Below are 72,089 nucleotides of genomic sequence, written 5' to 3'. Positions count from 1 at the left end.
AAATCAAACGACTCAAATTTCCATAATTAATAAACGAGTCGAAACAGACGAAGGGAGGGTATAAAATACGAGAAATCACAGGGTTTCTCACGGGAATTGAAGAATACAAGGAAAGCATTAGGAACTTGCCTGAAATCGGCTGATTCCTGTCTCTTTCAAGCTCCCGATGCAAATTAAATCATTTTCTAGCAAATAACACAATCGGGACCCAAATTAATTAATTTTAATCGCGTAAAATTTATAATTTAAACACATAATGCTTCTACTAATTTTTACCCACGTACCTGATCACTTCCCTTGTCGAAAAATCCCAAAATCCCTTTATTTCCCCCTTATTTTCTTCTTTTCTTCTCATTTTCTTTCTTCTTCTTCTTCTTCTTCTTCTTCCCCCTGCTCCTGTGCGTCCTGCTCTTCCTCTTCTCTTTTCTTCTTTCCTCTTTTCCTTCTTTCTTCTTCTTTTCTTCTCTTCTTCTTCTCTTCTTCCTTTCTTCCTCTCCCCTGTTCTTCTCCCAGCGGCCGCTGCCCCTGCTGCTGCTGCCGCGTTGCTCATGGCAGCGGCTTCTTCAAGCCGCTGCTGCTTCTTGTCGCTACCATGGCCGAGCAAAGCTCGGCCAGCCTCCCATGGCCGCCACCTCCTTCTCTCTCCCTCGTTCGATCTTTCTTTCTCACCCTCTGCTCACTCTCTGCTTCATTTTGACAGAAAAGGCTACTGTGCAAGGCGTAGCCTCCAAGCATACGCCCACAGCCACATGTTTTAAAAAAATTAATTTAGTTTAATTAATTTAATTTCGTTTATTATTATTATGGTTATATTATTATTCCTATTATTTTTTTTGGGGATATTACATATACTTAGGAATTTAGACTATATTGAATTTATTTAAAAATGATTTGGATTGTAGTATAATAAATGTAAATTTAAATAAATATATAATACATTAATATATGAATGTTACAAATGCGTAGGGTTGTAATAGAGTTGAGCTGTAGCTCGGCTCAGCTCGACAATCCTGAGCTTAGCCTCGAGCTCGAGTTCAAGTTTTAGAAAATATGGCTCTATGATTAATTGTTTTTAGGATATGATTCCTACAGTCTTCCCATTAAAGACACTAACTCTACTAGATTTCATAGCTAAAACAAGAAACATACCAAATGAAGGGGTGCGTAGCGGTGGCGAAAAACGACAAAGAAGAAAGATGCAGTGACAAGAGATAAGGGAATGACGAGAGGGTTGATGGTGGAGGCAACGATTGGGTCAATAGTCTCCTCTTCATTTCTGCCTAGTAATAGGAGTTTGCAATTGCAATTCAAATGAAATGAAATTAAAATGAGTTAAGGTTTACAAGTTACAACACTATTTATATCATATAAATTATAAATTAATTTCATATACACTTCTATCTATTTCATTCCAACCCTTATAGTTTTGGATATTTTTCACATACATCACTATCTATTTTACTTTTTAAATATTTCTTATTCTATAATTTTTTTTTCCAGAAAAGATAACAATAACCAAAGGCAATGATTACAACATATTAAGGTGCTCAATAAGAAAATTTAGTTGAACGAGAAATATGCATATAGAGATGGACTATAATAGACAGTTTGGTTGATTTAATCCCTTTGATTGATCTATTAATTTTTGTGATTCATATATATGGTTAACAAATATTAAATATATCTTTTTAATAATACATTTATTATAATAAATCTAATTAACAATAAATGGTTAGAATTAAAAAATAAGATATAATAAATATGTATTATCTAAAAATTAATGTATGGTGTGTTTTAAGACATATAAAAGTTTTTATTTGCATATTACTCAAAATATGTACAAATTTTCATATCTTTTAAATAATTACTATATTTTCATGAAAATATTATTTATATATATTGATGTAATATTACATAATTCATAATAGCCTTATTTAAAATTAATAATATTTCTAATCACTATTATGAATTATTATTAATTTTCGGTAGAACTATTATGATTTATGAATTATTATTGATTTTAGATAAAATTATTATAAATTTTATGGTATCATATCAGTTTATAAATTTTGTTTGTAATAAAATGCTTAAAATGTGCATTTAATACTATATGTAGTGATTAATTTTTTAAAATTTAATGTAATATTAGTCGAGTAAACTAGGTATTACTTGGATGAGATATGCAGTTATTCGATTAAGTTATAAAATACAAATTTACTATATTAATATTTATTCTTAATCAATTAATGATACAAGTATAGAGATTTGTCATTTTGACCCAGATTTATTGTTCGATTAAATGTTATAATTACTCTACTAATGTATCACTAAGTCGATTAATTATTTAATTATTCAATTAATGTTATCTATTATATATTCGAATAAAACAAGTATATAATTGATTAAAAGAAAAAATCAGTTGAGTACAATATTTCTTAGTTGTTACTCAACTAAATATTTTTTTACTCGATTAAAATGATAATTACTCTATTAAGCTTATATATTAGTTGATTAATCTTCAAGTCACAATATATCTTATTATCAATATATTCTATTAATGATATTATTATAATAATTTAAATTTTGATAATTTTATGTTAAATAAGATTTTTATAAAATTATGAATAAATTATTTAATGTATTTATATACAAACATATTCACGAACTGCTCACGAGCCAATAATCAAGCTAGCATGCGAGGCTCTATTCAAGCCAGCTCGTGAACTCACTCAGCTCATTTACAAATCCACTTTTAAGGTTAGATTCAGGGCTAGTTTGGCTAAACTTTTTTTTAGCAGCGTTTAATCTAGGTAGTATTTAAGTAGTTGATAGCGTTTAAATTAAGTAGCATTTAAGCTGATAACGTGTTTAGATAGATATACTTTTAAGTTATCAATGAATATTTATGTGTTTGGTTTGTAAAAGCTAATAAGTTATCAGAATTTGACAAAAAGACTAAAATAGACATATTGCTCAATAATAGGAATAAAATTAAAAAAATATTAAATTTTAATACAAAAAATTAAATATATTAATATAACATACATTAATATTTATAATATATATGTTAACATGTATACCTATATATTTAACTATATATAATATATGTTATATATATATATATACACATACACAGTGAACCAACAATGGAGGCAACGAGATTGGCAGATGGGGGTGACAACGACTGCGAGAAAAGGCAGCGATGGAGGCCACGGAGGCGGCGGACGACAAGCCTGGGCGATGGACGACGGACGACGAGCTGGGGCGAAGACGACGGCGACGGCTGAGGTGATGGACGACGAGCGACGAGGATAGTTGGGGTGACGGCGAGGGTGATTGCAGCGGACGACGCGACTGTGCCTGTTGGAGAAGGTCTGGCGGTGGGGGAATGGCATTGTAGAGGATGAAAAAGATCGGAGTATGGGTTGGAAATAGGAAGAATATATGAGGATAAATTCGTAAATGAATCGGTCAACTCAGCTTTTAAAGAATAGAGCTTTTGCAAAAGCTGGCCCAATGTGGCTTTCTTCAAACGCTGTTGGAGTAGCGTTTAAGCTACCCAGCGTAAACGTTCATAAATGCATCCAAACACTCTAATAGCTTATAAGCTGTTAATACAGCTTAAAAGCGGTCAAACCGCATAGCCAAACGAAGCCTCAAGAACAACTCGTTTACATTAATGAACGAATTGGAATGAGTTTTTAACGAATCAACCACTAAGCCACTCGTGAATAACTCAACTCATTTGTGACCCTACAAATGAGTGTCTATAGAATTTTGCTTAAATTTAAGGATAATGCTAATTATTATTCTAAGAGCAATAGTTAAGTTATAATAAGTGTACATTATTTTGAAATAAGGTATATTTATTACACATTATTTTTAACATCTGAATAATTATATCTATTAATGATAAATGTATCGTATTTTGAACTATTTAATTAATTATTAGAATTATTTAAAAATTAAAAATAAGGTTATCTAAAAACAAAGTGCATCTCTTATGGTATAACTATACAATCTTTAAGCTAATAGTTAGAATTAAACTAAATTTAAAAGGTATAGTATCATTTAAAAAAAATACCTACATGACTTTGATCATTTGACTCAGACACTTTTTAAAATTTAAAATTTACTCTCAACATATGAACTTTATCCGTATCAGAAACCTAATTTATATAATGGAAACCTAATTTATAGTATAAAACTATAACTCACAAAATATAAATTATATATAAAACTTCACTTCACATTAAAATAAATATATTTTTAATATATATTAAACTAAATATGACTTTCCTTGACAAATACATAAAGTTTACGCAGTCAAAAAAATAAAAATAATTTTTTTTATTTCTATATATATTCAGGGCATCTCATATACTAAAATGAGTTGCAAAGCACAAACTAATAAAATAAGTTAATGACCATCTAAACATAGAAGATCCAAAAAGAAATGGTAAATTTTATTTATTAGTGTTCTAATTTATTTAAACTGTACTAATAGTATATATCTTATTTTTTATTACCAAAACATGTAAATGATTATGGGCGTGCAAATGGTTGGTTCGATTATTGAACCAATCGAAATTCAATAATAGGAAAAATCGAACTGATGTACAAAACTGAACCGACTAAACAAACCCAAAAACCGAACTAACTGAACAAAATTCATAAAGACTAAATCGACCAAATAAACTAAACAAATCCAAAAATAATCAAACAGACCGAATTAATGTTCGGCCTTACTATTGTCGTCGATCACCTAGTTGACCAGTGATTCCAATGATCGAAACCAATCATTAGATTCCCTCAATCACGCTGGTTTATATATTAAAAAATGATTTTGATCCAACAGTTAAATTTTTTTTAAAATTTAAACATTAATTTTATTATCAAAAAACTCAAAACTTGTTTTGAAAAAATGTTGCCGACCACCATCCACGACAGATTCCGATGATCGAAATCAACCATTTGATTCGCCTTGGCTCAGTGACCCTACATACCCAAAAATCAATAGGATATAATGGTTGGATTTCAATAGATCTAGGTTTTAATGTATAATACCTACCCACAAGAAGTTGTTGAAAAACTTACCAAATGGGCCATCAAGGTTGATGGGTGAGCACAGTGGTGAAAATCGGAGGGAGAGAGATATGTTGGGTCAGTGTCGGCATTGGAGGGAGATGAAGGGTTGAATGAAGAGCTAAAGAGTTGAAGATAAAGGGCCAACTAGAGACGAAGATGAAGATAAAGGGCTAGAGACAAAAACGAAGATGAATGGCCGAAGAAGAAGATGGAGACATTGAGTTAGAGATGAAGGGCTGAAGCTGAAGGTTAAAGGCCTAAGGTAGAAGGAAGGATCGAACATACGAACATCGGTTTAGTGTTTTCGCATTGTTTTCTGTTTTCCTTTTATACTGTACCAAAAGTGATGTTTTTTTGTAATTTTGGTCAATTAGATCGCAGCTAGGAGGACATTCCCCCTTCCTATATATCAGCCAGCTCTCTTTAGAGCCAGGTATGTTCTTTCCTGCCAACTTGTCGATACTCTGCATCTTTTTACTAGTATACTTACTTGAGCTTCGGAGTGTCTACAGGGGCCAACCGGCCGGGGGAGCGCAACCTAAATCACACCACTTTCTTTTCTCCCTTTGGGTTATTACATCAGTATGAGCCAACGAATCAAGGTCGATCAATCCTGAATGTCGACATTTTGGCGTTAGAAGGAGGGCCCGCTCTGATCAATATCAATGCCGAGAACGAGAAACACAAAAGGTTCCGAAGTAATGACCAACCAACCTGCAAACCATGCTAGCTAACTATCGGAAGTTCCACCAGTTGGGGGCACAGTTGCATCCATTTCTATACCCCTGCCGGTTGGATCCGTCCTTGGTGTCCCCCATGGGTTCCCTGCCAATTTGTGGCCCCTACCTTTAGGTTAGAGGCGATGCAAGCCTGGCAGTAGTGTCAAGAAACATTGGAGAATACCGTCATGCAGCTTGCTGATGCGGTTGGGGTGTTGGCCCAAACGCAAGTTCAAATAGCTCAGATGCAAACGGAGGTCATACTACCCGTATGAGCCTCTCAACCTCTGGGCGGAAGGCTTTCTCCAGACGGAAGAGAAGCTAGAAAAGACCTACGACGAGCTGGATAGATCCATTCCTTAAACTTGCAATCTCGAATATGGGAAGAACGACGTCATTATGATGATGAACTTGAGGTGCATCCCACTGAATGGAGGATAGGCGTGAGTCCTTATAGAGATCGTCGTGAAGAGGTTTATGAGGAAAGTCGGCGATACGAGGATCTACGTCGAGGGGATAGCTCAGTCAGAGTTAGCCCCAAGTTGCGCCACCCATCGCAACTCGCCAGATCGTGAGATTAGTAGACGACCTCTTTCGCGAGATCGCTATTCCCCAGAGCAAGGCACCATATGGGAAATGCGGTCTCTCATTGGGCGATCTACGAATCAAGACCCCGTAGTGGAGGAATTACTATGAAGGATCCAACAGTTGGAGGCGAGATATGGGGCACATGATCGAAGAGAAGGCCGCGAAAAGAGGACCCCATTCTCTAGGGAAATCAAGCTGGAGCCTCTCCCCTGCAGATTTAAGGTCCCCAGCATCCCTCAGTACAATGGGGATAGTGACCCATATGACCACCTGGATGCGTTCAACGTTCAGATGGACCTGTAGACTTCTAATTCATTGGCAAAATGCCAAGCCTTCCCCACTACCTTGGGAGACATACCTCAGGCATGGTTAAGAAGGCTCCATCCTCACAGTATATGTAGTTGGGAGGAGTGTCAGAGGAAATTTATCAACCAGTACAGATAGCTCCAAAGGCAGCTCGCCCCAACATGTCACATTGTTATGGTGTTTTAGTGATCTGACGAATCCTTGAAGGATTACATAGAGAGATTCAGACACTAGGTCAATAATATGGAAAACCCCTCGGATGAGAGTATCTTGACCGCAATCTCTACTGGACTTCAGAAAAATGGGAAGCTCTACGAGAGAATCTATAAGTCCCCCATGGGGGACCTGGGCGAATTCTACAAGCGAGCTGCGAAGGAGGTTAGATGGGAGGAAGCTTTTGGCCCGAAAAAACCCAGCAACCAGAAAAAATGAGCTGAAGGCACCAGCCAGAACAAGAAGAGAAGCAATGGCGACAATCATAAAGAAGACTAAGGGCTAAATACCAATGATCATGTCGCTAAAAAGGTAAGGAATGAGCGGGGAAGGGAGCGACCTTCACGCCAGTGTCGATATGAGAATTATAATGTCATATCTGATAGTCAGGATAAAATTTTCGCCACTGAGAGAAATATGGAGGACTTTTGGAGGCCTAACCCCATAAGGACTCCCAACAAGTTCAGAAACAAAGATAAGTTCTGTGCCTACCATAATGAGTTGGGGCACGTCACCTCCGAATGCTCGGCATTAAAAGACGCGATTGAAGAACTAATCAGGAGGGGTCGTCTGCGTGACTATGTGGTGCTGCCAAAAGATCAGCAGCCCCAGCAACTAGCTCAACCAAATCCTCGTTAATCTCCTGAGCTGGACCAAACGCCTGTAGTAAGAACTATTTTTACCATTCATTGAGGGCCTCATATTGCAGGGACTTCTACAAATCCCACGAACGTTATGTTCGGGAGGCCGATCACCTTCTGCTTGTTGGATGCGGTGGATAAGAAGGACCATCTAAAAAGGCCAGACTAGCATCAGACGACATTGTTTTCACCAAGGAAGATTCTAGAGACGTGCACTGGCCACATAATGATGCCTTTGTAGTCCAAGCTCGAATTGGCAACATAGAGGTACGTAGGATTATGGTAGATACAGGCAGTTTAGTGAATGTTATGTATAGGGGATGTTTTGACCAGATGAGACTGGGGTTAGATTAGCTGATAGCATCCCCAGAGCCGCTTTATGGTTTCATCGGCGACACAGTAATTCCAACAGGACGTATAAGACTCCCACTTCAGGCCACAATAATGGCAAACTTCCTTGTCATCGATAGCCCCATCTGCGTACAACGTCGTCATGGGGAGGCCTTCCATGAACGACTTGAATCTGGTTGTCTCAACCAGAGCCCTGGCAATCAAGTTCCCAACTCCAAATGGGATCGGATGCGTAAGGGGCAAGCAGTATTCGGCAAGACGCTGCTATGAAGAGGCATTGAAAATAGGGCTCAAAGGGAAGAAGATCAATATGGTCTCTGTAGGGGAAGTGCGAGTCATCAGTAGCAAAGGAGTCAGTCACGACCTGGATTCGCGCAAGGTGGACTGCGACCGAGCTGCTAGCCCGACAGATGAACTGGAAGACATTGTGGTCAGTGACATCGATGTTGAAAGATGTCTCAAGCTGGGCAAGGGCCTCTCCCTCGAGGTAAAATCCTAACTGATTGATTTTCTTAAAGCAAATTTAGATGTATTCGCCTGGAACCATAAAGATATGGTGGGAATAAACCTAAACGTGATGCTACATCGACTCAATATCGATCCCAACCATAAGTCAGTTCACCAGAAGAGGAGACCCATAATAACTGAGTGTTACGCGACCTTGAAAGAAGAGGGGAGACCCATTATCCGACTTGGGTAGCGAACCCAGTCCTTGTGAAGAAGAAGAATGGAAAGTGGAGGACCTGCGTCGACTTCACAGATTTGAATAAAGCATGCCAAAAGGACAGTTTCCCTCTCCCCAGAATAGACCAGCTCGTGAATGCAACAGCTGGTCACCAACTTCTCAGCTTCATGGATACTTATTCAGGGTAGAATCAGATTCCTATGAACCCCAAAGATGAAGAGCATACGTCGTTTGTCACAGATCGAGGGTTGTATTGCTACAAGGTGATGCCCTTCGGGTTGAACAATGTGGGAGAAATCTACCAACGCTTGGTTAATATGATGTTCGGGGACCTGATCGGAGAAACTATGGAGGTATACGTGGATGATATGCTGGTAAAATCTAGATAGGTCGCTAACCACATCTGCGACCTAGAGGAGGCGTTCTAGGTTCTGAGAAAGTATCAGATGAAATTGAATCCACTCAAGTGTTCATTCGGCGTAGCTTCTGGGAAGTTTTTGGACTTCATAGTGAATGAAAGAGGGATCGAGGCCAACCCCGAGAAGATCCAAGCTTTGCTTGACATGCGATCGCCAACCAAGATAAAGAAAGTGCAAAACCTTAACGGCCAGATCGCTACCCTCAGTAGGCTTGTCTCTAAAGCCTCTGATAAATCCATTCCATTCTTTAATGTCTTGAAGCAGGCAAAGAATTTCCAGTGGACGGAGGAATGTGAAATCGCCTTCCAGCAACTGAAGGAATATATGGGACGTGCTCCCCTCATGTCAAAACCAAAGGAAGGAGAGGAGTTGATAGTCTACTTGGGGGTGTCCTGGTATGCTATTAGCGCGACACTAGTGCGAGAAGAAGACTGGGTGCAGTACCCAGTGTATTATGTGAGCCACAAACTACTAGATGTTGAAACAAAGTACACCCCCATGGAGAAGCTCACCTATTGCTTAGTGGTTGCTTTAAGGAAGTTGTGCCCTTATTTCCAAGCCCATTAGATTGGCATATTGACCAAGTATCGGCTGAAGCAGATCCTGCAGAAGCTCGACTCATCCAGCCGTTTACTCAAATGGGCTATTGAACTCACTTAGTTCAACATAGAGTACAAACCAAGGTCGGTCATCAAAGGGCAGGTGCTGGCGGATTTTATCGCGGAATTTGCAGGCTCGATAGAGAAGAAGCCCAACTTTTCAGGGATTTTGACCTGGGAATTATATATGGATGGATCTTTGAGCCAGCATGGAGTTGCAGCTGGCGTACTCCTGATAAGCCCAGAGGGACATAAAATCCCCTATGTGTTAAGATTCGGCTTTAAGGCAACCAACAATAAGGCTGAGTACGAGGCGTTCTTGGCAGGATTGCGCTTGGCAAGAAAAGTAAAGGCATAACAGCTAGTAGTTTTCAGTGACTCTCAGCTCGTCGTATGTCAAATATGAGGGGAGTATCAAGTGAAGGGCCCAAAACTGATAGCTTACCTCTAGAAAGTCCAAGACCTAATTCGCCTCTTCGAGGGATGCGAGTTGAATCAAGTGCTAAGGAGCCAGAACTCTCACGCCGATGCCCTAGCTCGTTTGGCATCAGTAGGAGATGCAGACTCAATGGAACCACTCCCGTGGAGTTCCTAGCAGCACCAAGCACTAAAGGACAAGGTGAGACGTTAACAATCGAGCTGAGGCCGGACTCATGGATGAGGTCCATCGTTGACCATCTATAACAAGGAAAATTGCCAAGGGATAAGTTAGAGGTGCGACGTACACGAGATCGAGAAGCCAGATGCTACATTCACAATGATATGTTGTACAAAAGGGGGTTCTCAACCCCATTATTGAGATGCATCGATAAGCCTGATTGCCAGGCAATTCTCATAGAAATCCATGCAGGTCATTGTAGCAATCACGCTGGGGGGTATCCTTGGCTCAAAAGGTACTTCGCCAGGGTTTTACTGACATACCATGAAGCAAGACGCTATAAATCTGGTGAAGAGATGAGACACATGCCAAAGATTTGCAAAGATACCTCGAGCCCCACCCACCTATTTGCAGCAGATGAGCAACCCATGGCCTTTCGCTATGTGGGGCATTAACCTGATTGAGCCACTTCCTATAGCTTGTGGTGGATGCAAGCATGCCATAGTAGCCGTCGATTACTTCACTAAATGGGCGGAAGCAAATGAGCTTTCACAGATATCCACGACAAAGGTAGAGAAGTTTGTATGGAGCAATATCATTTGCAGATTCGGAGTTCCTCAGCATATAATCACAGACAACGAAACCCAATTCACCAGTGAGCAGTTCATCCAGTTCTGCGAATCGTTGGGAATCCAGAAAAGTTTCATAGCTGTGGACCATCCCCAAGCCAACGGTCAAGTCGAAATTGTTAACAAAATAATCAAGTAGATATTGAAGACCAAGTTAGAGGCCAGAAAAGGAGCCTGGGTAGACGAGCTGTAAACAGTACTCTAGGCCTATCAGACCACAGCTCGTACCACCACGGGAGAAACTCCCTTCTCTATGTTTTATGGGTCTGAGGCAATGATCCCGGCAAAGAATGAAGTGATCAGTTAGCGTAGAGCCACCTTCGATCCAGAGGACAACGACCAACTGTTGGCCACAAACCTTGATTTGCTTGAGGAGGTAAGAGAGCTAACTCGCATGAAAGTGGCGACCTATCAACAACGGGTGGAAAGATATTACAATAGGAGGGTTCGAGTTCAGTGCTACAATGTTGGTGACCTTGTGCTACGCCTTGTTCTTCTTGGAGCTCACAAAACCAGCGATGGGACATTAGGCCCGAACTGGGAAGGTGCTTCTATTATCAAGGAAAACCTCAGCAATGGAGCATACCACTTGGCCGACATGGATGGAGCCATTCTCCCACGAGCTTGGAACATGGAACACCTCAAATCGTATTTCTGATAAGCAAACATCTCTTTTACATGTGATATTGACTATTGATTGATGTCTTGTTTCCGCTTACATTTCTTCATTAATGAATTTAGTATATACATGATATTAATGTCTTATTTACTGCTGAAATCTTATTACATCCACATTTTGTTTGTTAAAAATAAGAGGTAGGAAAAAATCTGGGGTACGAGGGCTATGATTTGCGAGCTGGGGCTCATTCAACCTGGCCTACGCGTAATGGTTTGAGGCTTATCTGAGCATTCACTTTAGTCCTCGCTGTAGACTATGCTTTGCGAGCTGAGAACCATTCCTCTTGACTTAATGTCATGGTTTGGCACTTATTGAGCAACCACTACTATTATACAAGTGAAAGGTTCACTAGCTGGGGTCCTTTCATCTTGACTTAAATCATGGTCTGCAACCTATCTGGGTGTTCCTTCTTGATTAGCCAAACTTATGAAAAACCCACGGTATGTCGACCGAGGTCGCATGACGACCTACCTGGACATATATCTTGGTAGACTTCTCATCATGACTTATGTGATATTTCGTTGGAACGTGTTAGCTGGGGTTTGCCTTAATTTGCCTAAGTATGGCTATTTGCGACCTACCGAGCACGCATCCTGATTCTCAATTATTACGCTCATCGGTCACGAGCTATTCAACCATGGCATATTGATAGAGATCGCAAGATGATCTACCTGGATGTACATCTTAGCAGGGTCTTCAATATGACCTTGTTAAAGACACATTATCTAAAGGGTTATCTTAATTTGCCAAAAGTATGAAAGACCATACCTTACTGGACACACATTAATGGTTATTACGTCTATTGTTGATGACATATCTTTAAGCTCGCTAATCTGCGAGCTGGGAATTCTCTGGATCTATCTGGACTTATCTTTCTCAAGTTATATTCCAAAAGACTTCTTCTAAGTTATACTTTAGAGCTTATTTTGATATACAGAAGCTTTTGGAAACTAGTATCAAGTTATATTGGGGAGACAAGTTCAAAAATTATTTATTAAGACTTCGGTAAATTTCAAGTTTGATTGGCTTGAGTTCGTGAAGAAATTGAAAGCAAGAGGTATGAGTTCGAAAAATGCTTTATTTCATTGAATAAAGTACTTGTATTACAAAGGAAAGTAAAAAGAAAAACAAAAAGGAAGCTTAGCTAGGAGGAGCAGCAGCTTCAGTGGGATGGACCTTGGTAGTATCCGCAGGCTAGACCTCGATAGCATTCGCAGGCTGAGCCTCAACAGCTCCAGATGGCTCGACCTTAGTGTGAGCAGCTAGCGAGGTGACCTCGGATGAATCGAGTGGGGTGGCAGCCTCAGTGTCCTCAGCAGCTTCAACTGCATACACTTTAACCTCCTCGGCGGCCTTTTCCCAAAGAAGGAGAAATCCATCTCAAGATGGTTCAACCATAGGGTGTAAAGGAATGCCGAGCAGGTGTTAGACTTGGTTTCCTTGCGTGCTAGGTCTATCCAGGCTTCCACACCCACCTTGATATCATCAATGGTAGCATTTGCGATCTGCTCGCACCGGTCAGCTTGATTGTCGGCCTGTTTCAGCTCATCCTTGGCCTTCTACAGCTCCGCCTCGGTCGATTTCAGCTTATCCTGGGCCTTTTGCAGCTCTTCCCTAGCTTTATTTATCTCGCTGGTGAGCTTAGAGTTGGCAAGCTCCCACATATCCTTCGCCTGAGGCAGCTCCCCGTCGAGGTCTGTATTTTTCTAATGCGCCTCTTTTAGATTCAGGTCAAGGCCATCAATGGTCTTGCGGGCCTCTAGCTGCTCGGTGGTGTGAAACTCCATCTCCTTCTCAAACTTGTTTATCTCGCCCTTGAAGGAGGTAGATGCTGCCTGGAGTCGCCCCTCGAAATCCTGCTCCAGCTTCTTGGCTTTCATAGCAGCGAGAGATGTATGCAACACACAAAGGGTTAACTCGATAGAAATATCAAAGCTAAGGAATAAAGAAGGAACTTACCAAAAATCTGTGGCGAGCTATGTAGTTGTATAAAGCGGTCTCTTTCACCTCATCCCGATCCAGGGACCTGGCAGTCGTGCATATGATTTTGGGCATCTCATCCATGAGGGCGTGAAAGTAGACCGATCTAGGCATCGGCTCTTGGATGGACTCTTGGTTCACCCTTTCTTCGGGGACTCTGGCCCTTTTTCCTCTATCACTCTCCCGCTGCTGGTCCTATCCTCTTTTTGACCTGGCAGCAGGAGCGTTGGAAGTCTCCCTCGCGACCTCTTTCCTGTGAGCTGCGTTTGAATCCCAGTCGTGGGGAACAAGAAATCTTTGCTCTTGTCGCTGTTGGTGATACTTTTGCTACTGATGTTATTGTTGGGGGTGTTGTTGTTGTTAAGGTCGTGACTGCAGTTATGGCTACCTCGACCTCTCGCCCGGCGAGGTCGAGCTCGGAGTCGCTGAAGAAGAAGCATCTGATTTGGCCCCGGATCTCTTCGGCATGGTAAGGTCGATATCCACTTTATCTGCGGCTCGATCTTCTCCTCCTCTGCTACTGGTCTCAGCAGGCTCGAAAACGGAGGGAACAAGCTTCGAGCTTCGAACCGTGATATGTTCTTCCGTTACAATCTCAGCCTCAAGGGGAGGGGCGAGCTGGAAATCCCTAAGCAGTTCATCCGAGAGCTTGAAATCCTCCAAGCCCGATCCTAAGGCAACAAGCTTGTCAAGGACTTCGATCTCTTCAGTCGATAAGCTTGGCCTCCCATTTCTGAAATCTGCATAACAAAGTAAAGATATCAAGAAACATACACAAGGAGAAAAAGAACTGACGTGAATTGATATGCTCTTACTCGGTGTCAACACGAAATTGAAGCTTTTGAGTGTTAGAAGGGAATGGCAGGAAACGAAAAACCAACTAGACTTGTAATCACCCATGTTAGATTTCCTCTTTGCCTTGCCTTGGGGAAGAATTGCTTTGTATTGGGAAGGACGAGCTGCCAAGTAGTACAACCCGTCATTGGCACTCTTAAAAGAAAAAAAGGAATTTGATAAGTTTTGGAGATGGGGGAGAAAGTTTGTTCCTAAGGAATAAGACGGCTAAAGTAAGTTGGGTGTACGAGTTTGGGGTCAACTAGGATGGTGCGAGCTTGAGCTCGTTCAAAAGTTGAGAAGATAGGGTGCCATGGGAAGCCTAAACCTAGACTCGAAGTGCTGAGGACTAATGGAAAAGAAGCCAATTGGGGGATAAGCCGCATGGAAGCTCGGAGAAGGGATAGATACCCGACACTCCTTTGGGAGACGGAACCCCCGGGCGTAGGTCACCACCTCGTGAAATTTGACTTTGGAGGGGTGCTGCTTAAAAACCTAGCGCCCCACACTTCCTTCAGCGACTTGCTCGTTGAAAGTTAGGTCGTCTTCAGAAGACATCACATCAACGACCTCCCCAGCTCACGAGCTTGTCCCCTCAAAATTATGCATCTCTATCACACGACAATCTTCGGAGTTTGAGGTATCGCCTTCTCCTATGATATGGTTGCAATGCTTTTGACCTGAGTTCTCTGGGAGAGAATCGGACATCTACAAAGAGAAATAAAGAACAGTCATGTTGCAAGTCACGGACCAAACCCCAAAGAACTGACAAAACCCTAAAGGTGCTCCCTATCTTAGAAGGTCATGAGCTTTGCAATGAGGTACCGCCTAAGGCGAAAGGGCTACACCTACAAGCCTGATTTTCCATGGAAGACTAATCCTAAGGTCTTTAAGCCTGAAGGCTTAGAGAATGCCTATCAAACAGATTCAAATCGGTATGCCAGAAGATAAAGGTGATGTCGAAAGAATCGGGGGGGGGGGGGGAAGGATTCAATGCCACTTAACCGACAACAGACGACCCAATAAAAGAAAGAAACGACAACAAATCGAAAGCTTACTTATCAGAAAACCTCTTTTTAATGCCGGAATCTAGAAGCAAACTCCGAGCAGTAATGGGCGCTTGAACATCTGAAATTGGGAAAAGCTTCATCACATAGAGTTCTTCGAGAGCAAAAGAAGAAGCAGGAGTAGAAAATTTTCAAAGTAGCATGAAAAGGGGAAAATAGTAGAATTTCCCTGCTATTTATACCTTTAGCTCGTTCAATCTCAGCCGTCAGATCAAAATGACAGTATGCTCCACATCCATCGGATGCACGATAAGTCTATGGGTCCCACATAAATGATTATGCGCAATAATGGGGGAACGTACGCATTAAATAAGCTGCAGATAAGACGTGTTGCACGAAATGATTGGGTAGAAGTCTGAAAAGCAGATTGACAACTAGAGGAGCTGGCAAAGCATCAGCTCCCGGTTCGAAGATCGCACCACGACCCAGCAGGCCGGCCCAATCGCCTAAAGCCCAATAGGCCCAAGCTGAGTCCGTTGGGGTAAGCTTAGCACTTCGTTGAAACCCGAGATCAGATCGTGGGGCCTAACGAGCTCCCAGCAATACTATTAGGGAGCTCCCAGCAAGTTTTCAGCGAGCTCCTAGCGACATTTCCGACTCGTTGGCTTGACTGATCAGCTTGCATAACAAGAAGACTACATAGTAATCAGAGAACAGTTGTGGACTAGGGGTTATTCTGGTTGGGCTGCCCAAGCCCAACTTGGCCCATCTTCTCTGCCCATTTTCTTAGCCCATGCCAGTCCCATCCTGGCCCTATACCTGCCTGTAACAACATCATTGCAGTCATTTCTGGATTTTCGTGTGCCCGCCTCAGATCCCATCCTGATTAATAGTAGATCCCATTCACATTAATAAGGGTTGCGTCGGCACCATGCCTCCACCTGGGCGCCTCCGCAGGTGCTAGATATTCAGTCACATCACCTGCAGGTACACGATGCAGCCAGGAGGACATTCCCTCCTCCTATATATCACCCGGCTCTCCTCAAAGCCAGGTATGTTCTTTCCTGCCAACTTGTCGATGCTCTGCATCTTTTTACTAGCTTACTTACTTGAGATTCAGAGTGTCTACAGGGGCTAACTGTCTAGAGGAGCGCAACCTAAATCATACCACTTTTTTTTTTCTCCCTTTCGGGTTTATTACATCAGTGCGAGCTAACGAATCACGGTCAACAAATTTTGAACGTCGACAACTATTCACTCAACACCAAATTTACTTTTTAATTTTACCCTTCTTACTATATCTTCAAAACAAATTATATCCTTTGTATCCTTTATTACTTTTATTATATTTGAATATTTTGATTAATAATTAAAAATATAAATTAAATTATTATAAAAAATATATGCCGATAGAAATATTTTATTAAGATCTATAAAATGAGTATAATATTGAATATAAAAAATATTTAATATATTTTTTAAATACCATATTAATATAAAATCAACTAACTTTATTTATGTTTATGAAATTTTTTATTTGAATAATTACTTGATAGAAAGAAAATATTCTTAAAGCAAAAACTCAATAAAATAATAAAAAGTAATAACATTTATATTAATTTAAATTAAAACTACATGATGAAAATAGAAAAAAAAATTAAAATAAAAAAACAATAGCATGGCTTAAAAATAAAATGCTTTCTATATTTAATTTTAAACTACTATTTAAAAATTCAGAAGGTCATCCCCATTTCCATAGGTAGTGTTATGTAGCAAAGTTAGTTGTGAAATAAGTGGAAAAATGATAGATTTGAAATGTTATGGCAGCAACTCAAGAGGGGGGGTGAATTGTGTTATTTAAAAATTAGCTTGAAAACTTGAAATCTTTTTCAAAACAAATAAGAATATAATGCAAGTAAGGATTATTGAAATGCTTGAAATAATAAATGAAACAAAAAGTATAAGCAAGAGATGAACATAAGGATATATAGTGGTTCGGCTTAAATCAAACCTAATTCACTACTTTAACTTCTCACTAAGGATTTTGCAAACCAATCAACTATAATCTCTTACTTGAACCCAAGTAGGCCCTCTAGTCTAAGACTAGGAATTACAACTTCCTACTTACACAAATAGGTTCTCTAGTTACACAAACTAGGAAATACAAGAAATATTTAATAAAGAGATTCTAAGAGTATACACTCTTAGTTACAATGTCTCTCAAAATAAGATACAAATGTTTGAAACTAATTTTACAATATGATACACAAAGCTTTTTTGAGAGAAAAAATAAAGCTTAAGCACAATTGAGAAGATGAATAAATTTTGCAAGCTCACTTCACTTCATTCCCATCCATTAGCCACTTCAAGATCATCCTTGATTATATTTATAGGCCTCCCAAAAGTTTCAAGAGAAATATAGCCGTTTGTGACTATTGGAGTTTGAAAAACTAGCTGTTGGAGGTTTTTAACGACACAAACGATTGACAAATTCAAGGCATCGGTCAACAGATGAGTTAAAATTCAAAAGTTGGTCAATAGTTGAGTGAAAACGGTCGACGGATGTAAGGCAAGTATTCTGTCTATCGACAAAAATGAGAAAATCGGTCGACAGTTGGAGAATAATCAATCAACAGATTACTATACATATTAGTTTGTGCACATAAGAAAACAAGGGAAGGTGCAAGATTTTCATACAAAGTTTTTAATCAAATAAAAATTATAATATTTCAAATACAAATTTATCACATGATGAAATTAATTTTTATTTAATGATAAATTTTTTAATCAAATAAAAACATAATATTCCAAATGCCATTAAGAAATTTAACCCAAGATATTTTGGCATTGGATTTTAATTTTCATTCAACAATTTTGAACATAATATTTCAAATGTCATCAATAAATTTATAACAACATTTTTGACATTTTAATTGCATGATAAAATTAATTTTTATTTTGGTTCTTAATAAATCATATAAAATACATTTTAAAGAACCAAGTAAATAAAAATTAATAAAATAATTATATCATAAAATACAATTTGAATTTCATTATTAAAACTATATCAAAGGAAAAATATCAATCTATGAAGAAAATATATTCTACTTAGTCTTTTGTCTTTGAAAAAAATTGATTTTATTTTGACTAACGATTCAAAACTAATATTTAAAAAATTATTTAGGAGATTTCATCATAATACTTGTTTAAGTAAATCTCCATACATAAGAGTAAAGAAAATTGTAATTCATTTGATTTTCATTTTAACAAAGTACTTGAAATTGATTTTTGTTAAAAACTAGAAACTTAACTCATGACTTAGGAATTAAAACCAATTGTTATTTTTCATCATCAAAACTAAATAAAAGAGTAAAACATTAGAAAAAAATATATGAATAAAAAAAGGTGAGAAAATTAGTTGAAATATTAAGGTAAAAAAACATTTATAGGAAAAATAGTTTGTTTGATTTAAAATATTAGTTGAAAAAATGATATGGATAAATAATTAGGCGGATAAACAATTAGTTTGATAAAAGTTAGTGAAAATAATTAATTGAAAAATTAGTTGGTAAATTAATTAGGATAAAATATTTTGTAAAAAATTTAAAACAAATTATGAGTAATTATTATTTTTTGTATAAAATGTGACTAATTATTTTTAATATTATTATGCTAAGTTAAATAAATTGATTAATATTATTTGAACAATTATTTATAGAATATCCTGTAAAGATGTCTTTTACACCATTCTGGTGTTTAGTACATTGGAGTAAATTTGGTGTTGAAAAATTTGGTATAAATGACTCTTGGACACCAAAATAGTGCCCATATTGGAGATGCTCTAAGAGCAACTCCAACGTTGGATATCAAATTCAACGCTAATTTAGTGTCTAACAGTATTTTATACTAAAATTTTTAATACCAAATTAGTGTTGTCTCCAATGTGTAACACAAAATTGGTGTAAAAGAGAATCTTTAAAGAATATTTTATAAATAAATATTAATTAATTTATTTAATTTAGCATAATATAATTAAAATAATTAGTCACATTTCATAAAAAAAATTAAAAATTACTCTCATAATTTTTTTAAATTTTTTTTACAAAATATGTTATTCTAATTAATTTTCTTACTAATTTTTTAATTAATTATTTTCACCTGACTTTGATCAAACTAATTTTTTATCCACCTAATTATTTATCCATCTCATTTTTCAACTAATATTTTAAATCAAACAAACTATTTTTCCCATAAATATTTTTTTCACTAAATATCTCAACTAATTTTCTTATCTTCGTTTATCCACATATTTTTTTCCCATTTATTTCACATCTAACTTTACTACATAACACTAGCTTTTATCTAATATATGATAACCTACCTTTCATTAAGTTTTTTTTTTCTATTATAAAAGGCAACACACTACCATCTATTTCATCATCAACCTTCCACAGAAGTGAAAAGAATCCATTTGGCATTTATATTCCAAATGAGTTTTAAAGCCGGTCCATCTCATTTGTCTTCTTCATCTTCATCCTCATATGTCATCTTCATCTTTATCTTAGTCCTCATATGTCATCTTCATCTCATATTTTGGTGGTTATGGCTTCATTCTCATGTCATCTTCATCTTCATCTTAGTCCTCATATGTCATCTTCATCTTCATCTCATATTTTGGTGGTTATGGAGGAAATGAGGATGATAGTCTGTAAATGGTAGTTTAGAATTAAGAATAGAAAGCATTTTATTTTTAAGCCATGTTGTTGTTTTTATTTTAATTTTTTTTCAATTTTTATCATGTATTTTTAATTTAAATTAATGGAAATGTCATTGCTTTTTATTATATTATTAAGTTTTTGCCTTAAGAATATTTTCTTTCTATTAAATAATTATTAAAATAAAAAACTTTCATATACATAAACAAAATAGTTCATTTTATATTAAGATGATATTTATAAAATATATTAAATATTTTAAAATATATTCAATATAATACTCATTTTATAGATCTTAATAAAATATTTTTATCGATATATATTTTTTTATAACAATTTAATTTATATTTTTAATTATTAATAAAAAATATAAATATGATAAAAGTGACAAAGAATATAAAGGGAATAAGTTATTTTGAAGTTATACAAAGAAGGGTAAAATTAAAAATAAAATAAAAAAAAAAATTTGATACTGGTGAATATTATAACACTAAATTTATAATAAAATAAATTTGATATTCACTGCACCAAATTTGATGATTGGAAAATATGGCCAACACCAAAGTTGATGAATTCGTTGGAGAACTCTTCAGCGCCAAATTGAAATTGGCGCTCGAAGTGGTGTATTCCGTGGAGTTGCTTCCCATTCCTTCCCACACGAGGTTGAGTTTCCCAGAAAATCATGGAGAAAACCAGCTTCAACATTGCTGCTCTAGTGTTGTTGGTGGTGAATCATTCAATGTTTTGCTTGGCTATGACTAACTTAACCACAGATCAATCTGCTCTTATTGCCTTTAAAACCCATATCATCAGCTCTCATCATCCCCACAATCTTCTGGCCGATAACTGGTCCACTTCTAGCTCTGTTTGTGACTGGATTGGAGTCTCCTGTGGGATAGGCATAGGCCAACAGGAGAGGGTCACAGCATTGAATCTTTCAGAGATGGGTCTCACAGGCACCCTCTCTCCACAACTGGGTAATCTTTCATTCCTTACCTTGCTTGACCTTAGTTTCAACAGTTTCCATGGATCTATACCCGCCGAGTTGGGCCATCTGCATCAACTAAAAGAGATTAATTTGGGGAACAACAACTTCAGTGGAGGATTACCATCTTGGTTTGGGGCCTTACCACAACTACAGAACTTACTTCTTCCCAACAACAGTTTCACAGGCAACATTCCAACATCACTGTGCAACATTTCAAAGTTGGAGACATTGAATATTGGGTACAATATTCCTCGGCTCCGACGTCTTCATCTTTCCTTCAATCGCCTTGACGGACAAATTCCATCCGTTTTATCTCAATGCAGGGATCTTCAGGATTTACGTTTGTCGCATAATGAATTTAATGGCAGCATACCTCGAGAAATCGGCAACCTGACCATGCTCAATGAATTGTATATTGGATATAACAACTTAGAAGGTATGGTTGTCCCCCTCCCCTCTTCATTCACACTTTAAAGATGCTACTTGAAAAATGAAAATTATTGAACTTAGATTGTTACCTCTTTGTAACTTGTAGTAAATAAAGCTCATGTATTTATTTGCTGTTGGGATATTGGCCAAAAATTTGAGTAGCCTACATGATGTCTTCCCTTGACAAACGCAGAACTCTTTCCCTTTTTATTCTATTTTATTTTTCTTGAGTAGCCTACATGGTGCTCTGCTTTTTCTTATTTTGTGTTTCTCCTTTAAAGCATGGTAATGTTCTTCTAATTGCTTGAATGTATTATTGGCAATGGAACTTCCTTTCAACAGTAGAATTCTATTTCAAGCTCCTGTTTTCTTAAACCAAGCCCCTTCACGTCACTTTAGGAAAAATAGAAGGCCGTCATTTTAGGAAAAATAGAAGGCCTATTAGCATGAAAAATTCAATTTTTTTTACATTTTTATGATTTTATTTAAAAATTTTAATTTTTATAATAAGATTTCAATTTAATCAATTGGTTGTAATTTTATTCACAACCTAGATTTGATTTGAGAGGCATCCACGACTCACTGACGTGACATGTCATCTAGCATTTTAAAATAATTGAGTGGTCCTTACATGCATATGTGTAAAAAAATAAAAAATAAAATCATGTTATATATATATATATATTCACAGAGGAAAGGAAACAGGCAGTCGGAGGACGGTGATGAAGAAGGACAGCCACGATGGCGAACAACGACGGTGAGGATCGATCTGGAAGCTGGAGGCGACGATCGATCTAGGCTTCCTCCTGCTCACGGCAACGACGATCGATCTAGGCTTCCTCATGCTCAAGGCCACCTCACAGAAAGCAACCAATAACCCTCTGCTCTTGCTAGCAGATGACGTCCTTTGCCGGTTGTCTCGCCCTCACCGTCAATCGCTTAAGCCGGCCCCATCGATATCAATGATCGACCATCAAGCTTCTAGATTCGGCCTTCTTCCAAATTGACCTCCATCACCACTTCCAGCTTCTAGATTGACTGTCGCCTTTAGCCCAACATCGTGCCTGTCACTGTTCTTCGTTGTCGTTGTCCCCATCCTCTGCTTGCCTTCCTTTGTAATTATATCTATAGCGCACACACACACATATAACATATATTTTAATTTTATTTTATTTTTTATTTCTTTTACACGTGTGCATGTGAGACCTACTTAAATTTTTTTAAAATGCCAAAAGCCACTAACTTGCGACTCAATTACCTTACGGATTTTTTTTTTTTCATAGACCCTTTCCTTTTGGACCTTTATAGTAGATTTAGTAAACAAAGATAAAATTTGAAACTTTGAAGGTTAGGTTACTCATGCCATATTTGGTGTTAAAGAAATTGGAGATCTTTGGAAAATGTTTAAAAGATAATGACAGCCTGGTTCCGGATACATTCAGAAATTTGATGCGCAATCTGTTGTTTAATGACAGCTTCTCACAATTTCATTTCTATTTTTTCTCCGTAAAGTTTTTCCTTATTGGATGTAGCAAAATAAACGAATGATTTGCACATCTCTTCAGCACATTTCGCTTCAAGCTCTTTAAGTAACTGCATGCATGCAATTAATTGCTTCAAAGACTTTCTTTTAGGTTGCTTTTGGCGAACTTTGCAGGTGAAATTCCATCGGAGATTGGTCAGCTTGTCAATTTGGAGGAAATGAGTTTATATAGTGCATCTCTTACGGGGCATATACCATCTGTTATCTTCAACATCTCTTCATTGAAAAGAATTTATCTCGGAAACAATAGCTTGTCTGGAAATTTGCCCCTGAACCGTCATTGTGATCTCCCTTTTCTTGAAGAGCTATATCTTAATTCGAATCAACTTTCTGGCCAATTTTCGCCTGGCTTATGGGAGTGTAGAAGCCTTCAAATTCTGGCTCTGTCAACAAATAATTTCGCAGGCAGCATATCTAACAAGATTGGGAACCTTACATTACTTGGAGAGTTATACCTTGGAGAGAACAAGTTGACAGGTAAGTCCGAAACTTTAGTATCTTTCTTTTAGTGGACGAACTAAACTAACATCTGAGTTTGGAAGCCACCATGGCCTCCAAGAAATAATATAGTCAAATTACTTACTTTTTTTGTCGCATGGTTGAACCAAAATTATAACCCCTTCCTCCTTCTCTCTCTCTCTTTTTCTCATGTTGTCAAATATCAATCGATTGACAATTGTCAAGTCTCAACACTTAATGTAGCAGGTGCATCTGACAAATGAGATGAGTGAAACTCTTTAACCCCCTATCTCTCTTTCCTGTGTGAGTGCACAACCAGTTGGTCGCGTCTCCTCCACCTTTGGCCATCTGATGTCCTTTGGTCTCGTTCCTCCTGTTCTTGGTCCTCTACCATCTATGACGTCAAGCGTCCCTTGGTCTCTTTCCTCTTGTCCTTAGTCCTCCAACATTTGCTTTCTCTCTCTCTCTCTCTCTCTCTCTCTCTCTCTCTCTCTCTCTCTCGTGATTGCGCCTTATTCACCTTCGGCATCCCTTGGTCTCCTCTCGTCCTTCGTCCCTTTCTCCCTCCAGAGTCTATTGCCATTGTAACGCACCGCTTTCCTAGGGTGTTAGGTAACGTAAGATTGCGGGGATATATTTTTTTCCAACAGAAACTCAACACAAAAATCGTTCCTCGAAGATCCCGTTACACCTCTTCAGTATATTAACTTAGAACAATTAATAAACTAAGATAGGTAAATCACCTCAAATGCGGAAGCTAGATTGAAACCTCAATAAATCATAACCGAACCCATTTTATTTATAACACAAAGTTAAACCAACTTTTTACATGACGTCCTCAAAATAAACAACATAATTAAAAGCGACATATTATAAATTATCCACTAATCGCCGTCACTCCTCAGGAATTCCCTTTCCCTTCTCACCGCTGCCTTCACCTGGAACGTTTGAATATTCCCAAGATAAAGTCCATATTAGATGATGAATCATCTAAGTGAGAGTTCAAAACACGTTTTCAAGAATGAAGGCAAGACACGAAATAAACCAATACGACCCAGCAAGCCCTAGCCCAAGAGAATCCCACAGTGCTTAACCCTACCACAAGGAAAGAGGAATCTCTCTAAAAGCCATGCCACCATACCGACACATCGACACGACGCGGTTTTAGCTTAAGAGGGGCAAGGTCAACGCATCTCCCCAACATCTCGGGAGCAATCATTACTAACTCTCAGCCCAGAAGGGTCACATCAACGCAGGAACCCGACTCACTACATTTGCGTCAGGGATTACGTTCCCACTCAGAAACATCCAAGAACCACTACCCAATGCCAACTCAAAACCCATATGAACCACCTAGTCATCCTAGTGCAACTTCCCTGACCTTACGGCCCGACACAAAAACCAAGATGGCTATCCCGGCTTGCACACCAGCACAAGATATCCCTATTATTGCATCACAGCCTTGGAGAATTATGACTACACTATCCAGACAACATTTTAGGCTGACATTCCATATGAGCAATCACAAAACGCATGACAATACTACATTTCACAATTCAATGCATCATATAAACAACATTTTATAAAATGCAATGCACAAGCACAAAATGTTTAGGGACGAGCCTCCCTCATAAAACCAATCGTCACCGGTTACTGTTTGTGTGAAATCACAACACATTTAGATAGAACAAACACCAAGTTTTTAAAGTAGAAGCACCCATAGTAAATCAAATTTTGGGTAAATGACTCATGAGTTAAAACCAAGTTTTACAGTAGAACACTCACCTCGAACATATTCGGATTGTCTCGATCCTCGTGTACTATCTCGATTTGCATGTCAAATCACAAACACCCGAATTTATACTCAATCTCAAGCCACGATACTCCCTAAACACCATGTTTATTTAAAAGAGCATCAAAAATTCATTTTCCTTCATTTTTCTCTATTTTTCTATTATTTTTCACCTCGATAATTCAAAAACAATTATTTCCTCAAACTTTTTCCCAAATCTTTTAACATAATAATTCCTAAAATAAATTTAGAAAAATACTGAAAGAAAACACTAGAAATGCCCCTATCGCACACGCCCAACGCGTGTTCCGTGTGAAGTGTGGCACGTGCAGCTCACGCGCCACCTTCTTTCTCAAGTCTGGCCACCGACAACTCCTCCGATGGCTAAACCAAGCACACCCCCTTGAAGCGCTTGATAAGTCGATCAAAACGGCATCAATTTTTGGTCGAAACACCACCGGAAAAGCCCCCAATCGGGCAGTTACAAGCGCGACGTGGTGGTCCATCTCGAGCTTTCCGGCAAGCTTCAAAACTGCTTTAAACGCACACCAAACACCCTCAAACGGTCTAGATTTGATCCTTGATCCCTCGAGACCAAAAGCCCTCTATCCTTTACCTTCGATTCACCCTCAATCGTGAGCAATTTGTGAGTAAAGTTTCGGCCAAACCCTCGCTATTTATAAGCGATTTCTAGCAAAAACTCAACCAATCAATGGTCAAACCTTGGCCTCCAAGCATACCCCCGTCGTATATGACCTCCCCCGAGCCTCCCTCGGCCGTCCCATCGCCAAAAACGACGGCCACGTGCGGTGGCAATGCTGTGGCCTTTTTTCCCTTGCGTTCACACTGCCAAGTTTTGGTAATTTGCATTTTAGCCCCCTAATTTCTTCCAATCTCTATTTTTCCCTTTTCCTTGAGCCCCAGATCTTTCTAACAATACCACTAAGACCCACAAGTTTTGTACTCTTCATTTCATCCTTGAAATTCCTAAAAAATTATCCTTTAGACCTCCATCGGGCAAAATTAGAAAATTGCACTTTGGGCTGGTTGATCGTTTTAACCCTAATTCCTTTCGTTTCAACCCGAAATCGCTCAAGGGTTGTTTCATATGTAAAATCTAGGTCCTCAAAATGCTCCATTGACTTCCTGGATGTTCCCTACGTTGATTTGGTTTTCTCAGCCTGGTTGACAACTGTATAAAAAATTATTCCCGATCCAACTTCTTTTGATTCCTAAAATCATGCCTCGAATTACTCGTCAGTATTATTCCATTTTCCTTAAATATCTAGGGTATGGGGTACTCCCTTCGGTCAATTCGGTCGCTTAAAACTGCGATAGTGTACCCTACAACCTATTTCTTTAGAAAATTCCACTTATACCTTTCATGAAATACCATTTATACCCTTAAGGATTTCTTGGGTATTACAGCCATCCTGTGTGCGTCTCCTACCTGATCTCCCCCATTCTACGACATCTCTTCTCTCTCTCTCCAACGTTGCATCTAGCGTCTGCTAGTCTTATCTAACTCTCATCTCCCTTTCTCCGCCGTCTCCCATCTTGTGTCACTTACTCTTCTAAATTTTTTGGGGCCCCTCCTACTTTTGGGGCCCTAGGCATAGCTAACACTAGTTTGGATCACACAACTAGTGTTATTGTAAGACACTAAGACTCTATTTTTCCTTGGGTGGTATCGATAAAAGGGTTGTCTTCACGGGTGCTTGAACAAGCTTCTAGTCAGTCTCATGACTATTAGATTGAACTTGATGGAAAAAGGTATCAAGATAGTTCTCATCTTACCTAGAAGAAGACTTTCAACAACTGTGCCTTCTTTTGCTAAAGCTAGACTGATTAAGCAAGATATTCACAATCTTGGTAGGTGCATTACCAGAAGAAATTGGTACCTTTAATCTTGAGAAATGGAGCATTAGCAGTGCAAGCTAAACTGGCTCAATTCCCTTTCAAATCTTCAATGCATCAAGAACAAAAATAATTGACCTGGCTAACAATCAGCTCTCAGGTTACCTTCCATCTATCTAGCCTTGGCCTCGGGCTTCCCAATCTTGAAGAGCTTTACCTAGGCTATAATAAGCTCAGTGGGATTATCCCAAGCTCTATTGGCAATGCCTCCAAGCTTACCATCCTAGTCATGGTTGCCAACTCATTTAGAGGCTCCATACCCGATACAGTTGGTAATCTAAGGCTCCTGGAGCAGCTCCATCTTTCTGGAAATAATCTGACCAGGGAGTCTTCTACTCTTGAATTAAGGTTTTTTACATCTTTAGCAAATTGTAGGCATTTAAAAATCCTGGGAATAACATTAAATCAATTCAATGGCATCATCCCTGCTTTAATTGGCAATCTTTCCACTTCGCTTCTGTACTTGGAAGCATTTGATTGCAAACTTAAAGGGGAGATTCCTAGTGGTATTGGTAACTTGAGCAGCTTGGGGGGCGTAAGTTTAGATAACAATGAATTGATAGGTGATGTGGCACCACCTAAAATTATCAGAATACCCCTACGCGCTAATAGTCTCACTTGCCACGTGGATCGCTTGAGAGACTGACACGTGGCAAGTCAACAATCCAGAGTGGAGCCTGAAAAATTCAGGCCGAGCTGAAAGACCCATTCCAACTTGACCGGGATCCTCAGGAGTCGTGCTCGCTCATCACAGGTTTTATCTCGGGTACCCCATAACGGGTCCGCCTATAAAAGACAAGAGTCCTCACCAGGTATGACCAACCTCTACAGCTCTCACATTTATTACTACTCGCATTTACTCTACAATTTGAGCGTCGGAGTCCACCTCGGGGGATCCTAGACCCGGCCCTCCATTATCTTGTAGGTTCTATACCTGAGGTCCGACATCGCCAAGTCCGAGGTACTATTCTCGAGGTCCATTCGCAGAGGTGGCATGTGGTGGTCAGTCTCAAAAACCATCATCATTTGGTGCCCACCGTGGGGCCGACGTCCATACTCGCCAGCCTCTTCTTTCCCTGCCTCGCGCTTCAGGCTTCCACTCCTTATCTCGGACCTCAATCTTTCCTCAAGTGTCAAACAACTTTCGCTCCTTGCTATAACTAACTACATGGCTCCCCTAAGGGATGTGACTCATAGCCAGGCTAGTGCCAATCTAGAGGCCCTGCCGCAAGGGGAGAATCCACCACCTCCGGCCAATCCAATGCTAGAGGACTGACTCACTAGGGTAGAGAATCAGGTTCAATAGTTAACTGAGTTGTTAACTGGTTATTTACACCAGAATGAACAACATCATCTGTAATACCCCGAGAGCCCAGAAAAGTTAGAATATATCGAGGATAGTGTAAGAAAGGAAACAACACCAGCTGGATACCTTTTGGGCTGAATGTTGGCAAAGAACTCCCAAGTTAAGCGTGCTTAACCTGGGGTAATCCAATGATGGGTGACCCCCTGGGAAGTTCATGTAGGCCCATCAGGGTAAGTTGTTCTGGTCCTTCCTATCGCTCGATGCGGGATGTTACAGGTGGTATCAGAGCCGACCCTTGGCGAAGGCGGTCCGATGAGGGCGGGGAGTGGCGCCGGGGCTTGAGGGCCTGTACAAGGAGCGGCTTCTGGCAGGCTTCTAGGATGGCAGCCCCCAAAGGGAGGAGATCTGGGACCAGTTGTAAGGTCGCATGACGAGGACGTCATGTGCTTAAGGGGGGGAGAATGTAATACCCCGAGAGCCCAGAAAAGTTAGAATATATCGAGGATAGTGTAAGAAAGGAAACAACACCAGCTGGATACCTTTTGGGCTGAATGTTGGCAAAGAACTCCCAAGTTAAGCGTGCTTAACCTGGGGTAATCCAATGATGGGTGACCCCCTGGGAAGTTCATGTAGGCCCATCAGGGTAAGTTGTTCTGGTCCTTCCTATCGCTCGATGCGGAATGTTACATCATCCGTATGTGCCCTCTCAACGGGCGGGGCACCAGTCACCTCCTTCTACTCGGGAGCCTCATCAATCCCACTAGTCGAGCCAGGAAATCCACCCCTATGAGGCGGTAGGGTCTACTTCTTCCCCCTCAGGAGAAGGAGGGACTTCACAGGAAAGGTGATTGAGTTTCCTGGAGAGGCAAGTCTAGGAACTCAAGAAGGGAAAGGAAAAGCTGCCCCACCTTGGCTCTAACCAACCCTTGAGTAAGGGCATCATGTTAGAAGTTCCACCAGAAAGGTTTCGTATCCCATCCATCAAGCTTTATGACGGAAGCACAGACCCCTATGATCATGTAGAGCTTTTCTCCTCTCACATGCTGGTGCAATCAGGGTCAGACGCGATGTGGTGCCGGGCATTTTCGGCTACTTTGGGAGGTTATGCCCGGACTTGGTACTCCTGTCTTCCCCATCATTCCATCAACAACTGGGAAGAGCTGAAGACCTGTTTCCTAGCCCATTACGCTCCCTTGAAGCGCTACCGGAAGTCTTCCATGGCTTTGTGAACATCAAGGAAAACCAGGGTCAATCCCTAAGGGATTTTGTGGCTAGGTTCAATGAGGAGGCGTTAAGCATTGACGAGTTCGATCAGCGGATCGCAATGGTGGCTCTCCAGAATGGCTTGAGGGCTGGGCCATTCGTTCAGTCCTTGGCCAAGACTCCACCTCGTACTTTCACAGAAGCCCTTACACGGGCTAATAAGTACATCAACGCTGAAGAGGTGATGAAGGTGAAGCGGGCTGAATAGCCTGACAAGAAAGAAAGAGAAAAGAAGAAGAAAAAGCCGATGGTGGAACAGAAGACGGACTATCGCCCCTCTCGAGCTCTAGATCGCCCGGGTTTTGGGGGTGCACGGGGAAGCCCGGTGAGTTACACTCCCCTTAATGCTAGTTAAGCAGAGATTCTCCTGGCACTGGAGGATAAGAATTATTTGTGGCGTCCTCCCCCGCTGAAGTCTCCACCTAACACTCGAAACAAAAAGAAGTATTGTCGTTTCCACTGCGACCACGACCATGATACAGAGGACTGCATCCAATTGAAAGAAGAAATACAGGAGCTTATCAATCGAAGTTACCTCCAGGATTTTGTTGGTCGAGGAGGTGCAAGCTCGGGTATAGTAGAATCCAAGTCGGAGCATAGAGGGAGGTCTCCTACATGTGATCACTTTCGAGAGCAGAGTCGAACACTGCCCTGGAAAGAAGGAAAATAACTCGCTGAGGAAGGAGGACAGAAGTTTATCTTGTACACGTTGGCGGCAGGAATAGTTCCAGGGCCTCACTCAACTGCTCCCAAGAGTGTGGTAAAGGAAAAGGTGGTCATCATTTTCTCCAAGAGGATCTTCCGAGCTATCCCAATAATTCAGACCCTCTAATGATCACTGATCGAGTAGGAGAGTGAGAGATGAGGTGAATCCTCGTGGATCCAGGTAGCTCTTCGGAGATTCTCTACAAGAGGGCGTTCCTAGGGATAGGGTTCACGCTCGATCAGCTGAGGCCAGTCCGTGTCCCATTGGTGGGTTTTGATGGGATGGTGATTTATTCTGAGGGGTTGATCCGGCTGCCCCTGATGGTCGGTAGTGGCTCTCATAAATCCCAGGTGATGTTGGATTTTTTGGTTGCTGATATGGCCTTGGCATACAATATGATCCTTGGTAGGTTTGGGCTTAGTGTTCTGAGGGCGGTACCGAGCACGTATCACATGGTGTTGAAATTCCCTACTCCGGGAGGGATTGGCAAGGTAAGAGGAGACCAACGGCAGGCTAGGGAATGCTACGTGGCCTTCTTGAGTGTCACTATTGCTAAGGGGTCAGAGTTAGACTCAAGACCGAACTAGGATGATATCCCTCAAGCCGGTCAGGGCCAGATGGAGACGGAACAGGCGAGAGCCCCAAGTATAGGAGCAGGTCAGAGGTTGGTAAGAGGGGAAGGACAGAGTTCCACTGCCCCTCCCAGTATGGTTACCAGTTTCATCCTTGAAGGTCCAGAGGAGCCTAAGACCTTAGAGCCGGTGGATGAGATCGAGGAAGTCCCGCTGGGGGAAGAGCCCGATCGGACAGTGCGAATCAGTTCCAAGTTACAAAAGCCCTTGCGGTCCGAGGTCCTTTCACTCTTGAGCCAGTATCAAGATATGTTTACATGGTCTACACTGAATATGCCAGGGATAGACCCGACGGTCATGACCCATCGCTTGGGGCTTTACCCGGATTGCGTGCTGGTAAGGCAAAGGAAGAGGAAGTTTTCCCTAGAGCGGGCTAAAGCTATAGAGGCTGAGGTGGAAAAGCTTATGGAGGCTAACCATATTCGAGAAGTCGACTACCCAAAGTGGTTGGCCAACATGGTCCTTGTCTCCAAGGGGTCGGGAAAATGGAGGCTTTGTATTGATTTTAAAGATCTTATAAGGCCTTCCCGAAAGACAGTTACCCTTTGCCTAGGATTGATGCGTTGATTGACGAAATAGCGAGATGTCAGCTGATGAGTTTCCTGGATGCATTCCAGGGGTACCACCAAATCCCACTACACCCTGAGGATCAAGAAAAGATCGTCTTCATCACAAATAGGGCCACCTATTGTTATCGATTCATGCCCTTTGGGTTGAAGAATGCCGGAGCTACATATCAGAGGTTGGTTAACAAGTTGTTCAAGGCTCAGCTCGGTTGAAACATGGAAGGTTACGTGGATGATATGTTGATCAAAAGTCTCTTGGCTGAGCAGCATCCGAACAACTTGGAGGAGTGCCTCCGGACCTTGCGCCAATATCAGATGAAGCTCAACCCGGCCAAGTGTGCCTTCGGGATTACAACTGGAAAATTCTTAGGGTTCATGGTGTATTATTGGGGAATTGAGGCTAACCCCTCAAAGATAAAGGCCATTCTCGAGATGCCTCCTCCTCGAAGTATAAAGGAGGTGTAGAGACTAATCGGGAGGATAATAGCATTAGGGAGGTTCTTGTCAAGATTTGCGGAAAGGCAATTGCCATTTTTTAAGGCCTTGACTCGAGTTAGAATTTTGCATGGACAGAGGAATGCCAAGGGGCGTTTGAGTAGTTGAAACAGTGTCTAGTCTCCCCCCCAATCCTGGCTAAGCCACAGCCGAGAGAGTCACTATACATTTATCTAGCTGCCTCGGATGAGGCTGTCAGTTTGATTTTGGTACGGGAGGAGGACAAAGTTCAAAATCCTGTCTACTATGTGAGCAAGAGGTTGGCCGGAGCTGAGATTCGTTACACTCTAACAAAAAAGTTGGCCTATACCCTAGTCATCTCTACTCGAAACTTAAGGCCCTACTTCGAGGCACACCACATTATCATTTTATCAAGTCAGCCATTGAGGCATGTGTTGGGAAAGCCGGACTTGTCGGGGAGGATGCTCAAATGGGCGGTGGAGCTAAGTGCCTTTGACATCGAATATCGACCTTGGCCGACCATCAAGGCACAGGCTCTTGCTGACTTCATCTTGGAGGGCACCCTACCAGAGGAAGCAGACGAAGGGGTTTCCTAGACTTGGACTTTCTCTATGGATGGAAGCTCCACTGTCGGAGGCAGTGGTGCTGGATTACTGCTCTAGGGTCTCAATGGCATGGCTTGGTCATATTCCCTCCACTTCGAGTTCAATGCCTCTAACAATGAGGCTGAGTATGAGGCGCTCATTACCGGGCTCAGACTAGTGGAACAGATGGGAGTCAGGGACCTGGAGGTATATTCTAACTCGAATTTAATTGTGCAGCAGGTCACAGGGGAGTTCGAGGCCCGGGAGGACGCCGTGGCTCAATACTTCGCGATAGCCAAGGATCTTATGGCACGATTTCAGGCAGTGAAAATCAATCATGTCCCACGTGCACAGAATGCAGTGGCAGATGCTCTCTCGAGGATAGCTGCTTCTTCCTTCCCCAGGAATTCCCAAGCTGTCTACATGGAGTCGTTACCCCAGAGGAGCATAGAGACAAAAGCAGAGCAGCTTTGCGTGAAAGGGGTAGAAAATTGGATGGATCCCATCGTAGCACATCTAACCAAGGGATGGCTACCAGAGGAGGAACAAGAGAATCATAAACTCAAATGCCAGGCTGCCAAGTTTCTACTGGTCGGATTAAACCTTTACAAGAAATCCTTCACTCAGCCACTACTGAAGTGCGTTGGGCCCATCGAGGCCGACTACATCTTAAGGGAGGTCCAGGAGGGGATTTGTGGTACTCACATTGGAGCTCAGTCTCTTTTCTAGAAGGCACTTCAGCAAGGGGATTACTGGCCAACAATGATAAGTGATGTTGTGCAGTTGGTCCGGACTTATGAGAGATGAGAAAGAACTTCCAACCTAGTTCATACCTCAACAGCTGGACTCACCCACCTGGCTTCGGTTTATCCATTTTCCAGGTGGGGAGTGGATATCCTCGGGCCCTTTCCGCTAGCGGTTGGACAGAACAAGTACTTGATAACAGCCATCGACTACTTTACTAAGTGAGTGGAGGCCGAGCCTTTGGCGACTATTACAGGCCAGAGGGTAAAACAATTCCTTTGGAAATCCATCATCTGTCGGTTTGGTATTCCAAGGGTGATAATAACGGATAATGGCACCCAATTTGAGGACCGATAGGTGAAAGAATGGTGCCGCGAGTTGGGGATTAAGCAACATTTTACCTCGGTGGTCCATCCTCAAGCTAATGGGCAGGTGGAGCTGACAAATAGGACCATTATGCAAGGACTCCGAGCTCGGGTTGAGAAGGCGAACGGCCGATGGGTAGATGAGCTCCCCAGTATACTATGGTCCTATCGAACCACGCCGCGAACGGCTATAGGAGAATGCCCTTTCACATTATGCTATGGCTCGGAGGCTCTTATCCCTGTCTAGATTGGGGTGATGAGCTACCGAGTAGAGCATTTCGATCCGGAGGTTAACGAGCAAGGGCTGAGGTGCAACTTGAATATGATGGATGAGCTTCGAGACCTGGCACGAATTCGAAAAGCCTCATATAACCAGCGCATTACTAGGTACTACAATCGACGAGTCCACGCTAGGAGTTTCATGCCAGGAGATCTTGTACTGCGACGGTTCGACGTGAGTCATCCTCTGGAAGAGAATAAACTAACTCCGAATTGGGAAGGACCGTACTAGGTGGTGGAATCCCTAAGTCTGGGGGCATATCGACTAGAAGACATGGAAGGCAAGCCCTTGAAGCATAATTGGAATGTGCAAAACTTAAGGAAGTTTTATCAATGAGCAAGGGAATTCCCTAAACCTCTTTGTACTCTTTTTACGACTAATGGCAAGACTTCGAATTCTCTCCATCTAATAGCAATTTCACAAAGGACAACTCTTCGCCAAAGAAAAATCCAAGGGTCATAAGCCCTAGGCCGTCCCCAAAGGTGGACTAATTGCCACGGAAAAACTCATCCAAGGGTCACGAGCCCTAGGTCATTCCCAAAGGTGGACTAATGGCCATGGAAAAACCCATCCAAGGGTCACGAGCCCTAGACCATCCCCAAAGATGGACTAAAGGCCACGGAAAACCTCATCCAAGGGTCACAAGCCCTAGGCCGTCCCCAAAGGCAGACTAATGGCCAAGGAAAAACTCTAGCCTAACACCCTCCTCTCTGAGGGAGTGGCTAATATCCAAGGGTCACGAGCCCTAGGCCATCCTCAAAGGTGGACTAATGGCTATGAAAAAACTCTAGCCCAACACCCTCCTCCGCAAGGGAGTGGCTAAAATCCAAGGGTCATGAGCCCTAGGCTGTCCCCAAAGGCAGACTAATGGCCAAGGAAAAATTATAGCACAGCACCCTCCTCTGCAAATGAGGGGTTAGAATTCAAGGGTCCAAAACCCCAGACCGTCCCCTCCTGTTTGTCGACTTAGGGAGAACCAAGGGTCGAATTAGCCCTCTTCAACTATGCAATGGATCGGGTTTCAACTAGTCTTGACCCATATGTCCGCAATAAAAAATGAGGAGTCAAAATGGAATGGCATTATATAAAAGCAAGATGGTCCAATACATGGTGATAAAGGAAGTATAAAATATCGTAGCTAGGAAAAAAGGAAAAACTCAAGCATCAAGAGGAGCATCATTATCGTCAGCCATCTCCGAGTCCTCCATCTCGGCCACAATTTCTTCAACAAACCGAACATTGGACATGTCCAAGTCCGGATGAGCTTATAACACCTCAGTCGCATAGGCTTGAAATCCCTTTATCCAAGCTTCCTGTAAGTTCTGCTGGATGAACTCCTCCTCCTCAGGAAGTTTTATGGGCTTGGCATACTTGCGCTCGTACTTACGATTGACTGAGTTCGCCTGGGATAACTTTGAGCCCACCCGAGATAGCTCTGCCTCAAGCTCCTGAATACGTAGGTCCAAAGACTGCCACTCGGAGGACAACTCATCTAGGTTCTTCCTCTGGCTCTCCAGTAATTCGCCCCTCTCATGCAACTGTGTGTCTAGCTCCAAGGTCTTTTTGAAAGCTTGGGAAAAACGTCCAGAAAAATCTAAAATGAGCGTGACCACCTGTAATGAGCAAGACAAGTAAGGGCAACATAGCTAAGCCTGAAAGATGTTGATAAAGTAGAAGGGTTTACCTGAGCCAAATACTTGCACAAGGCGGCTTCTACTGCCTTCGATGATTGTTCAGCCAGCACTTGACGGTCGGCGGGGGTGGCGAAATGGTGAATCATGCGTCTCGCTACCTGACTATTTTGATTAAGGTCATTTTCCTTCACACCCCAGTCAGGAACATGATCTGAATAGTATGGGGGAGACTCGGGGGCTGGCATGAGCTATCTCGGAGGTTGGGAAGTCCTCTTCCTCTTAGTGCGACTAGGCTCCCCTTCCTCAACTAGAGGGGGATCCATGGCAGCCTTTCCCCTCGTGAGAGCAGGGGCGCCCTCATCCTCTGTGGGTCTCCGTTTGTTCTTCTCCCAGATGAAAGTCGTACTCACCATCTCAGCTGCAAATGCATAGGCAAGATATTAGTGGCAAGAAAAACGAGTCAAAAAAGTATGAAAATAGTGGGAAAATAACTACCCAAAGTGACATCGGGCTCGAAGCAAGTGTAAGTGGATAAACCCCCCAAGTACAAGGTACAGTCACATATCAAGGCTCGAGCCCTGATGGGGTTCAACTCTCTCAAGATCTGAATATTACTAAGCTCGCCCTGCGTGATCTCACGACTACGGACCTTTGAGGGCTGGAAAGCCCACTCAACTGGCACCCCGAAGCTGACCCCCCTGCCTTTCAAGCCAGCAAAGAAAAATCTACTCCTCTATCATTTTATCGAGGTGGGGTTATCGACTATGAACTGACACTGGTTGAGGGGAGAAAAAGTGAATCAAGGTTCGATTTTACTAATAGGGATTACCTTGAACATCCTAAAGAAGAGTTGGGTAGTAGGCTCAATATCTCGAGCTCGACAATAGAGAACGAAGGTAATTAGGCACCTCCAGCCATTGGGAGTCAGTTGAGAGGGACATAACCCTGCGACAGAGAACACCTCAACTACAGGAGCTGCGAGGGGAAACCTAAGGTCGGCAGCGAGGGCTTGCTCGTATACGGTGATATAACCATGGGGGGCCTGGTGAGCTTTTAGACCTCGAGGTTCACTGTACCAATACTCATCAAGAATGAGGTGGTATTTTCTGAGAAGGAAAACAACTTTCTCTCGGTTATGGTGGAGTGGTCCATAGTCAAATCCTCGAGTAAGTTCTCTAGGTTGGGATCACTACTCACATGAGACTCCAAAGAGGGAGAAGGAGAAACTCTTTTGGCCCTCCTAAGTTTTTTGGGCCTACAAAGGGGGCCATAGGGGGGGCTGGATAACTCGATATTCAATTCCTCACTACTAGAATTGGTACTGGAGGTTTCTGAATCCGAGGAAGAAGACATGCTAAAAACGAATAAGAATAGCTAAGAAGAAATCACTGACCAGGAGAATGAAGGCAGAGATCAGGGAAGGAAAACCACAACTGGGCTCGAGCCAAGGGGAGCTCAGCAAACACGGTTTAGCTTGGGAAATCTCGAACTACGCCTGCGACAAAGAAAAACCAAAGAAACGGGTTAGTTAAGTTAAGACTTATTTTGTTATTATTAACAAAAGATATATATATTTATTTATATTAAATGAAAAAAAAAAAGAAAGGGGGCAGTAGCCCAAGGGTCGACCATGACCGACCCATACATGCCCATATATATTTATATATATTAAAAAAAAAAAGAGGTAGGAAAGGAGCTCCCCAAGGGGAGGTCGGCCATGGCCGACCTCGGCCAAGAAAGCCTTTGCCTAGCCAAGGTAGAAGATGAAGTTTAAAAAAAAAAAAAAAAAAAAAGCAAAATCAAAGGGAAAAAAATAGACAAGTAGTAAAAGTAAGGCAAAAAAAAAAAAAAGCAAAGGAAGGGAGGAAAGACTAACCTCAAAAAATTGGGAGCTTGTCTTGAAGTGATGAATGTGGGGTGGGGCCTTAGGGCTTATATAGAGGGGACCCAAGCCCTCATGCCAAATATTCAAAATAATGAATGTTTCTCTCCAACAAATGTTTCCCTCCAACCAAGGACCCCTTATAATTTCAAGGTAATAAATGAGGTTGTTAGGCATTAATCTAATGCTTAAAAACACCCTTGTGCGTCTTGGGGGGAATTTACAATCAAATAACCTTAGAAATCAAGCTACTCCTCGACTCAGCATGATTTTCAGCTCGGCTCAAGGAGTAGGGGGCAAGTGATATGGCATCACCTAAGATTACCAGAATACCCCTACGCACTAATGGTCTCACTTGCCACATGGATCGCTTGAGAGACTGACACGTGGCAAATCAACAATCCAGAGCGGAACCCGAAAAATTCAGGCCTGGTCGCAAGACCCATTCCAACTTGACCAGGATCCTCGAGAGTCATTCCCACTCATCACGGGTTTTATCTCGAGTATCGCATAACAGGTCCGCCTATAAAAGACAAGAGTTCTCACCAGGTATGACCAACCTTTACAGCTCTCACATTTATTACTACTCGCATTTACTCTACTAATTTGAGCGCCGAAGTCCACCTCGGGGGATCCTAACCCCGACCCTCCATTGTCTTACAGGTTCTATACCCGAGGTTCGACATCGCCAAGTCCAAGGTACTATTCTCGAGGTCCATTCGCAAAGATAACACGTAGTGGTCGGTCCCAAAAACCATAATCAACAGGCTTTATCCCAAGAACAATTGGAATGTTGCAGCACCTAGAACGCTTGTATCTTGAACACAATAAGTTGGAAGGATTCGTGCCCAATGATTTTTGTCAGTTGAATAATTTGGGAGACTTGTATCTAAATGATAATAAGCTCTACGGACTGATACCCTAATGCTTGGGTGAACTTAAATCCCTAAGATGGATCTACTTAGATTCCTACAATTTGACTTCGGCAATTCCTTCAACCTTGTGGAGCCTTAAAGATCTCGTTGGTTTAAATCTATCCTCAAATTCTCTTAGTGGCTATATACCACTTGATGTTGAGCATATGAACGTAATAACAGAATTAGACTTGTCTTGGAATCAGTTATCGGGCAAAATCCCAAGTACCATTGGAGGAGCACAAAGATTATAAATTCTTTCCTTGGCACATAATAACCTACAAGGGCACATTCCTGAGTCACTGGAAAACTTGATCAACTTGGAATTTTTGGATCTCTGCAATAACAATTTATCTGGAGGCATTCCTACCTCATCAGAGGCACTAAGGTATCTTCATTATTTAAATGTGTCCTTCAATAGATTGGAAGGAAAAATTCCCACTAGAGGACTTTTTGTAAACTCCACGGTTCAATCATTTATGCACAACCATGGACTGTGTGGTGCCCCTAGATTGCAAGTCCCACCATGCAAAACTAGAAGCCTTTAACTGCTGGGTTCTATTTCAAGCTCCCGTTTTCTTAAACAAAGACCCTTCACGACCGCTTTAGGAAAAAAAAATAGGCTTATTAGCATGAAAAATTCAAACTTTAGCGACAGAACAAAATTCGTCACTAAGAAATCAAAAAAAAATTAAAAAATGTAAAAATTTAGCGACGGGTGTTATACCCGTTGCTAAAAAAGAAAACAAATTAAATTCAAAAATAAAAATTTAGTGATGGGTTTGTATCCGTTGCAAAAAAAAAAAATTTAAATTTAAACCTTTAGCGACGAAAAAAATCTCTATCACTAAAAAAAATTAAATTAAAATTTTAAATTTTAGCTAATGAACAAAATTCGTTGTTAAAAAACAAAAAAAAAATGTAAAACTTGCTAAAGAAGTAAAAAAAAAAATTAAATTCAAAATTTAAAATTTAGCGACGGAACAAAATTCGTCACTAAAGAACAAAAAAAAATTAAATTAAAGATGTAAAACATTAGCGACAGCACAAATCCGCCATTGACCAAAAAAAAGTAAATTAAAAATTTAATATTTAACGAGAGATAAAATTCGTTGCTAAAAACTAAAAATAATTAAATTAAAAATTAAAAATTAATTTTAAATTAAAAAGAAAAAATTTAAATAAAAAATTTAAAACTTTAGTGACAGAATAGATACGTTGCTAAAAATAGAAAAATAAATTAAAAATTTAATATGAAATTCATTAAATATTTAAATTAAATTTAAAATCTGATTTGATAACAAAATGTTTCGTAATTGAATGTAGAATTTATAGAAATTTCAATGAAATTCAAAATTAGTGATGAAAAATTTGGTCGTTAAGTTGCAAAATTAATAAAATATGAAATTACAAATTCAAATCAAAATAAGAACATAATTGTTTGCTGTTAATATAATAATTTATAAACTTCTATTTGAATTAGTAATGAAATAAAATTAATATTCATTTTCCTCTACTAACATTAATGTTAAAATTAATATTCTTAAATAAATTTAAAACATTTTGGAGTATAAATATAATTCTGAAAAGTTTGGAAGAATATACTATAAATATAATTTATGCACATTAATAATCAAGGAGGCTTCCAAATTGGTTGGCTCGCGCGCGCACATATAGGTGCTTGGTCCTTGGAGGTTAGGGGTTCGATTATAAGGTGCAGCGCTTGGGATTATTGTTGGGATTATTATCCTAGCACTGCCACGCGACGGACGCATGAGGGAAGGGCGAGGGCTGGCGTGCACTGATTTTCTGGGCATGCGCTAAATTTAGCGACGAAAATTCTGTCGTTGAATTGATTTTGTTGTGCTCTATTGTCCTAGACTCTAATCTTTTGTAATTATCAAAAGATCCTTTATAATTATCAACCAAGAGTGTGTGCTTTATGGAGTGGTCAAGTGATAACCAGTTGCTTGTGAGATAACATTGTTCTTGTCGTGGCAAAGAAAAAGTATGTTGCTTGCTGAAATTTGCAACAATAGCAAATCTTCCCGAGGATGACAGTGACTTGGCTTGAATTCATAGCAAATAGCTACAAATTTTCACTTCTAGTCGTGCAATCACTGTCATGTGTTCGGCGTTTTTCACTAATTTTGAAGAATTTCTTAACAGTTCTCAACCAAGAGTGTGTGTTTGCGTTGCTTGTTGTTGGTGCAATGTTAGTCATGTGCGATTAAAAGATAGGCTTCTCCTTGTTTCTAATTTTAACCACAAATGGTCTCCACTACATCATCTCTTGACATGTAAAAATGTCTTTCTGAACTTACTTCCACTCTCAAAAGACCCTCTGCGTCACCTACCTTGCTAATGGTTTTGAAATAGTCCAAAGAGGTTGTGTCCATTTTTTAGTTTTAGTGTCCATTTTTTAGTTTTAGTGTCGATTTTAGAGTTAGCTCCACAGTTCTAAACATATGCCCTACAATTGAATCCTCTCTAACCAAAATAAAATGAAGCTAAAAGCTAATAACATATAGTTTCTTATATGATATTAGTTGCTATAATACCCCAAAAGCCCAGAGAATGATAGTATATATCGAGGATAAGTAAGGAAAGAAACAACACTAGCTGGATACCTTTTGGCATGAATATAGGCAAAGAACTTCCGGGTTAAGCGTGCTTGAGCTGGGGAAGCTTAAGGATGGGTGATCCCTAGGAAGTCCGTGTAGGCCCATCAGGGTAAGTTGTTCTGATCCTTCATATCGCTTGATTCGGGATGTTACAAGTGGTATCAGAGCTGACCCTTGGAGAAGGCGGTCCGATGAAGGCGGGGAATGGCGCGAGGGCCTGAACAAATAGCGGCTCCTGGCAGGCTTCTAGGATGACAGTCTCCAAAGGGGAGAAGATCTGGATCCAATTGTAAGGTTGCATAACGACGCCGCCATGTGCTCAAGGGGGGAGAATGTACTAACCCAAGAGCCCAGAGAAGGGTAGTATATATTAAAGATAAGTAAGAAAGGAAACAATACCAGTTGAATACCTTTTGGGCTGAATGTAGACAAAAAAACTCCCGAGTTAAGCGTGCTTAACCTAGGGAAGCTTAAGGATGGGTGACCCTTGGGAAGTTCACATAGGCCCATCAGGATAAGTTGTCCCGGTGCTTCTTATTGCTCGATGCGGGATGTTACAGTTGCTTAGTGACACCAATTTCGTCTAGAATTACTTTTAACTTCTCAATCATTACCTCCATATACAAATCGAATACCTAGAAAGAATCCTTAAGGGAAAGAAGTCAAGAACAAGTTGAGAGCTAATAACACTAACTAATCTAAGTTTAATGTTCGGTGAGGCCTCTAGTCCAGGGTATGAAGGTATGGTCACTTCAACCTAAATGAACTTCCTACTAAATAATGCTTCTGGTCATAAATTGGAGAATGAAACCATTTAGAGTAAATTACAGAAAAGAAAACATAGTAAGTGTAATACCCCGGGAAATCCTTAAAGGTATAAATGGTATTTTATGAAGGGCATGAATGGAATTTTTGGAAAAATAAGACTATAGGGTATACTAGCACAGTTTTAATCGACAGAATCAGACAAAGAGAGTACCCCGGACCCAAGATGGCTAAGGAAAATAGAATAGTACTGATAAGTGGCTCAAGTTATGATTTTAGGTGATAAAAGAAAATGGATCGGGAACAGTTTTCGATACAGCTATCGACCGGGCTGAGAAAATCGAATCGATGTAGGGAATATCCGAAAAGTCAATGGAGCGTCTTGAAGACTTAGATTTTGTATATGAAACAGCCCTTGAGTGATTTTGGGTTGAAACAAAAAGAATTAGGGTCAAAACGATTGACTAAGGGCAATTTTCTAATTTTGCCCGAGAGAGGTCAAAAAGGTCATTTTTCATGAGTTTCGAGGGTGAAATGAGAAGTACAAAACTTGTGGGCCTTAGTGGTATTGTTAGAAAGATCAGAGGCTCAAGGAAAAGGGTAAAAATGTCAATGAAAGAAGTAAGGGGGTTGAAGTGTAATTAAGGAAACTTGGTGGTTAAACGCAAGCCAAAAATGGTCGTCGCAAATCCACTGCATGTGGAGGCTATCTCTGGCAATGGAACAGCCGAGGGAGAGATGGGGGAGGTGGTATACGGCGGTAGGAGGCTTAGGGACTAAGCCATGGCCGCTGATTGGCCGTGATCTGGCCGGTTTTCGAGTATAAAAGAGGTCGATGGTTTCAAGATTTTGGCATCAAATTCGTTGAGTTTGAGGACGAATCGAAGGTAAGGGATATAAGGATTTTGCTCCTTGGTGTGTGGGCTTCATTTTTGGAGCATTTCGGAGCGATTAGTGTGCGTTTGGAGGCTATTCAAAGGCTGGTCGGAAAGGCAAGGTGGACCGCCTCTGCCGACCTGCAACTGCCGATTTGGAGGCCTTTCCGGTGGTGTTTTGGCCGGAGATTGGTGCGGTTGGGATCGGCTTGCTAAGAGCTTCAAGGGGGTACCATTTGTTTGGCCATCGGAGCCGTTGACAGTGGTTGGAGAATTGAGTGAGATGGTGGCGTGTGGCTGCACGCGCCACACTCCACACGCAGCCACGCGCTGAGCGCGTGAAGGCATGTGAACAAGGGTGTTTGGATAATTTTTTTTCCAGTGTTTTTCTATATTTATTTTAGGAATTATTATGTTGAAAAATTTGGAAAAATGTTTAAGGAGATAATTATTTTGGAATTATCGAGGTGAAAATTGGGAGAAAAATAGAGGAAATTATGGAAAAATTGAGAAAAATAGATTTTGATACTTCTTTAATTAAATATGGTGTTTAGGGTGTGTCGTGGCTCAAGATTGAGTATAAGTACGGGTATTTGAGATTTGGCACGCAAAATAAGGTCGTGCACGTGGATCGAGGTATTCCGAATACATTCGAGATGAGTGTTCTATCTGGAAACTTGGTTTTAACTGTGAGTTGTTCACTACCCAAACTTGTTTACTATGGGTGTTTCTATCCTAAAACTTTGTATTTGTGTTACCTAAATGTGTTGTGGTTTTATGCAAAACGGTTTTATTGCATGTAAACAGTAATCGGTAACGGTCGATTTATGAGGGAGGTTCGTCCCTAAACGGTTTGCAGTTGTGCATTGCATTTTATAAAATATTGTTTATATGATGCATTGAATTGTGAAATGTGGCATTGTCTTGCGTTTTGTGTATTCGTATGGAATGTCAGCCTAAGATGTTGTCTGGATAGTGTAGCCATAATTCTCCAAAGGCATGACGGAATAATAAGGGTATCTGGTACTGATGTGCATGTCGGGATAGCCGCCTTGGTTTTCGTGCCGGGCCATTTGGTCAGAGAAGTTGCACTAGGATGACTAGGTGGTCCATATTGTGTTGTTCATGTGGGATGTCAGCGTAGAATGTTGTCTGGATAGTATAGCCATAATTCTTCAAGGGCGTGATGGAATAATAGAGGTATCTTGTGCTAGTGAGTATGCCGGGATAGCTACCTTGGTTTTCATGCCAGGCCGTTTGGTCAGGGAAGTTGCACTAGGATGATTAGGTGGTCCATGTGAAATTTTGGAGTTAGGATTATGTGGTGGTTCCTGAATGCTTAGAGTGGGAACGTAACCTCCGACATAAATGTGGTCAGTCGGGTTCCTGCGTTGATGTGACCCTCCCGGGCTGGAAGTTGGTAACGATAGTTTTCGAGATGTTAGATAGATGCGTTGACTTGCCCTCTTAAGCTAGAATCGCGTCTTGTCGATGTGTCGGTATGGTGGCATAGCTTTTAGAGAGATTGCTCTTTTTTCGTGGTAGGGTTAAGTGCTGTGGGATTCTCTTGGGCTAGGGCTTGCCGGGTTATGTTGGTTTATTTCTTGTCTTGCATTCATTCATGAAAAATGCGTTTTTGAAATCTTATTTAGATGATTCATCATCTAATATGGACTATGTCCCTGAAATATTCAAACGTTCCAAATGAAGGTAGTGGTGCGAGGGGAAAAGGGATTGCCGATGAGTGACGGCGATTAGTGGATAGTTTACTTTATGTCGTTTCAATTATGTTGCTAATTTTGATAACGTCACGTAAACGTTGGTTCGACTTTATGATATAAATAAAATGGGTTCGGTTATGACTTATTTGAGGTTTTGATCTAGCTTCCGCATTTAAAATGATGTACATGTCTTAGTTTATTAATGGTTCATAGTTGATATACTGAGAAGGTGTAACGGGATCTTCGGAGAACGATTTTGTGTTAAGTTTCTATTGTTTGGAAAAAAAATATATATCATCGAAATCTTACATTACCTAACGTCCTAGGAAGGCGAGGTGTTACAGTAAGCCAAAAGCCACTGACTTGCCGCTCAATTACCTTATGGATTTTTTTTTTTTTTCTTCATAGACCCTTTCCTGTTGGACCTTTATAGTAGATTTAGTAAACAATGATAAAATTTCAAACTTTGAAGGTTAAGCTACTCGTGCCATATTTGATGTTAAAGAAATTTGAGATCTTCGGAAAATGTTTAAAAGATAATGACAGCATGGTTCCGGATACATTCAAAAATTTGATACACAATCTGTTGTTTAATGACAGCTTCTCACAATTTCATTTTTGTTTTTTCTCAGTAAAGTTTTTCCTTACTGGATGTAGCAAAATAGACGAATGATTTGCACATCTCTTCAGCACATTTCGCTTCAAGCTCTTTAAGTAACTGCATGCATGCAATTAATTGCTTCAAAGACTTTATTCTAGGTTGCTTTTGGTGAACTTTGCAGGTGAAATTCCATCGGAGATTGGTCAGCTTGTCAATTTGGAGAAAATGAGTTTATATAGTGCATCTCTTACGGGGCATATACCATCTGTTATCTTCAACATCTCTTCATTGAAAAGAATTTATCTCGGAAACAATAGCTTGTCTGGAAATCTGCCCCTAGACCGTCATTGTGATCTCCCTTTTCTTGAAGTGCTATATCTTCATTCGAATCAACTTTCTGGCCAATTTTCGCCTGGCTTATGGGAGTGTAGAAGCCTTCGAATTCTGGCTCTGTCAACAAATAATTTCGCAGGCAGCATATCTAACAAGATTGGGAACCTTACATTACTCAGAGAGTTATACCTTGGAGAGAACAAGTTGACAGGTACGTCCGAAACTTTAGTATCTTTCTTTTAGTGGACGAACTAAACTAACATCTGAGTTTGGAAGCCACCATGGCCTCCAGGAAATAAGCCTATTTCTTTTATAGATATTGAAAATCAACCACATGCCATAACTTCTTTGAGATAATGCAACTTGGGGCAGGATATAATGTGCCCTTAGATAATGCAGGTTATCATAGAAAGGGTAACAAATCCTTAGCTCATAGAAAGGATATGCTAAAATGTCTTACAAAACGAATTTGCATGGATGCACATACTGATATTAGGTTAATCTGCAAAATGAATAGAATTCTTCATTGCTCGTGAAAGAATTTTTTTTTTTTTTATTTGAGAGTTCAAATTAAATAAGTTAACATAGACACACATATTTGATTGCTAAAATTAGATTTTTTTGCAGACTGGGGATAGAGGTCCTCGGTGCTCATCAAAGCAATTATCTGTTTTTGAGAGCTTCGATAACTAAAGTTTGGACCTCCTATATCCAAGGAGATGGAGAATACAGTAAAAAATACATTACAATGCGAACATTTAAACATGTTGTTGAACGTGTGCATCAGTAGCTGTAGGATTGCTGATATAGATGCCCTTTGACCAAGTTTTTAGGAGATTTGCTTCTCATTTTCTGTTATCTACTGGCTGTTAACTTTAGTAGCTAAAGTTTAGGAAGTTTGTTGCCTTTATTTTTGGATTTTATTTGCAAACTCATGTATCTAAGCAGAGCATAATTCAATAAAATCTTATCGCTCCAAATTTTACAACAAATTGGTATCAGAGCCGTCATATCTTAAGGGACCTTGTGAGTGTAAAAATGCAATCTGAGACATCCTTTATGGCTGCAGCACCTCCTGTGTTCGATGGAGAAAACTATCAAATGTGGGCAGTGAGGATGGAAGCCTACTTGGAAGCCAATGATCTTTGGGAAACAGTGGAAGAAGACTATGAAGTTCCACCTTTACCAGAGAATCCAACAATGGCACAGATCAGAAATCACAAAGAGAAGAAGTAGAAGAAATCCAAGGAAAAGCCTGCCTTTTTACAACAGTTTCATCAACTATCTTTACCAGGATTATGACTCTCAAGTCAACAAAGGCAATTTGGGATTTTCTCAAGAAAGAGTATGAAGGAAATGAGAAGATCAAAGGGATGCAAATGTTGAACCTAATTAGAGAGTTTGAGATGCAAAGAATGAAAGACTCAGAAACTGTGAAAGAGTATTCTGATAAGCTTCTTTACATAGCAAATAAGGTAAGGATACTTGGTGGTGAGTTTCTTGACTCTAGAATAGTTCAAAAGATTCTGGTTACTCTTCCAGAACGTTTTGAATCAACAATTTCTGCTTTGGAGAACTCAAAGGATTTGTCCAGCATCTCTTTGGCAAAATTGTTGAATGCTCTTCAGGCACAAGAGCAGAGAAGACTTATGAGGCAAGAAGGAGCGGTTGAAGGGGCTTTACAGGCCAAATTGCAGACCAAGGGAAAGAAGAAGCAGGGAAAGAAAGGAAGTGTTGATCAGCCTTGCAATTCAATCACACCTAGGGGAGCAGACAAATCAAATTATCCTCTATGCCAGCGCTGTGGAAAAAAAGGTCATTCTCCTTTTAAGTGTTGGAGGAGACCTGATGTGAAGTGCCATAAGTGCCAGCAATTAGGTCATATTGCTAAGATCTGCAAGAACAAAACTCAACAGCAGCAGGCAAGTACACAAGTAGCAGATCAACAAGAGCAAGAGCAGGAACAATTGTTTGTAGCTACCTGTTTTTCCAGTGTCAGTTCTGAAGAAAGTTGGTTGGTGGACAGTGGTTGTACTAATCACATGACAAATGATGAGGAGCTATTTCAAGAACTAAGTAAGTCAACTACCAGTAAAGTCAGAATTAGAAATGGTGAACTCATTAAAGGAAAGGGAACTGTAGCCATTGAAAGTTGCACAGGTACAAAATTAATTTCTGATGTTTTGTATGTACCTGATATTGATCAAAACTTGCTAAGTGTGGGACAATTAGTTGAGAAGGGATTTAAAGTCATCTTTGAAAATAAGTAATGTTTGATCAAGGATGCCAATGACAAGGAAGTTTTCAGAATCAAAATGAGAGGTAAAAGTTTCTCACTTGATCCAATGAAGGAGGAACAAGTAGCTTATCCAGTAACTGTAAACAATACAGAGATCTGGCATAAGAGGTTAGGTCATTTTCATCATACAGCAATCTTATCTATGCAAAGGAAGCAGTTGTTTTAGGGATTGCCTCATCTTGAAGCTGATATGCCAAATTGCAAGGCTTGTCAGTTGGGCAAGCAAACAAGATTATCCTTCTCACAGTCAATTTGGAGGGCAACTGAGAAGCTGAAACTCATCCACACTGATCTGGCTGGACCTCAGAGAACTCCTTCACTTAAAGGGAGTAAATATTACATAGTTTTCATTGATGACTTCACTCGAATGTGTTGGATTTATTTTCTCAGGTTTAAGTCAGAAGTTGCAGGAGTTTTTTTTAAATTCAAGCAATGGATTGAGAACCAAAGTGGTTGCAAGATTCAAGTTCTAAGGTCTGACAATGGAAAAGAATATACTTTAGAACAATTTAACTTGTTTTGTGATGAAGCAGGTATTGAGCATCAACTCACTACACCATACACTCCATAGCAAAATGGAGTGAGTGAGAGGAAGAACAGAACAATTGTGGAAATGGTTCGGTGCATGCTCTATGAAAAAGGATTGCCTAAGGAGTATTGGGCAGAGGCTGCAAACACTGCAGTATTTCTACTAAACAGACTTCCGACCAAAGCTGTAAATGGGAAGACTCCTTTTGAGGCCTGGTATGGTTACAAGCCCTCTTTGCAAAATTTTAAAGTGTTTGGATGCTTGTGCTTTACTCATGTGCCACAGATTAAAAGAGACAAGCTAGACAAGAAAGCTGAGCCTGGCATCTTTGTGGGATATAGCTTAATATCCAAGGCTTACAGAGTTTTCCAACCTCACACGAGGAAAATTCTGATAAGTAGGGATGTGCACTTTATGGAGAATGAGCAATGGAGCTGGAAAGATGCAGAAAAGAAACTAATTGCTGATCCTTTACAAAATCAGGATGAGTTAGTTGATGATCCTCCTATAAGAGGAACTAGATTTCTCTCTGATATTTATCAGAGATGCAACGTTGCAATTCTTGAACCTGCAGGGTATTGGGAAGCTGAAAAAGATCACAAATGGAGGGCTGCAATGCAGGAGGAGCTCTCCATGATTGAAAAAAATCAAACCTGGAAACTTGTTGAAAGGCCTGAACACCGAAAGGTGATTGGAGTCAAGTGGGTGTTTAGAACAAAGCTAAACGTAGATGGCTCAATTAACAAACACAAAGCAAGGCTAGTGGTAAAAGGGTATGCTCAAGTTTCTGGTGTGGATTTTTTTGATACATTTGCTCCTGTTGCAAGGCTAGACACAATCAAGTTGTTGTTAGCCATTGCAACACAAAAAGGATGGACAATCTACCAACTTGATGTGAAATCAGCATTTCTAAATGGATTTCTAGAGGAAGAAATATATGTAGATCAACCTGAAGGTTTTGCTATGAAATGACATGAGAACAAGGTTTATCTATTGAAGAAGGCTTTGTATGGTTTAAAATAGGCCCCAAGGGCTTGGTACAGCAGGATTGATGAGCATCTATTAGACTTAGGCTTTGTTAAAAGCCTTAGTGAGTCAACTTTGTATATCAAAGGTGATCAAGCTAATTTTATCATGATCTCTTTATATGTTGATGATCTCCTAGTTACAGGTAACAATACTGAACTTGTACAACAGTTTAAAGAAGACATGATGCAAGTCTTTGAGATGACTGACTTGGGAGAAATGACTTACTTCCTTGGAATGGAGATTAAGCAGGAAAAGAATGAAATTTTCATCTGTCAAAGGAAGTATGCAAAAGAGATCCTAAAGAAATTCAACATGGAAAATTGTAAAAGCATAGGTACTCCAATGTGTCAAAAGGAGAAGTTGTGTAAGGATGATGGAGCTAAACAAGCAGATGAAACTCTTTACAGAAGTTTAATTTGCTGCTTAATGTATCTCACAGCAACAAGACCAGATATCTTGTATGTTGTAAGTGTACTATCAAGTTTCTTGAATTGTGCAAGTGAAAGTCATTTTAAAGCAGTAAAAAGGGTTCTAAGGTATGTCAAGGGGACCTTAAGTTATGGTATCAAGTTCAGTACATGTCAGAGTTTCAAGCTGCAAGGTTACTCAGACAGTGATTGGGCAGGGTCTTTAGATGACATGAAAAGTACCATAGGCTACTGTTTCAGCTTTGGATCAGGTGTATTCTCTTGGTGTTCAAAAAAACAAGAAATTGTTGCACAATCAACAGCTGAAGCAGAGTTTATAGCAACCACAGCAGCTATTAATCAGGCCTTATGGCTAAAAAAAATTCTAATTGATTTGCACTTGGAGCAAGGAATGAAAACAGAGGCGATGGTGGACAACCAGGAAGCCATAGCCATCTCTAACAATCCAGTTTTTCATGGAAAAACAAAGCATTTTAGTATAAAATTGTTCTTTCTCAGAGATGTTCAAAAGGATGGTACAGTGTGTTTGAAGTATTGCAAAACTGAAAACCAGCAAGCTGATATCTTTACTAAAGCTCTTTCTAGAAGCAGGTTTGAGTTTTTAAGAGAGAAACTTGGAATCTTCACCCACTGATGCAAGGAGGAGTGTTGAACATGTGCATCAGTAGTTGTAGGATTGTTGATATAGATGCCCTTTAACCAAGTTTTTAGGATATTTGCTTCTCATTTTCTGTTATCTACTGGCTGTTAACGTTAGTAGCTAAAGTTTAGGAAGTTTGTTGCCTTTATTTCTGGATTTTATTTGCAAACTCATGTATTTAAGCAGAGCATAATTCAATAAAATCTGATTGCTCCAAATTTTACAACACATGTAAAGGGTGAGTCAAATATCATTAGCTATGGTTCTCACTACTTCTACAAAGAGGTCAAGTAATGGTTATTTTGCAAATAGGAAGATAGTTTTATTTTTGTTACAACTATTTTTCATTCGTTTGTTTGGATCGTGCAACAGGTGTTACCGTAAGACACTAGGACAGTTGTTCCCTGAGTGGTATCGATAAAGGGGTTGTGTTCACTAGTGCTTGAACAAACTTCTAGTAGCAAAAAGTATCGAGATAGTTCTCATCTTACCTAGAACAGCTCTGCCTTTTTTTACTAGAACTAGACTGATCAAGCACGCTATTCACAATCTTGGCAGGTGCATTACCAGAAGAAATTGGGACCCTTAATCTTGAGACATTGAGCATTAGCAGTGCAAGCTTAACTGGCTCAATTCCCTTTCAAATCTTCAACGCATCAAGAGCAAAGGTCATTGACCTGGCTGACAATCAGCTCTCAGGTTACCTTCCATCTTTCCTTGGCCTCAGGCTTCCCAATCTTGAAAAGCTTTACCTAGACCGTAATAAACTCAGTGGGATTATCCCAGGCTCTATTGGCAATGCCTCCAAGCTTACAATGCTAGAGATGAGGGACAACTCATTTAGAGGCTCCATACCCGATACAGTTGGTAATCTAAGGCTCCTGGATTGTCTCGATCTTTCTGAAAATAATCTGACCAGGGAGTCTTCTACTCTTGAATTAAGGTTTTTTACATCTCTAGCAAATTGCAGACGTTTAAAACATCTGGTAATATCATTAAATCAATTCAATGGCATCATCCCTGCTTCAATTGGCAATCTCTCCACTTCGCTTCTGGAGTTGGAAGCATTTGGTTGCAAACTTATGGGGGAGATTCCCAGTGGCATTGGTAACTTGAGCAGCTTGGGGTTCATAAGGTTAGATAGCAATGAATTGACAGGCTTTATCCCAAGAACAATTGGAAGGTTGCAGCACCTGCAACGCTTGCATCTTGATCACAATAAGCTGGAAGGATTCATTCCCAATGATTTTTGTCGGTTGAATAATTTGGGAGAGTTGTTTCTAAGCGATAATAAGCTCTACGGACAGATACCCCCATGCTTGGGTGAACTTAAATCCCTAAGACAGATCTACTTGGATTCCAACAATTTGACTTCTGCAATTCCTTCAACCTTGTGGGGCCTTAAAGATCTCGTTGGTTTAAGTCTATCCTCAAATTCTCTTAGTGGCTATATACCACTTGATGTTGAGCATATGAAGGTAATAACAGAATTAGACTTGTCTTGGAATCAGTTATCGGGCAATATCCCAAGTACCATTGGAGGAGCACAAACATTAGAAATTCTCTCCTTGGCACAAAATAACCTACGAGGGCCTATTCCCGAGTCACTGGGAAACTTGATCAACTTGGAATTTTTGGATCTCTCCAATAACAATTTATCTGGAGGCATTCCTACCTCATTAGAGGCACTCAGGTATCTTCAGTATTTAAATGTGTCCTTCAATAGATTGCAAGGAAAAATTCCCACTGGAGGACTTTTTGCAAACTCCACAGCTCAATCATTTATGCACAACTATGGACTGTGTGGTGCCCCTAGATTGCAAGTCCCACCATGCAAAACTAGAAGCCTTCAGTATCGAATTCTGCAAGTACTGAAATACGTTTTACCTGTACTTGCATCTATAATTCTTGTGGTGTCGGTTCTCATACTTGTTTGGCTAAGAAATCGAAAAGTCAAAACACAATCACAAACTCCAGAAGATTCACGCCCTGCTGAGTGGAGAGTGGTCTCATATCAAGAACTCTACCGGGCAACAAATGGGTTCGGTGAAAGCAGCCTACTTGGTAATGGAGGTTTTGGTCGTGTATATGAAGGAACACTGTTGAATGGGATGAACGTCGCTATCAAGGTCTTCAACCTGCAAATAGAAGGAGCATTCAAGAGTTTCGATGCTGAATGTGAAGTAATGTGCAAAATCCGCCATAGAAACCTCGTCAAAATCATTACCAGCTGCAGTAATGTGGATTTCAAAGCGTTGGTCTTGGAGAATATGCCCAAAGGGAGCCTTCAGAAGTGGCTATATTCTGGCACTTGTTTTCTGGATTTCCTGCAGAGATTAAACATAATGATCGATATTGCATTAGCAGTCGAATATCTTCATCATGGCCTTTCAACGCCCATTATTCATTGTGATCTGAAGCCGAGCAACGTCCTGCTAGACGAAGATATGGTTGCCCACGTGAGTGACTTTGGTACCGGCAAACTTCTGGGCAAAGGAGAATACATGGCACTAACCAAGACCCTGGCTACGGTTGGATACATGGCACCGGGTAATGCTTCTTCCCCATTTCATATTTGCATTATCTTGTTTCTGGTCAATTTGTTCTGTTTCCATTTCCATCCTTAACTTGCTTTGGATTAATTGACGTTACAAAGACAAGTTTACATCCTTATTATATATATGAGTAGAGTATGGAACGGAAGGAATGGTATCCACAAGCGGTGATGTCTACAGCTATGGAGTCATGTTGATGGAAGTATTCACAAGGAAGAAGCCCACGGATGAAATGTTTGCTGAAGAAATGAGTCTCAAGTCTTGGGTGAATCAATCGCTGAATGGGGGCTCAATGCTTGAAGCCATGGATGCCAGTTTGATTGAACAAGAAGATCCACATTTGTCTGCAAAGGAGCTTTGCGTGTCATCTGTCATGCAATTGGCCATGGATTGTGTGAAGGATCTGCCCAGGGAGAGGATCAACATGAAGGACGTTGTGGCTACACTTCACAAAATCAGACTCGGCTTTCTCTCAAATGTTAGAGAAGGCAACACTCTTTGAGGAGTGAGACCAAACAAATGCAATTAAGTATGGCGAGCAAATTAAATAATGTAACAATATGAAGATTATGCTTATAATAATAGTTTATGATGACTTTTTATATTTAAAAAGGTCGTATAATCATAATATTATTAATACTATTAAACACACTTTCTTTTAATACACGTGACAAATAATCACTCACCAAAATAGTTAAATAAGTAATTTGTCCTTGAATTTACACCTAAACATATTAAGATCTATCTTAAGAATCATAATTTGATGCTTGTGGCAAAATGAAGAAACCTCAACTCATACCCTAATTTCATGTGACAAATCATAAATGGCTTAAACTTTATATTATATTAAATACCATCACATAATACAGACCTTGCACAGAAGAATCCCCCAAAAAAGGCCCTGCCCCATCAAGAAAAGGAAAACATTGAATTTGAAAACGAAAATTAAAAATTAAAGGACTTTGTCAAACAAAATCTAATAATGCTCTTACCACTATAATTTTATTTAATGTTTAATTATTCCAAAGTTGCTTACCAAGTGAAGATCTCAAGTTGAGGGCCGACCAACCCTAAAGCCATTTATGCGGCCGCATAAGCCCCAAATATTAGAAGACCCCTCATTTTAAAAATTTATAATATATATTATATTATGTTTTTAATAATTTTTTTTTTTATTTTCACTTCTCCATTTTTCAATTTTTAACTTGGCCCAATCCCAAATCTCAATTCTCATCATCCCAAATCCCAATTTTTAACCTGACGGCGATGGACAAGCAGTTCTTGCTTGGGCATCACTGGCCGAAAAGTGACGCAATCACTGCAGCGCTACCGAGGAAGCTAGACTTGCAAGTGAAGTGGGAGTCGCCGCCCCTGTCAGTGAAGCAACCTCCTGCTGGTGAGCCGAGCCCGCAGTGGCGCAGTTGCTGGGGCATCCCCGAGTCCTAGTCAAGGGACCAGACAACGGCGTCGCTGCTTTGAAGGTCACATCTATATTATTTTTGTTGAAATTTTATTGTCAATTAAGAGATTATTATACTTTGTAGTTGAATGAATTTTATTTTTTTTATTTAATAAAATGATAAAATGTTGTGTAAAAATATGTATTATTTATTTTTTATAAAAAAAATAATATTCTTAAAGACCTCGATAAAATTTTTCGCTTAAAACCCCCAACTTCGTTGGACCGGCTCTACTCAAGTTAAAAGCTCCTTTAACTAGTAGTAAACGAATTTAACTGAAAAAGTCATTTGTGTAATATGTATCAAGTTATTCAATGGAGGTAATTTTCACTAAATGAGATGTCTAGAACAAATTACTTATTTTATATCAGCGGACTATTAGAAAGATTTTGGCTTAATAAACTCATAAGTTATCTTTAGATAGTATTTTTATGTAAGAATCCGTAATGTTAAAAGTGATCATATTAGGACCAACCTATACGCCCTACCATGTGGTTACGGGCTAAAAAATTGTTGCGAGATTAACTTTAGGTCTAATTGAGATATAAATTTTTTGGACCAATGAAGATGTCAGGGATTTAAAGAAATGAGATTTGTCACGATCTAGTTCCATATCAATAGTCTATTAGAAGATCTTGTATAAATTACTTGATTTTATGAGCCCACAAATCATCTTAAGCTAACACTCTTTGGTATACTGAGTACCTAAGTAACAATCCTCTAATTCAAGGTTTTAACTCTGAGCATATATTAATGGGCTAAAGCTCAACGGCTCCAAAAGGCCACAATCAGAAATTTGTAAGCACACATAGATGCATTCAATTAACTCACAAATCACAACACACTGATTGCTGTTAAGAGACTTTCATGCTTGAACCTAATTTGATACAAAAGAATGACTCCAAAGCTATATACATTTCCCACCATTTGTCACCCTCATTGTGTATGCATATTATGTGAACTAGAGAAGCAAAAGATTTATTATTTATCAAATTGGGGCTTAGAGAAATATTTTGGATGAACATTTGCTGATGTGGTATTACTTAAAATTATAAGAATACCCCTACGCATTAGTAGTCTCGCTCGTCATGTGGATTGTCCGAGAGATTGATACGTGACAAGTCCACAAACCAGAGCGGAGTTCGAAAAATCCGGACTGAACCGCGAGACCCTTTCCAACTTGGCCGAAGTCCTCGGGAGTCGTGCTTGCCCATCTAGGGTACCCCGTAACGGACCTGCCTATAAAAAGTAGAGGTCCTCACCAGGTATAACAGACTCTTCAGCTCTTACATTTTCTTCTACCTATATTTACTCTACTGACTTGAGTGTCGGAGTCTACCCCGGGGGACCCTAGTCCCACCACTCCGTTGTCTTGCAGGTTACATTCCCGAAGTCGGACATCGCTAAGTTCGAAGTCGCTACTCCCGAGGCTTGATTCTAGAGGCAGCACGTGGTGATCGGTCTCAAATACCATCATCATTTGGCGCTCACCATGGGGCCAACGTCCATACTCACCAGCCTCTTCTTTCCCTGACTCGTGCTTCAGACTTCCACTCCTCACCTCGAACCTCGGTCTTCCCACAAGTGTCAATGATTTTTGCTCCTTGCCATAACTAACCGCATGGCTCCCCGAAAAGACGTGACCCATAGCCAAGCTGGTGCCAATCTAGAGGCCTCGACGCAAGGAGAGAATCCACCGCCTTCAGCCAATCCAATGCCAGAGGATCGACTCACCAGGCTAGAAAATCAGGTCCAACAATTAACTGAGTTGTTGACTGGCTATCTACACCAGAATGAACAGCATTGTCCGCAGGTGCCCTCTTAGTGAGAGGAGCACCAGTCAACTCCTCCTACTCAGGAGCCTTGTCAATCTCGCCAGTCGGACCAGGAAATCCATCCTTCTGAGGCGGCAAGATCTACTTCTTCCCCCTCAGGGGAAGGAGGGACCTCGCAGGAGAGGCGGTTGCATTTTTTGGAAAGGCAAGTCCAAGAACTCAAGAAAGGAAAGGAAAAGCTACCCCACTTCGGTTCTAACCAACCCCTGAGTAAGAGCATCATGGCAGAGGTTCCTCCGGAGAGGTTTCGTATCCCATTCATCAAGCTCTATGACAGAAGCACAGACCCCTATGATCATGTAGAGCTTTTCTCTTCTCACATGCTAGTGCATTCGGCGTCAGGCGCGATGTGGTGCCAGGCCTTTTCGGCTACTTTGGGAGGTCATGCCTGGACTTGGTACTCTTTCCTTCCCCATCGTTCCATCAATAGCTAAGGAGAGCTAAAGACCTGTTTCCTAGCCCATTACGCTCCCTTGAAGCGCCATCGGAAGTCTTCTATGGCTCTGGTTAACGTCAAGCAAAACCAAGGTGAGTCCCTAAGGGATTTTGTGTCTAGGTTTAATGAGGAGGCGTTGAGCATCGACGAGTTTGATCAGCGGATTGCAATGGTGGCTCTTCAAAATGGCTTGAGGGCTGGGCCATTCGCTTAGTCCTTGGCCAAGACTTCACCTCATACTTTCACATAAGTCTTTACCCGGGCTAATAAATACATCAATGTTGAAGAGATGATGAAGGTGAAGCGGGCTGAATAACCTGAGAGAAAGGAAAGAGAAAAGAGAAGAAAAAGGCAGTGGTGGAACAAAAGACGGACTATCGCCCCTCCTAAGCTCAAGATCGCCTGGGTTTTGGGGGTGCTCGTGGAAACTCGATGAGTTACACTCCCCTCAACACTAGTCAAGTAGAGATTCTACTAGCACTAGAGGATAAGGATTATCTACGGCTTTCTCCCCCACTGAAGTCTCCACCCAACACTCGAAGAAAAAAAGAAGTATTGTCAATTCCACCGTGACGATGGTTATAATACAGAGGAGTGGACTGCATCCAGTTGAAAGAAGAAATTTAGGAGCTTATCAACCGGGGTTACCTCCAGGATTTCGTTGGTCAAGGAGGTGCGATCTCGAGCAGAGTAGAGTCCAAGCTGAAGCATAGGGAGAGGTCTCCTACTCGTGATCACTTTCGAGAGCAAAGTAGAACACTGCCTCAGAGAAAAGGAAAATAACCCGCCAAGGAAGGAGGAAAAAAGTTTATCTTGTACACGTTGGCTGCAGGAACAGTTCCAAGGCCTCAAGATAATTGGTTGGGGGCCCATAATAGGTTAGACTCGACCACTCCCAAGAGTGCAGTAAAGGAGAATATGGTCATCACTTTCTTAGAGGAGGATCTTCCGAGCTATCCCAACTATTCATACCCTCTGGTGATCACTGCTCAGGTAGGCGAGTGGGAGATGAGGTGAATTCTTGTGGATCCGGGTAGCTCTTCGAAGATTCTCTACAAAAGGGTGTTCCTAGGGATGGGGTTCACGCTCGATCAGCTGAGGCCAGTCCGAGTCCCATTGGTTGGTTTTGATGGAATGGTGATTCATTCGGAGGGGTTGATTTAGCAGCCCCTGATGGTCGGTAGTGGCTCTCACAAATCCTAGGTGATGCTGGATTTTTTGGTTGCTAATGTACCCTCAGCATACAATATGATCCTTGGTAGGTCTGGGTTTAATGCTCTGAGGGCAGTACTGAGCACGTATCACATGGTGTTGAAATTCCCTACTTCGGGTGGGATTGGTAAGGTAAGAGGAGACCAACAGCAGGCTAGGGAATGCTACGTGACCTCCTTGAATGCCATTATTGCCAAGGGGTCAGAGTCAGACTCAAGACCGAGTCAGGATGTTGTCCCTCAAGTTGGTCAGGGCCAGATGAAGCTGGAACAAGTGAGAGCCCCAAGTATAGAAGCAGGTCAAAGGCCGGTAAGGGGGGTGGGACAGTTCCACTACCCCTTCTGGTGTGGTCACCAGTTTCATCTTGGAGGGTCCGAAAAAGCCTAAGACCTCAAAGCCGGTGGACGAGCTCGAGGAAGTTCCGCTGGGGGAAGAGCCCAATCGAATAGTGTAAATCAGTTATGTAACACCTCTTTTTTGAGCGCGTTATAACTCAGGACAATTCTGGAATAATTTTTTTTTTTTAATACTACTAAAACTAAGACTAAACTATATCATTACTCTTATCCATCCCAAAATTTTCATTTATTTATCTCCAAAGAGAATCATCATAAATATCAAATGCGAAAGCTAGAATCGAACCTAACATCATAACATTAATCATAAATCAGTTCTTACATCACGGGATAAGTTTAGAAACATCAATACATAAGTTCTCAACATAACATGAAACATGACATACGTTTTTTTTTCCATCATAACTTGAAAACATAACATATCATAACTTAAAGCATAACATAACACGACTGATACATGATCGGGTCCTTATACAGGAACTAAATGTAGAAATTAACTTCATAATGCCTTGCGTCTTTACAATTCATCCGTTTCTATGTCTTCGCTGCAAACCTCATCTAGAACGTTTGAATGTTCCAAGGGCAAGACCCACATTAGATGATGAATCATCTAAGTAAGAGTACATCATAATTCATATGTATGAATGCAATGCACATAACATCATAACTCTCATGTTTGGGTCGACTGCACCTTAAAATTACCAGCCATTTTTACAGTCTTCTTGCCAGACTGGGGTGTATGGGTGCACCCTTGGCAAAAGCAACGGCGCCAGTACCTAATCCCAAACCCATGCAACGTATGACTGTGAATCTCATCATGCTCATATGCATTCTTTGTCATCAATACATATAAATGCAATCCACATGACATGTTCACATCGAGACATGACAACATGATGAAAATATTTATATAAAATCAAGTTTTGGTGAAACCACTTACAAGCTATTTTCATAAACTAAATCTAGTTGAATAGTACCAGTTACCTTGTAAAAAGATAATTTTGCCCCTAGCGTAATTTTGCTTCAAAATTTGCGTCGGACTTCCAATTGTGCTCAATTATGAATCTTGACATACCCTAGCACCATAATTACTTAAAAAAATCAAATTTCTAATTTATCTCTAATTTTTCTAATTTCTCCAATTTCCTCCTATTATTTCCTCAAAATTATAAAATAAATACTTTTTCATAAAATTTTCTCAATTTCTCTTCACAATAATTCCTAAAATAATATTCCTAAACCCCAAAAATTTCCTCATAATTTTTAAAATCCATGTTCTATTTATTTCTCATTTTCTCTTTGATTTTCAAGCATCTATTGCCTCAAAAATCCATAATAAATACTAATCATGTATTTCTCTTCCAATTTCACCATAAAAAATTCTAAAATATCATTCTAATATTTCTGGAATTTTTAAAGAAATTTTTGAAGATAACTTACTTTCCCGCTGAATGATTCGGTATTCTTCTATACTGCGATGAAGTCTTGATTTGCGTATTCAACGCCTTTTGCCAATTTTCACACGAACTACTAAACCCAATCTATAGGATTTTTCTAGAAATGTTTGGTATTTTTCTCTATATTCTTTCTTTCTCTTTCTCTTTCTCAAATCTCTCCCTTACTCTCAAATCCTTCTTTCTTACAACCTTTCTCTTTCTAATTCAAGTCCTCCAACCTTTCAAGTTTCCTCTATTTATAGAGGTTGAATTAAGTTTAGTATAATTGTAGTGATCCACTATTTTTTATTATTTTATCATATTTTTTAATTATTTTTCACTAAATCTCACTCATAATCTTTAATTATTTGTCCATACTCTACTTTATCTTCCACATTTCTCCATTAATTCACCCATTATCTTTGATTATTTGGTCACACTCTACTTTGTCTCCCACATTTCTTCATTAATTGATCCATTATATTTGATTATTTGTCCACACCATATTTTGTCTCCCACATTTCTCCATTAATTCACCCATTATCTTTGATTATTTGTTCACACCATATTTTGTCTCCCACATTTCTCCATTAATTCACCCATTATCTTTGATTATTTGTCCACACTCTACTTTGTCTCCACATTTCTCCATTATTTCACCCACTATCTTTAATTATTTTTTACTTTAATTATTTTTCAACTAAATCTCATTTTGAATAGACTATTCTTTCATTTAGTCTATAAATTTAAGCCCACTTTCTTATACTACTAACTCTAAGCCCATTTACTTAGCCTTTCATTTCTCAACTTAACCCACTAACTATAAGCCCATTTACTTAGCCTTTTTTTTTTATTTAGCCCACTAATTCTAAGCTCATTTACTTAACATTTCTTTTTTTTTTTTTAACTTAACCTACTAACTCTAAGCCTATTTACTTAACATTTCATTTTTCAACTTAGCCCACTAACTATAAACCCATTAGTTTTCTCAATTATAATCTCTAATGGATGTCCAAAAAAAATATTTTAAATACAAAAATTAATTACTATTATTTTCAAAATACTAGGATATTACATTCTCCTCTCCTTACAAAAGTTTCGTCCTCGAAATTTGTTTATTCTACATCCATTCTACCTATTGATTCTTCAAACAAAAATGAAAAATTACTTCTCATTTCCGTTTCTCGTTCCCATGTTAACTCCTCGCTTATTGGATTCCTTCACAACACTTGTACCAGTGGTATGGTCTTGTTCCTTAGCACTTGATCTCTTCGATCCAAAATTTTAACTGGTCTCTCGAGATAAGAAAGATTTTCCTGTATTTCGACGGCTTCAGATGGCATTACTTGAGATGGATATGGCTCATGTCTTCAAAGCTGCAACACATGGAACACATCATGTAGATTGGATAAGGTCATTGGCAAAGTAAGTCGATAAGCCACCAGGCTGATTCTTTCTATGATGTCGTATGGTCCAATATATCTGGGACTTAACTTACCTTTCTTGTGGCCCTGAGTTATCTTCCTTAGAGGAGATAACTTCAATTACACTTTGTCGCCGACTTAAAATTCTAAGTCTCTTCGTCTGACATCAGCATAAGACTTTTGTCGACTTTGAGCCTTTCTGATTCTATCTTTTATGGTCTTTATCTTGTCGGTAGTTATCTGTACTATCTCAGGACCTAATACTTGTCGTTTGCCAACTTCAGTCCAACATACTGGGGATCTACACTTGCGTCCATATAACGCTTCATAGGGAGCCATACCAATACTACTGTGATGACTATTATTATAGGCGAACTCCACTAATGGTAGGTGTTCTTCCCAACTTCCTGAAAAATCTAGAGCACATGCTCTCAGCATATCTTCTAGGGTCTGAATGGTTCTTTCTGATTGACCATCAGTTTGGGAATGGTAGGCCGTACTTAGCCTAAGCTGAGTGCCTAAACACTTTTGCAGACTACCCCAAAACCTTGAGGTGAACCTCGGATACGATCCGAGACAATGCTTATTGGTATGCCGTGAAGTCTAACAATTTCATTGACGTATTGTTAGGCCAACTTATTTATAGGTTGACTTACCTTCATAGCCAAAAAATGAGCAGATTGACCATCAATCGACTACCCAGAGTGGTTGGCTAACGTGGTCCTTGTCTCCAAGGGGTCGGGAAAATGGAGGCTCTGTATTGATTTTAAAGATCTCAATAAAGCTTGCTCGAAAGACAGTTATCCTCTACCCAGAATTGATGCGTTAATTGACGAAACAACAGGGTGTCAGCTGATGAGTTTCTTAAATGCATTCCAAGGGTACCACTAAATCCCACTACACCCTGAAGATCAGGAAAAAATCACCTTCATCATAAACAGGGCCACCTATTATTATCAAGTCATACCCTTTGGGCTGAAAAACGCCGGAGCTACATATCAGAGGTTGGTCAACAAGCTGTTTAAGGCTCAGCTCGGTTGAAACATGGAAGCTTACGTGGATGATATGTTGGTTAAGAGTCTCTTGGCTGAGCAGCATCCAGACGACTTGGAGGAGTGCCTCCAGACCTTGTGCTAGTATTAGATGAAGCTTAACCAGGCCAAGTGTGCCTTCGAGGTTACGGCTGGTAAATTCTTGGGGTTCATGGTGCATTAACGAGGAATTGAGGCCAACCCCTCAAAGATAAAGGCCATTCTCGACATGCCTCTTCCTCGGAGTATCAAGGAGGTGCAGAGACTAACTGGGAGGATGGCAGCATTGGGGAGGTTCTTTTCAAGGTTCGTGGAAAAGTAATTGCCATTTTTTAAGGCCTTGACTCGAGTCCGGAATTTCGCATGGATAGAAGAATGCCAGGAGGCGTTTGAGCAGCTGAAACAGTATCTAGTCTCCCCTCTAGTCCTGGCTAGCCCATAGTCGGGAGAGTCACTATATATTTATCTGGCTGCTTCGAATGAGGCTGTCAATTCGATTCTAGTGAGGGAGGAGGACAAAGTTCAGAAGCCGGTCTACTATGTGAGCAAGAGGTTGGTCGGGGCTAAGATTCGTTACACTCCAACAGAGAAGTTGACATAAGCCCTAGTCATCTCCGATCGAAAGTTAAGGCCCTACTTCGAGGCATACCTGGCCAGCGATTGTCGAACCGCTCCAGAATTAGAGATCTATGAATCTCTTCTCTAGTTTGCAACAAAGTGCACCCTAGGTCATCTCTCACAAGGAGCCTCACCTTCTTCTACCAACAAGGAGAACCAATACAAATAACAGTTTGTTTGGGGGGGGGGGTTTTGACAGAAAACTAATTAACAAAACAGAAAGATAAAGATGATGAAAAATCAGTAAAAGATATGCAACCGGCTGTGTATTTGTCTCCTATGTGGAATCTTCCTTGTCCAACCTATATGTCTTGGCTTGCTAGATGTTTTGATCTCCGGAAAACAAACTCAAAGCATCCCCAACAACCGTCCAAGGATTAGAATGATTGGAAATAACAAAATGAATGCAGAAATCTCTTGCAAACAAAATGCAACCATTCACTCTCTATTCAACCTATCCGGACCTATGCAAGAACAACCGTTCAAGCACACAATATTCATTTCTGAGATGTTATACCAACCGGCTATAACATTCTGTTCTCTTAAGCATTTAACAGAAAATGAAACCATGCAAGTTCACACAAACCTGCCATGAACTCCATGCATTCACAAATCTGCTCAAACTAAACCAAATAGAAATGAATAAGAAACAAACAACAAACCAGATTCTTGTAGCTCATCCGGGACTCAAATTCCACATGGATTCAAGACACACAACCGGTTACAAAATGTTCTAGCCTATCATTACAGCAAGGAAAACAGAATGGAACAAAAGATGTAGAAAACAGAAAAATGCTACAATAACAAAAACGGGCAGAATCTTCTCTATTTTCTCCTCTCTTTCTATCTCCTCATCTTCTGAAAATTAATGCTAAGAGGCCTTAAATACATGGCTAAGAAAGGAAAGCTAGGAAGGCTAGGGTTGGGCCTGGCCCAACAGAAAACAAGTAAGCCCAAAAACAGCATAATTTGAGTAGCCCAAGTTTGCTCCTTGAAAGTAAGCCCAAGCTCCTTTAGTGAGCCACTTCTCTAGCCCATCCAATATTCCCTAAAGCCTGGATCCATAGAGGTAAGATAGAAAATAGTGTAAGGACAATTTGAAGCATAATAAAATAGAAACAATGAAATATCAGCAAAAATTGCTTCAAATGGCCTAATAAGAATGAGGTGAAATGCCAAAATATGGTATAAATATGCATGCTATCAATACCATATTATCATCCTATCTAGTCAGCCGTTACGGCATGTGTTGGGAAAGCCGAACTTGTCGGGGAGAATGCTCAAATGGGCGGTGGAGCTAAGTGCTTTCGACATCGACTATCGACCTCGACCGGGCATCAAGGCATAGGCTCTCGCCAACTTCATAGTTGAGGGCACCCTAGCAGAGGAAGAGGACGAAGGGGTTTCCCAGACCTGGACTCTCTCTATGGATGACAGCTCCAGCATCAGGGGCAGTGGTGCTGGATTACTGCTCCAGAGGCCCGATGATCAAGCTTGGCCGTATGCCCTCCACTTCGAGTTCAATGTCTCTAACAATGAGGCCGAGTACGAGGCGCTCATTGTTGGGCTCAGACTAACGGAACAGATAGGAGTCAGGGATCTGGAGGTATATTCTGACTCGAATTTAATTGTGCAGCAGGTCACAGGGCAGTTCGAGGCCCGGGAGGACGTTATGGCCCAATACTTGGCGATAGCCAATGATCTTATGGCACGATTTCGAACGGTGAAAATCAATCATGTCCCACGAGCACAGAATGTAGTGCCGGATACTCTCTCAAGGATAGTTGTTTCTTCCTTCCCCAGGAATTCTCGAGCTGTCTACATGGAGTCGTTGCCCTAGAAGAGCATCGAGACAGAAGCAGAATAGCTTTACGTGGGAAAGGTAGAAAATTGGATGGATCCCATCGTAGCACATCTAACCAAGGGATGGCTACCGGAGGAGGAACAAGAGAGCTGGAAACTCAAGTGTCAGGTTGCCAAGTTTTTGCTAGTCAAGCCAGACCTCTACAAGAAATCCTTCACCCAGTCGCTGCTGAGGTGTGTTGGGCCCGCCAAGGCTGACTACATTTTAAGGGAGATCCACGAGGGAATTTGCGGCAGTCACATTGGAGCTCAGTTTCTTTCCCAGAAAGCACTTCGGCAAGGGTACAACTGGCCGACGATGATGAATGATGTTGTGCAGTTGGTCCGGACTTGTGAGAGATGTCAAAGAACTTCCAACCTAGTTCACACCCCGACAGCTAAACTTACCCACCTGGCGTCGCGTTGCCCATTCGCGAGGTGGGGAGTCGATATCCTCAGACCCTTTCCGCTAGAGGCTGGATAGAACAAATACTTGATAGCAGCCATTGACTACTTTACTAAGTGCATGGAGGCCGAGCCTATGGTGACTATCACTGGTCGAAAGGTAAAACAATTTCTTTGGAAATCCATCATCTACTGGTTCGGTATTTTTAGGGTGATAATAACAAATAATGGCACCCAATTCGAGGAACGATCGGTGCAAGAATGGTGCCGCGAGTTGGGGATTAAGTAGCATTTTACCTCGATGGCCCATCCTTAAGCTAATGAGCAGGTGGAACTGACAAACAGGACCATTCTGCAAGGACTCCAAGCTTAGGTTGAGAAGGTGAACAGCCGATGGGTAGATGAGCTCCCTAGCATACTATGGTCATATTGAACCACACTGCGAACGGCTATAGGAGAATGCCCATTTCACATTGTGTTGTGGCTTGGAGGCTCTTATCCCTGTCGAGATTGGGGTGACTAGCTACCGAGTGGAGCATTTCGATCTTGAGGTGAACGAGTAAGGGATAAGGTGCAACTTGGATCTGATGGATGAGCTCTGAGACCTGGCGTGAATTCGACAAGCCACGTATAATCAGTGCATTGCTAGATACTACAACCGACGAGTCCACGCTAGGAGTTCCATGCTAGGAGATCTTGTACTACGACGGTTCGACGTGAGTCATCCTCGGGATGCGAATAAACTAACTCCGAATTGGGAAGGACCGTATCGGGTGGTGGAATCCTTAAGTTCAGGGGCATATTGACTAGAAGACATGGAAGGCAAGCCCTTGAAACATACATGGAATGCGCAAAACTTAAGAAAGTTTTATCAATGAGAAGGGAATTCCCCGAACCTCTTTGTACTCTTTTTTACGACTAATGGCAAGACTTCGGATTCTTTCCATCCAATAGTAATCTCACAAAGGCCAACACCTAACTAAAGAAAATCCAAGGGTTAAGAGCCCTAGGCCGTCCCCCAATCAGGGTGGACTAATGACCAAGGAAAAACTCTAACCCAACACCATCCTCCCCGAGGGAGTGGCTAAAATCCAAGGGTCACAAGCCCTAGGTCGTCCCCTAGTCAGGGTGGACTAATGGCCAAGGAAAAACTCTAACCCAACATCGTCCTCCACGAGGGAGTGGCTAAAATCCAAGAGTCACGAGCCCTAAGCTGTCCCCCAGTCAGGGTGGACTAATGGCCAAGGAAAAACTTAAGCCCAACACCCTCATCCACGAGGAAGTGACTAATATCCAAGGGTCACCGTCCCCTAGTTAAGGCAAACTAAGGGCTAAAAAGGAAAAACTAGAGCCCAACACCCTCCTTCGCGGAGGAGTGGCTAAAATCCAAGGGTTAAGAGTCCTAGGCCGTCCTCAAAGGCGAACTAATGGCTAAGAAATAACTTAGAGCCCAACACCCTCCTCCCTAAGGGAGTGGCTAAAATTCAAGGGTCTAGAGCCCTAGACCGTCCCCTCTAATTTGTCGACTAAAGGAGAATCAAGGGTCGGAGTAGCCCTCTTCAACTATGTAATGGATTGGGGTTCAACTAGTCCAACCCCATATGTTCGCAATCAAAAAGTGAAGAGTCAAAATAGAATGGTATTATATAAAGGTGAAATAGTCCAATACATTGTAAGCACCCCCGCCCAGATATCCCAACCACCCGGTCTATCCGAACGGAAGCGCTTACGGAAGGGAAAGAGAATGAAACACAAGACCAAACTACCCTTACATGCATACACAAGAATGAAAACAACGGAAGCGAAACTAAACACGTGCATGCACTACGGGTACCCCACTAGCATAGCGGTTACATGATAAATAAATAAACACAGACTCCTGTGCCGACATACATAAGACTCGAGAAAAGATCTGGCACAGTACAAAAGAAAAGAGTAGATTCTACTCAACCATCAGAGTTGACAGGAATTGACAGGACTGCCTGTACACCATACTGACTCTACTGCTAAAAGATGACTCCCTTGCCATGGCCCACGCTGCCACTACCTGGAATGATAGAAAGCAAAGTGAGTTGAGAGACTCAGCAAGCATAAGAAAAGAAAGGCTGAAGACTGTATAGAACCAATAAGCTTCCCCAGAATAAACCCCCAGGTACACACGAGCCATGAGACGCTACAACACAATAGCATAGCATAATAAAAACACATACCGGTCCTTGGGGCCCACACAAGACACCTGGCACCCAAGTCCCATACCAACCTGTCGCTACCCTGAAAGGCAACATGTATCTCCAACAAACCTGCGCGCGCTGTCCTGGGTCAGTACTCCCGTCACCCGTCCATGTCGGTACTCCCTACACCCGAGCCATAGGCTCCCTCAGAACGGTACTCCCGTTCGAGAACTATATACTACCAGTAGCCATGCAATGCACATAAAAATGCAATGGCGTAGTGAGCATCAATATGATACACTGGCGCCCATACATCCAGGCGTCAGGCCATGCTTCGCCCACATAGTAAACCACACGCGATGCATATGCCCGTGCTGGATGCAACCTGACCAAGCTAGCATGTCCGTGTTCAAGCATACTCAATAAATGAATATCCCAACATGCAACCCATACCCATGTGCATATCAAATCATGAACAGTAATATAATAAATCTAATCGTACAGTAAATCACATACTGGCAGAGCTAGTCAGCAGTGCCGGGCACCGGTCAACGGCCAGTGACTAGGAGTGTCCACCCGACGGTCCACATGAAGGCCGTACAATAGTCTACCCCAACATCACCAACAACCGACCCTTGCCCCACTGCTCGATAGCTCTAATCGAACCATAAATAAATTAAAAAAAAATTATAAATAAACCCGCACGTCTAGGAACCTAGTCCCCAAGCTGGGTTCGGCATCATTTCGAAAAGGAATGGGGGCAGTACAAACTCCCGTACGTACACAACAAATAAAGTTCAAGAGGTCCCGAATTTAATTTAGAACAAATGAATAATAACTCAATAAATAATGCTAGGCGCCGAATTAGAGTAAAGGAGGGAATAAAATATGAGAAATCACGGGGTCTCTCACGGGAATTAAAGAACATGAGGAGAGGGTTAGGAGCTTGCTTTTATACGGTCATTCCTTGCCTTTCGAGCACTCCTGCTCAAATAAAGCGTTTCTTGGTAATTAATGAAATCATAAATTCCAATTATATATTATCAATAAACATATACTCCACTTATATATATATATTATTAAAGCCATTCTCTTACATTCACGACAACCCACAACTCACTGCTACCTCATCCATAATATATTTATATACATATATAACATTCCTTTGCTTATCACCTCATCAAACCCAATTCAATTACTGCCCACACTCCACAACTAAATGGACACTAAAACTCACACCTCCACATATATATATACTTACACACAGTGACCAACTCACACACAGTGCTATTCACCCACCCGATCACTGCGTTTATATATATATATATATAAATATATATCGGCACTCTCACAGCAACACACCCACTCTCACAGATAAAATATTATACACTCACACGCACACAGTGAGCCCACTCTTTGCACACAGTACACTAGTGTATATATATACTTGCACACCAATTTAATACACCCAACACAGCATAATCACCTAAAATTAACAAAATCAAACTTATAATTAAAATCTAACCGTATAAAATTATTAATACATAATTGCTTACTTACCCGGCTAATTAAACCACAATTAAACTTGACTTAATCCTCAATTTCTCCCAATTTTCTCACCATTTCCAGCCTCAACGCGCCTTCTTCTTCTTCCGGAAGCTCTCTGCTCGCTCACTGTTTTCCTCCAATTTAAGCTTCAATTGAAGCATTAAATAGCCATCTAATCCCATGGAAAAATCGGCAAAATACATGGCCAAATTGGCCTTAATTTTCGTGCAGCAGAGGGCGTGGGAGAGCAGCCGCAGGGGCGCACCAGCGCGCGCCACATGGCTGCGCAGTGGGCTGGCACTGGCGCCCCAAAACGGCGCCGTTTTGGGCCGCCCCTGCTGCCCAAAATTAATTTCTCCTCCTCCCAGCCGCGCGCCTGCCTCAGCACGAACGCGCGTCCCCCCTGCCTTCCTCACGCCCACATGCCACTCGGCCAGCCCCCACCTTCACACACATAGGTGCCTTCCATTAAATTTAAAGTGACTTTCAGTCACTTTCATATAGCTTTAGCACCCACTATTTCCATTAATTATACACACATCCCAGACTCCAATCTTCTTGTTATTACATTTACACCCCGACTTTTTAGAAATTTTACTAATTTAATTTATTTTATTATTTTCCTAAATACTCCCCAATAAGTAATTATTTTCTTTAAACACTAAACACTCAATAATCACCAAAATACAATTTAAATCATTATTTATGTCCCAAATTTCAGGGTGTTACATACATGGTGATGGAGGAGGTACAAAAAGTCCTAACTAGAAAAAGAGAAAAAACTCAAGCATCAGGAGAAACGTCGTCGTCATCGACCATCTTCGAGTCCTCCAACTCAGCCACAATTTCTTTAACAAATCGAACATTAGACATGTCCAAGTCCGGATGAGCTTGTAACACCTCAGTTGCATGGGCTTTAAATCCCTTCGTCCAAACCTCCTGCAAGTTCTACTAGATGAAATCCTCCACCTTAGGAAGTTTGATGGGCTCGGCATACTTGAGTTCGTACCTACGATTGAGTAAGTTCGTCTGGGATAGCTCTTCCTCAAGCTCCTGGGTGCGTAGGCTCAAGGACTGTCACTCAGAGGTCAACTCATCTAGGTTCTTCCTCTGGCTCTCTACTAACTCGTCCCTCTCATGCAACTATATGTCTAGTTCCAAGGTCTTCTTGGAAGCTTGGGCAAAGCATCCAAAGAAATCTAAAACAAGCGTGACCACCTGTAATAAGCAAGATGAGTAAGGGCAACATAGCCAAGCCTGAAAGATACTAACAAAGTAAAAAGAATTACCTGGGGCCAAATGCTTACACAAGGCGGCTTCTACTTCCTCGGAGGATTGATCAACCAGCACTTGACGGTTAGTGGGGGTGGCAAAGTGGTGAATCATTCGTCTCGCTACTTGACTATTCCGGCTGAGATCATTTTCCTTCACTCCCCAATCAAGAACATGGTCTGAATAGTGTGGGGGAGAATCGGGTGCTGGGATGAGTTGTCTGGGAGGTTGAGAAGTTTTCTTTCTCCTAGGGTGGCTAGGCTCCCCTTCCCAGGCCGGAGGGGGATCCAGGGCATCTTTTCCCTTCTTGGGAGCAATGGCACCCTCATCCTCCATGGGTCTCCATTTGTTCTTTCCCCAGATGAAGGTCGTGCTCACCATTTCAACTGCAAAAGCATAGGCAAGACGTTAGTGGCAAGAAAAACAACAAATCAAAAGTACGAAAATAGTGGAAAAAATGACTACCCAGAGTGACATCGGGCTTGAAGCAAGCGTGAGTGGATAAACCCCCCAGGTACAAAGTACGGTCACATATCAATGCCTGAGCGCTGATAGGGTTTAGCTCCTTCAAAATCTGAATATTACGAAGCTCATCCTACGTGATCTCGCGACTACGGATCTTCGAGGGCTGGAAAACCCACTCAACTGGCACCTCAAAACTGATATCCTTGTCCTTCAAGCTAGTAAAGAAAAATCTATTCTTCCATCGTTTTACTAAGGTGGGATTATCGACTATGAATTGACGCTAGTTGAGGGGAGAATAGGTGAATCGAGGTTCGGTCTTACTAATAGAGATTACCTTGAACATCCTAGAACAGAGTTGGGTAGTGAGCTTAATATCTCGAGCTCGACAACAGAGAACGAAGGAAGCTAGACATCTCCAGCCATTAGAAGTCAACTGAGAGGGACATAACCCCACGACAGAGAACACCTCGACTACAAGAGCCGCGAAGGGAAACGTAAGGCCGGCAGTAAGGGCTTGCTAGTATACGGTGATACAACCATGGGGGCTTGTGGGGTTTTATGTAATACCTAGGATTGATTTAAGGCTTGATAAAGGATATAAGTGGAATTATCGAAATAATAAGGCTGTAGGGTACACTAACGCAGCTTTATATGGCCGAATCAATCGAAGAAAGTACCTCGGACCCTAGATAGCCAAGGAAAATGGCATAGTATCGACAAGTGATTCGAATTATGATTTTTAGTGATGAAAGAAGTGAAAATTTTATTTGGGTTGTAAGACAGCAGGCTAAGCTATTAAAGTTATGCTAGATGTTACCAAAGACCTGGTAAGAATCAAAAGTTGTTCAATAAGGTTTTCATTTAAGGAAGTAGTAACGAGATTAAATCTATTCCAAGAATCGAGGATAATAGGGATCTTGTTTAACTCAATAAAGAAACTGTTTCTCATGTGGAGGAATACAGAAAGCACCATTTAGTTGAAATAGAGCATTTAGCGGTACTAAGTTAAGAAGCCACAAATGATGAACGTGTATAAATATGGAATGTTGTCGATAAATTGAAACGACACAAGAGTTCTGTTTTGAGATAAATTGATCTGATTGATGGATAGTGTTTGGAAGAAGAAATAGTAACATGTCAGGATGTTAGGTTGCTGTAAGAGAAATTGTGTTTTTGAGAGACCTAAATGGATAATTTGCATGACCAGCCGTAAGAGGCTAAGGAATTATCTTTAAAGTTAATATGCAACCAAGGTATTGATAATTGAGAAAGATACGTCAAGTTTGTTCAATGTTGTGAATTTCTATGCAATCATGGCAACTGGGTAAGTTCAATGCTATCAATTTCTGTGCAATGATGGCAACTGGGTAAGTTCAATGTTATCAATTTCTGTGCAATTATGGCAGATGAGTTAGTTCAATGTTATCAATTTCTGTGTGATCATGGCATATGCATCAGTATAAGAATGGGTTGGGAGAATTATTAGTCAAATAAAATGGGCTTTGAGAACACGATTGGAGCGATATTAGGTTTTAAAAATTATATTGGGATTCATGTAGCTGCCGATATAGAGCTACAATGGGATATTCTGGGAAATAAGAAACGTATCAGGTGAGCTTGGACCATATAGAGACGTAAATTAAGAATGGTTGCCAAGGATTAGGAATG

The 72,089-nt window shown here is 40.8% G+C and overlaps 1 protein-coding gene across 4 annotated transcripts; it reads left to right on the top strand.

Annotated features, from left to right (window-relative positions):
* The first annotated feature begins 20,733 nt into the window (after nucleotides 1-20,733).
* On the top strand, nucleotides 20,734-53,468 carry LOC127807151 (probable LRR receptor-like serine/threonine-protein kinase At3g47570). 4 transcript variants are annotated; one of them, XM_052344803.1, is made up of 6 exons: nucleotides 20,734-21,278; nucleotides 21,363-21,475; nucleotides 23,126-23,488; nucleotides 45,279-45,641; nucleotides 50,914-52,905; nucleotides 53,045-53,467. In XM_052344803.1, exons 1-6 carry the CDS (start codon nucleotides 20,734-20,736, stop codon nucleotides 53,410-53,412), a joined length of 3,744 nt encoding a protein of 1,247 aa, XP_052200763.1. In that variant the 3' UTR covers nucleotides 53,413-53,467. The 4 variants fall into 4 exon arrangements, with proteins under 4 accessions (XP_052200763.1, XP_052200765.1, XP_052200762.1 ...); XM_052344805.1 differs by lacking the exon at nucleotides 23,126-23,488 and having other exon boundaries at nucleotides 53,045-53,468; XM_052344802.1 differs by having other exon boundaries at nucleotides 20,734-21,475; nucleotides 53,045-53,466.
* Nucleotides 53,469-72,089: the final 18,621 nt, after the last annotated feature.

Source organism: Diospyros lotus, chromosome 8 (assembly GCF_014633365.1).
Source record: "Diospyros lotus cultivar Yz01 chromosome 8, ASM1463336v1, whole genome shotgun sequence".
In the NCBI taxonomy this organism is placed as follows: domain Eukaryota; kingdom Viridiplantae; phylum Streptophyta; class Magnoliopsida; order Ericales; family Ebenaceae; genus Diospyros; species Diospyros lotus.
The sequence above is the reverse complement of the archived record's forward strand: the minus strand, read 5'-3'. Positions and strand labels throughout refer to the sequence as shown.

Excerpts from the sequence above, each read along its gene's own strand:
- LOC127807151 (XM_052344802.1), top strand. The coding sequence starts at position 20,734 with ATGGAGAAAACCAGCTTCAACATTGCTGCTCTAGTGTTGTTGGTGGTG. Across the intron at positions 21,476-23,125 it reads TGGATATAACAACTTAGAAG|GTGAAATTCCATCGGAGATT; the intron begins GTATGGTTGTCC and ends CGAACTTTGCAG. Across the intron at positions 23,489-45,278 it reads TGGAGAGAACAAGTTGACAG|GTGAAATTCCATCGGAGATT; the intron begins GTAAGTCCGAAA and ends TGAACTTTGCAG.